Genomic DNA, 72,089 nt, shown 5'->3' on the forward strand with positions numbered 1-72,089 from the left:
ATGTATATTTTATATCAAAATGTATATTTACCGCTAGCTGCTAGCGCCTACAGGCTCGGGGGTAGTGTGAATTCCAGAACTCCTCTAATGGTTTGAAAATTCAGAAATGAAAATGAAAATAAGGAAGAAACCCATTCGAAGTACTGTATAAACGATTTCTTATGCTAAACAGTTGGAACACGTTGAAGTTGTGATGACGTCACGTCACACAAAAGCCATAACGATTACATAAGGAGTTATATAACATCTCCGCTGCCAGGGATCGAGGAATCGAAGCGAGAACCTCAAGCATGGTAGACAAAAACGCCAACCACTATACTACAAGGCGGACATATTATTTCCCCCAATTTCTGTTTTAGGATTTTGACCTGAGGGTAGCCATTGAGTCGAAAACACACATCCATGGTTCTTTTTCTGTTTCACATACAGAACTGTATTCTCCGTGGTTGATTCGGTAGAGCTAGTGACGTCATGCTAAGCAGTTCGTTTTTACTTAAATCATTTTTGTTATTTATTCATACATTTTCCAAAAAATTCACCGTTTAATTTTTACCGCGCTTAAGAATACATTTTTATATCCAGTTTCCCGCAGAGCTGAAATGTCTCTTTAGTTTGTTATTGTTCGGAGCAATCGAAATACATTAAAAAAAAAAAATTGTTACAGAAAATAATATTACCAGAACCACACAAAATATTCAGCCATTTTAAATATCCACGCAAAAAAAATAGGTTTATGAGCGATTGAAATGTAGATAGTAAATGTGAATCTGGCGTCAAATTCCGGATCAGTCTTTAAACAGCTAAAACTAGAAGAAATCGGCGGCCTCCGTGGTGTAGTGGTAAAGACACTTGACTCACGCATGAAAGGTTCTGGGTTCGATTTCCGGTGAGAACATAAAAATTAAATGTGCTTTTTCAAAAGCCCGAAAAAAAACCTTTCATTACTTGTCACAGTTGTGACAGCAAGACCTCCGTAATTATAATACACGTATTCAAAATTAAAGTAATAAATTTATTTAGCTTCACATCGTAATAACAAAATTTATTCATCCGCTCATTATTAAAGTTGATGTTTACAAAGCTCACGTCAATAAATAAATTATGTAACATTATTTAATTGATATTGTTGAAAGTGAACTGTTTATTGTTTCTTTTTGGCTGTTTTGTTCGCCTATTTTATTGTCATGTAAAATGTAATGTATGGCCATCAAAATTGACAGATTGTGACAGCGGCTGACATCTTATTTTTGGAAATGGGCACTGAACAACTCCATTATTCATAATGGCCAATAAAACAGGATAACAATACTCAACTATTCAGCCTTGTAAACTCTTTACCCACCCTAAATCCCTGCGAACTTTTGGAAACAGATCACGAATCAAAAAAACTCTGAACCTATCAATTTTACGACTTATTGAACAATAAGGAAATTCTGGAGAACAGCGCTACCCGGAATTGGACATAAAAAGTATTTTTTAGACATGATTATAATACTTGCGAACATGAATTTATTTGTATAACAAAAAAATTCAATAGTACTAAGAAAATCAACACCCTCGTTACATATTACAACAGAGGTGAAGAATACCTGATTAGGTAATATGGATGTCCAGATATTTACATTTACACAGAAAAGTAGCTAGAAACTAAAATGCACACAACGATCCATGGAAATACCGATACTCGGCAACTGTCTAAGAGACACCGTACAGCAAAATTTAAATGGCTGTAGGCAACACTTGGCGAGGCAAAATGATAGCAGGCGGAAACTCAGAATACTAAAGTGGAGATCGGGAGCAAACAAAAGAAGTGTTGGGAGGCCACGAAAAAATGGGTCGGTGACATTGCCTCGATAGCCGGTAAAACATCGGCGATAAAAACGGGTGATAGGAAGGAGCGGAAATATTTGGAAGATACCTTTGTCTAGCAGTAGAGAGAACGAGGCTGAAAAAGAATACAAAAAAGGCTTTTACAAAAAAAAATTACTTGTTATTGTCTGAATACAGTGATCACTTTACACACTATGGAAGTACCGTTTTACCTATCAATGGACATTTTGCAGTTTAAATTCAAAAGGGCAGTGGCCCTTCGTGAATCGAAATTCGCTTTTTTTCTGTAGAGCCAAACGAAGTTTTAAAGATGACTTTTTTGCAATTTTTTTTTTATTTTATTATTTTATTATTTATGTTGTCAATTTTCATTAAGTACATTTTTTAACACTGTATCTATTTAATTATGGAGTTTTGTGTTAACTATCACCCAGAGAGCTCTGAAGTTAGCCACTAAAACACAAAATGCCAAAAAGGTTGTTCTGCGAATTGGGTCATTTATACTGCAAAATCAATTTTTTTCTTATAGAAAAATATAATCGATTTAAACGTCGTTTTTTCAATAAAACAAAATGTTGAGGTTTTTGATTTGCGGCGCTTTTGAATTAAGGCAGTGATTTATATTTCTTCAATTTCATTTGATTTCGAACTTCAAATGATAATAAAAGATTTTACCTAATTTTGCAATCAACTGGTGACACCTTAAAATACTTACTTTCATTGTCAACAACACCATTACATGTCCGTTCCCTAGTTGGAGCATATGGTAACTACAAATCGGCTCTCTGTCGGCTGCGAGCTCTTGAACATCTTCCCATGTTAGCTTCACGTCGTAGTTCTGATATGAACTGCTGACGAACGGTTGGCATTGAAGATCCAGGACGTCGAGAGCTTGATGCATTGTAAAGTAGACAAGCGTGGTTGAGGCTCTCAAAATACCGTACTGCCTTCGCTTGATGACAGTTTACTAACTACAGATTTAAGAATACCTCACCAACATCATTTGATTGTCCTCATATTTTTGGTGATTTTGGCACTTGCAAAATATCATTAGTATTTTTTACTACCCTATGACAAATTATAAATGATCATGTTCCTATTTACAGCAACAAAACTGGCGAATACCCAAAATGGTTTAGTTTACCTCGAATTAAGGTTTTGAAAAAAAAAAAAAAATGAGAATAAAGGCGAATACATCCAATAACCCGTTAGATTATGAGACATTGTATTGAGAAAAAGATCAAAAGTTTTGCAAAGGGCGTGCTATAAATTGTATATTAAATTTGTTGAAGAAAACTTGGTAGACAATAAACAAGTCTTTTGTTCATACTCTAAAACATTAACTAAGCCACTAACAGTTTACCGAAGTAAATGAATTTTGATGATGAATGTGTGAGTAATGGAAAAGATATAGCTGAAATTATTTATAAATACTTTGCATCTGTTATTAATTCAAATACTACTCAATATGTTTCTAGTACATCTATTGAAGACAAAAGTAAATTTTATCAATTTAATATCTCTAACATCAAGATATCTGTTGAAACCATAAAATCATGTCAGTTTTTATTTATATTATTATTTTTATTATGGTTCACAATCAATAAACAAGACATATGACATTGGTATAATAATCACAATTTATTATATTTAGATATTGTTTGTGATTATAATACTCATGTCTTTTGTTTTGTTTATTGTTTGTGAATCTTTAATAAATAATTTTTTTTTAATACTTTTCATGCATTTTCAAGAGAATAAGCATTTTTTTATATTAAGTTCCAGCTTATTTGTCGAACACCACATATACAGTTTGTCAACATTTTTTTGTAGAGTGAAACAATCATTGACAGTGTTTATTACTTGACAACGTTTATGTGAATGTCCTTATATTAATGGTTGCGCAAATGGTGAGTGGGATTAAGTGGTTTGTGGCTGGGTGGACCGCCTATTGATAAAGGTCCACCTATCCTGCATTCCACTCTGTGATTTCCCAACGTCCAATCCCCAATTATTTATTTATTCTCCTCGTTGCTATGGCCACGGGTAGCTACGGTTGCTATGAGAACAATTTTCCATTTCCATAGCAACCAACATTAACAATCTAGTTGTTTCTCTCTGCATAATTGTCGGCCCACAATCGTATGTTTTCATAATTGTTCTGCCCGCATCCGCTCGCCTTTTTGATCATTTGCCTTCTTCCGCACACCTTTTCATCTTCTGACTACTACGATATATATTATATGTATAGATATATATTCATACCCGCCATCATTTAGTGAAAGTGTTAAGTTCTGTGATCGCCGACAACCCGAAGCATTATCTGGAAGAAAGGACTATGAAAATTTAGCATGTGAATTCCTGTCTCTGATCCCCTTTACTGACTACGATTTTTGTTTGCTGAAGTTTGTTTGGCTGCAGACTGTTTTCGTCTAAATCTACCATCTTCGCGCAAGGCCCCTCCAAAATCTTTCCCCGCAAAATCAACACGGATAAAAAATTCAATCAAATAATCCCACGCAAAATATAAATCACCACCCCAATAAACAATTTTTTCAATATATCCAAATGGTTGTCTACTGGCTGGCTCCCCTGGGGAGTTTTTTAGAGTTTAATTTATCTAGCTTCTAAAAAAAGCTTTCTCTCTCTGTTGCACCAAATTAAGTCGACATATTAACCTGAATCTAATTATGAATAAATTTTGTATTAACTGTTAATATTTCTAAATTATACGCACTTGAAACTTACATTTCACCACAAACTAAGTTGGTAACGAAAAAGATTGCAAAAAACAAAATATTTTAATTATTAGGAAAAAGCAGAAATTTGTTGATAAGAATTCATACGACATCACCGACGACACAACCTACTGTACCATACGCCAGCCACTGCAAAAGCACATTACTCTATCAAACCACGACAAATTCTATTCAAATTCATCATATTACAAAACAAAGCTCCAAGAACTATCCCGAGAAAAGAAAATACATGCAATAAGTAAAGTCGATACTAACTTAAATCACATTTGTTAAATCATTTTGCTTTTCAGTAATATTTTCTTCCTGCCCCGTGTTCGGGTGGATAAATAATGCAATTTTGTGTTATAATAGAACCAGAATCTCGGACTGGTATTCCGAATGCATTTATACCGCGTTATTACGTAATAAATACGAGCTGTATTGCGCTTTATATACGTTCGGAATACCAGCCCCGGAGGAGCGTTTTTGACTCGATGAGCACTTTCAGATAAATATTAAATAAATAATAAATACTATGGGGAACAGGATATCAAAATGACATAAACAGACTACAAAGACAGCAAAATAAAATATTAAAGTTAGTATATGACCTTCCCTATCTAACAGCAACTAAAGAACTTTTTGAACAAACTAAACAATTAAACGTAACTGAACTTTTTAAACTAGAATCTTTAAAATTTATTCATAAATTAGCCACTGATGTAATTGTAGACGAAGAATTAAAACTTGAAAAAAACTGTAGTAAACATGAACACAATACGAGAATTTCAGAGAAATATCATATACAATCTTTTAAAACGAGAAAAGGACAATCGAGACTTATAAACCATGGACTGAAATTATACAATAAACTACCAGACAAAACTAAACAAAAGACTCAGACAACCTTTACAAAAGATGTTAAAAATATTATCATTAACAGTAGAATGTAAATTTCAAAAGTGAAAACATTTTGTTAAATGTATGTAACCCGTAAGGGTTTATCAATAAAATTTAAATAAAAAAATTATGAAAAGGGAAATCGAGTGTAAATAAGTTCGCGTCTTAATACTTAAGGTCCCTGGTTCGATTTATGGGAAGGTGGACATGAAATATTGATATAAAGGTGGTTTTACCCTACAATATTTAATTTTTCCTGGACTGGCACATGAACCGTAAGAAGGATCGCCAAACATATATGTAACAGATGATCAATATGCTCCACATTTGGTGGACAAATGAAGTGCCCGGATAAAAGCATGATGATGATAAATATTTTTCCTTGTGTTGACCTTTTTATATAATAAAATCAACCATTAAATGTTTATTAGGTCGTTTTAATGAGTAGTTAGTAAACCGATGTTGTCGATCGTAAAAGCGTTGTTATTTACAAATCTTTGTCAACGAAAAAATAACTCGACGACACGTGACATTAAAAAAGTTTTTTATGACACAAAGTTTCGAACGTTTGGTAGTTTAAGTAAGCCAGTCTGTTTTATTTTCAGATTCTTCTGAAGGTTTCCGTTATTTTGTAAATAAATTATCCAATAATTTTAGTGTTCATTGCGTTGGTTTGCAGATTCATCGCGGTATTATTGGATTCTTATTTAAATTCCAATGGATTCCGAGGTTCAATATTTCTTTTGGATGTACAATTTGAATCCATTATTTTTCTAGGTTTTATCTGAAATTGAGACCTTCTTTTCTGGATAGAAATCAATATGACTTGTACAGACGTAAGACAAATCTCACGTAAAGATGAATCGATGATTGTAGGACATAATATCTGTACCTTAAATCTGAAATGCTGGAAATCACATTTGGTAAATTGTTCAGGAGAGCGGTTTGAAGTTGTAAAACTGTTTCAAATGTATCTCTCGAAGTAAAAACACAATCCATTGCTCTTTTTCTTAATGTTTTGATGAGAATATTTAAGAAAAAAACATTAAAAATATGGACTATTAAATAACTTTGAGACTTCAACGTTTTTTGTTATAACCGCCCGGCCCGCACTCTAATTCTTCCTCGGACTTATGTTTAAAAAGTCATGTAGAATATTGAATGAAAAACAATTGATTTATAAAACCTTCTTCAAGCAAGAACATTAAATTACGTGCCATTTGTGAAAACATTTTTTCCTTATGAAAATTTCAGGGAAATATAAATTTAATGACATGGTAAAGATAACAATAAAACAGTTATTTAAGTAAACAATATGTGGAAAAAAAAAAACAAAATAAAAAAAATGAAATTAACAGCAAAAGAATTGATATAATGGTTAAGTATGGATGATCATTACAATAAGACTCGCTTGTCAGAGGTAGTTTGTTATAAAAATTGTGGAATTTATTCGGTATACACTTCTTTAATACCAGCAAACCGTTGAATTTTGTTGAAAGCATGAGTATTATTACTGCACTTCTGGTGTTTAAGAACAAGCTTTTTCAGTAGTGATATACTGGAGGACTCCAATGTTTTTAGCATAAATAGAATCTGAATATAAGAACAGAATGACATTCATAACTCAATTTTGCGAAAAATGTGACTTCCAGCCTTTCAGCTTTAAGATACAGATGACGTCGTATTTGTGTATTTTCGTAGTTTATTTTTATTTTCTTTTTATTTTTACTATAGTTTTCTGAATCCAGGCCGATGAGGAGTAGTGTTTTATGAATAAATAGAACCAACTTCGGAAAAGGAAGTGGTCCGTCTCGTTGCTAAGTGGTTGGCAAGTTCGTCTACCATGTTTGAGGACCTTGGTTCTATTCCTGGACATGGGACGAAAAATATTGGTTTTTAAAATTGTTCTACGCTGCAATACGCAAAATTGCATATCTTTAAGCGGTAGCGCATTATTACTGTAAGATAAATACAGTACATACTCGTATATCAATATCACAATGATTGCAGAACCAGCCTGCCAATGAAAATGCTCGTAGGAAGAGCAATGTCTTTACTCAACATTAAAGTATAATATAACCAGAGTAAGCACGAGCGTTTGAAATATGGTCCCTCAACCTGCGGCCAATGGGCATATGTTTGATAAAACGGATTTTAGTCTATTGTGAGCTGTCCCCGGCTACTTTTGAACTTTTGTCTCCTTGCAAGTACAAAAAGCCTATATGTACGCTAAGATACTGCACAAATCGATCTGGAGGATGATATTACCTTTCACCGGTAAGTGATGTTCTTATCGTAATCAATAATTATTAAAAATAGCTATTTTAAAACGTCTTATTAATATATTACCAATCCGTGAGTTACCTCATGTCTCTGTCCTGCTCCGTTATTCGGGCGTATAGTGAAACGGCAAACAAAGGGGACGCGTATGCGGAAAGGAGCGATGTACCGAATAGAACTTACATAAGACCGATGTAAACAGTCCGTGATGTTTACTGTACTACGTGTTTTGCTTGCCAAAGTCGACATGATATGACGTGACGACACTTGCTCCCTCTGCTGGTCATTCCCTTTCCTTTGAGAACGACTTTTTAGCTCAGATTTGTATGGAGTGTCATCTCTTTATATTATATCTCAATGTCACTCTACCGTATCTTTTCGGATGTCGACATCTTTTGTGTTGCTGAAAGAAATTTTAGAGAGGATAGCTTCCTTTTACTCTAATTACTGACTTTTTTTATTATACCATTTCATCACATTTAAATTATATAGTTCTTTTTCTTCTTGCAATGCCTAAATAATATTTTTGTAACGTACATGTTTACGTTTGTATTAAACGAAAAAAAATAAAGATACCTTTACAAACGCATTTTTTACAAAATTTAATTTGGAATTTTATCAGATTAATTCAATTTTACAAGTATTACAATTCAAAATAAAAAAATGATTAAAACACTCTTCAAAATGTTTTTTTGATCACTTCACCTGCCAGATCTGATGATTAATGAGACCGTTTATATCTGATGAACACTTTAGTACAACAAACCTTCGGAAATGTCAAAATCTGATCCAGAATTATGGGAATAACTCGAAAAAGTCGATTATGAAATGTTCAGATGGATACTTCCATACAACGCGGATAAACTTAATCAAACTCCGAAAATATTTGATTAACGATTATGTCGGAGCTAACTTTCTGAATGTGTACGCAAAAACAAAATCGAAAATTTGTTAGGGTATTTTGTTTATTTAACACTTTTTATACATGTCGGTTACGTGGTAAAGTGGTCAACGCATTTGGCTACCATGCAAGAGGTCTTGGGTTTGATTCCCGACATGGTTGACATGAAATATTTATTGAAAAAAGTGTTTTTACACAAGGATATTTCATAAATTTTATACCATTAGTGGGGTGATTTTTTGTTTCGAGGTTATTGTGAAGCTTTTAATTTTAGGGGTGGCGACAAATCAACTTTTGTTGAGGCAATATCTAACTATAAACGAACTTTAAAATTTTGCTAATAATGATATTGGATTTAAGAACTAAATCAAATAAATATAGTCTCTCATAGTTTTAACTGTCTTCATAGTGGTATTGTCATATTATGTAACTGTGAAAAAATGGGTGTAGTTGATGAATTTGTGTATTTGGGCATTACTATTGATATATTTTTTTAATGGGATAAACATATTACCAAATTGCGTAAAAGATTAAAGACAGTTATAGACAGCATGTTTATGATAATATTTTTTGTGCGAATAAAAACATTTAGACTTATTTATCAATCATTAGCAGAATCAATTATTAGGTACGGTATTACCAGTTGGGGCCTTTATTGTAAAACCAACATTAAAAAAATTCAATCTTTACAAATCTCGGCTCTTAAATTAATTAACAGAACACTTAGAATTGATAAGGAAAAGGTACCTGACCTTTTTAAAAAGCAAGGACGCCTGTCCGTAAATGCTATTCTATGGCTCAAATTTGTTACTATATACCGATTTGATAGTAATTACCAGAAAAGGTATTTACATTCACATAATACAAGGCTAGCACAACGTGAAAGCTTGTCAGTACCGAGGTTTGTAAACGAGTATGGCCAAAGAACACTTCATTATACAATTACTAAATTTTTTAATAAGATTCCTAAGATGATTTAAAAGAAAATGTTGACAAAGCTTTTAAGAAAAAAATAATTAAATGGTTAATGTGTAACAAAGCTTTATATTGATTATCATTTAATGTCATCAATTTTAATTTATGAATAAATTTTGTGTGAAAATTAGGTATGCTTTTAGTTCTTAACATTTTTTTATATTTCATAAAATTATATATTTTACACCAGTTTTTATTGTATACATTCAAACAAAACTTATATTCTTATAATTGTTATTACCTTATACTTAAATGATTTTAATTTAAATTCTTTTATTTACAAAATTATATAAAATCATTATTAACAACCCCTGCTTGCACTTGTATATAACATAGAAATTTGTTTAGTCTCCCACCAGTCTGACGATGTCGGTCACGATGAAACCCGGTCACTGGTAAAAAAATTATAAAATAATTATAAATAAAAGTGGAATAAAACTATAAAGTATTTTTATTATTATAATTAAAATGCAGTTCCACCAAGAAATGTCAGTAGAAAAACTTAATTTTTTATATTACTTTTTAAATTTATATAATTTCTCTAACGTTTCTCTTTGTAAAGGAAAAATAAGAAACCTGTTGACAAGCCGGTTTCGCGGTTAAGTGGGTTTCATTATTTTTCCTTTTATATTTTTTGTTCATGTTTTTACCTTCTTTAATAAAAATATATAAAATAAATTGAAAAAAAAAGGATTTTTTTGAGCAACATACCAAACGCAGTAAATCCTCTATGGAGTATTTTAATATGTTTAAATTACATTTGATAATCAATAATAAAGGAGAAATTATGTCATTACAAGTGACTAACAGAAATTTGCTGATACATCTTACCATTATGTACGTTTTTTAAAAAATATTTTACCATCTGTTAATTTTTGTGAAGTATAAAAGCCAAAACCTTCATTGATATGGGTAAACTTCATCTGACTGAATTATTTATTCTAGGAATAGAGGATGAAATCCAGTCTTTATCCATCAACATTTAGCAGGCGTTGCCTTATAGGTAAAATAATCCAGTAAGATGAATCTCAAACAAATCAATAAAAATTTAGTTTCTTTAACTTTACAAATCAAAAAGTAGCACGTCGCACATAAGGCCGAATACATGAATAACGATGACAAAAATAGGTTAAGGTACGGGAGCGAATCGACTATATAATCGATTATCCGCAGCTTACTATTATATTAAACCATGAATAATAATGTTAATTAGTAGTTTTAATTATGGGAGAGTAAATAAAATAATCGTTATATTATAAATTAACGTCCCCGTTTATATCTTCCTTAAAAAATAAATATAAGCATCTAAAAGCGCACGAAACTGGCCGATTACTACATGCTTATTTCTCAATACAAAATGTATACTGTATTTTAACATCCAAAAACCCAGTAGGTATATTTTTCTTGCTGAGTTTACTCGCAGATTATAGATATTTTTTTAAGCTTCTCTATTTGGAGAGTAGAATTTCGAACATTATTTCCTAAATACCATTTTCGTTTAAAATATGACGCCTGTTTTTTCGTCCGCGCGTCTTAGCTAGTGGCGCTGCGTTCAGTGTTGTAAATTTTTGGCATTATTCATTTTTAGTTTAGAAGGAAACGAAGCCGACGGCGGTTACGACGCGCGACGGTCACGTGACATTTTTGTTGCAATATTATTGCGAATATGTCTGATGAATCATTATGTTATGTAATATTTTGTAATATGTAAAGTTAAAACGATGTATTTTTTCATAAATAAATAAGTCTAAATTTAATTTAATGTTTTTTTTTAAAGTTTATTACAAAAAAATATATAGTAACGTTTCCCATTACGTAAAAGAAAAAACAATTTTCGAGCACTTAATGGAGAGTGATGTCTTACAATAATATGCTTATTTATTTTTTAATTAGTAAAAACTTTTTTTTAGTATGTAATGTAAATAACAAAAAGTATATACGAATCAGTGCTAAACGAAAAGGAATTACGAATATAATTATTTTATTTTACTTATTTTTCAACATATTCTTTTTTTTTTTAATTTCATGTACTGTAAATTACATGTACTGTATTAAAATAATGGAGAATAAACCTACATATTTTGCGAAGTTATTAATTGTTGTTCGTTTGTTTGTTGGATTATTGGTAATAATTATTTGATTTAAAAACAACTAGGTATTTCGTCTTCTGTTGTCAGCAGGTGAAACTAGAGCTAGAGAGATGAAGTTGTTTTTACACAAAATCATAGAAAAAGAAGCGGTGTATATACTTTATTATTTATATGTATGTATACATGTACAATAATGTACATGCAGGTACAAATTATGAAAAAAAATGTACTTTACCTATAAAAAAGTCACCGTTTGCCACTGCTAAGGTGTTGTCTTCAGACTAATCACAAATACCATAAAAACGTTTATAATCAATTATCAAAAAGTGTCCAAAGATGAGCTACAAAGATGTCGCCGAGTCTTGGGTTCCATTCTCGACATGGTTGATATGAAATATTTATATAAAAGGGTGTTTTTACACTTAAAATATTACGTAGTCCCTGGATTGGTACCTGAGGCGTGAGACTAATCATCTTACCTTCATCTAACAAATATGATTAAGATACGCTGCGATTGGTGTGCCGATGCAGTGCCCTATGCACCATTAGGTGCGAAAAGGGAATGATGACGATGATGATACGTGTATAAATCTTGTCTTCTCTTTACAACTCCTTGGTGCGAAGTAGACTCGAGAGTGGCTCGATAATTTGGGGGCCACATGAACTGAAGTACTCTCTTATGATAGAGAAAATCCAAAAGAAGTTTCTGAGATATCTCTACATGAGAGAGTGCGGGTATTATCCTCGGCTCTACCCGACCGAGTTTCTCCAGGGTATGCTTGGCTACAACAGTTTAGAGACTAGAAGGAATGTGTATTTGACTACACATTTTTATCGATTGTTGCGCGGTATGATCGATAATTCTGAAATTATGATGAGCATTGGTTTGTATGTTCCTGATAATTACCTAAGACAGCGTCAGCATGGATTGTTTCATATTCCGATATTCAGGACCAACCTGTCTATGGTTATGCCTGTTGGAAGGGCTACCGCTACGCTGAACAACATCGCTCTGGATATTGATCTGTTCCATGTATCCGAAGGGGTTTTCCGGAGCAGGATTCTTCTACTACTTTGACATGCGTCTCTTTCTTGTATTTTTTTTTTCTTTTTTATGATATGTACGTATTGAATATATTTTTGTAATGTATATGTTATATTTAAAAATAAATTCATTGAATTGAATAATTAATTGAATAATGCTTTGCCATCAGTATTATCACTTTCAAAAATGTTCTACATTTCTATTGTAATACCTTTCAAACTTAAGTGGCCTTACAGTAGAGTTTCTTCCGAATACCTGCTTTTGAGATACTTCACAATAGATTTACTGTATTCTTGGAATAAAATACGGGATACGTTGTTCTTTGCATTATTTTTCCCGCTTCACAATGAAAACAGTTCACTGACGCTTTCTTCAACGTATTACATGATCGTTCGATATAATTCTTGCATCGACTGTGCAAACTTCAAGCGCTATGTAAAGCATTCTTCCCCCACGTCCATCCAACCCAGCCCCATAATCTCCACCCAGCGCCATCAACCACATATTGCATACATGTAGCATATTTCCAACCCGAGATGTTATTATAAATGACTAGTATTATATGAAATGTACCTTAGAAACATAGGTACAATCACTCTGTTTATATCAGAGCCGCGATTTCAACAAGATGTTAAGGACGTCATACCTTAATTAAGACGGTATAAATAAATTCTTCCGAGTGATTACGAAAATACACTACCGACCCCCATTTTTACAAAACGCCCGAAACATTATACGTTAAGTTTTTTATTTAATATAGTTCTTAATTTAAGTTCGTTTTGATTTTTGTGAGTGCCAAACCAGAGTATTGTTGCTTTGGTGGGTACTCCTTGCATGCTTTATAAAGATAGCACAAGGGGCTATAATCTTGCTCTATTTCGTTTTTTCTCGATGTCTTCGGTCGTCGCGGAGCGCACTGTAATTATTAAAATAAATATTTTATACAGTCCACTATTTATACAGATCTTTTATTTAGTAAAGATCGACAGCCAGAATTTTATTGAATTGACTGCAGCACCAGCACACATATTTCCATGGTCCTTCGAGCTGGATTTGAACCAGCGACCTATGGAGCGATATATAGTGTCCTTCCTATATTTCTTAAATATTTATTCATTTTCTTTCCAGGATCCTTTTCCTGTCAGTTTCCACACTCGTTACCTGATCTCACATTGTTTATTATATCATCATTATCATTCACCTTTCACACCTGATGGTGCATAGGGCACTGCATTGGTACATCAATCGCAACGTATCTTGATCATTTTTGTTACATGAAGGTAAGATGATCAGTCTTACGGTTCAGGTCCCAGTCCAGGGACTATGAAATATTCTAGAGCAAAAACACATTTTTCAATAAATATTTTAATGCAATAATAAATATTTAAATAATAAATCTTAGGCAAACCTACTGATCACTACACCACAAGGCTAACACTGAGCTCGTTTATTATATAATATGTTTATATTAATATTTTTTAAACAAATTTACATGCGCAAACTCTATCTTTCCAAAAAAACCGTTAATTTTGTAATTTGAAAATAAATATGTGAATTCATAGAAATGTTTTTTTTTTAGAACAAATTTTTACCATTTTTTTCTTAGATCAGTTTGATTTTTAGTTTGCTGGAAGATATTACTTTTATCAATAACCCCGCCAAAGTGATAATTTTTTTGATACTTGAGATTTAAAATAAATAAAGGAAATAATTTTGCGTACTCGCGTAAGAAAATTGTATTTTTTAATTACTGTTATAAAAAAAATATTTACTTTTAATTCAAATAGATCAAATCTGAAAAGGAATTGTGTGCTAGAAATACCACTTTGTAAAACAAGACTAGCACAGAGACACGCATATTTTATGGGCCCAAATTTTTTTTATTATTTTTTTTCTGATAATATTTCGTTAATCCCATACTTTCAAAAACTTATTTTTCCTTCTTTTAAAAAAATATGCACCATCCTGGATTCAAACTAAAGAGATAATATCATTTTTTTATGACATAATTTGTTGCCTTTTAAGGAATATTTTTATGTTTTTTTTATCCTTATTTTCTTTTTAAATAATTAAAAAGTACCTCTCAATATTTTACAAAATATTTTATTTTCTGTTTCATATTATCATCATCATTAACTTTCCGAACCTAATGGTGCATAAGACACTGAATTGGTACATCAATTGCAGTGTATCTGGATCGTTTTTGTTAAATGAATGTAAGAGGACTAGTTTTACGCTGGGTACCAGTCTAGGGGTCATGAAACATTCTAGTTTAAATACATCCTTTTAAACAAATATTTCATTATTTCTCTTTCTTAAATTTTACAAAAGTATCATACTTATCTGTTTATTATGGGAGCAAAAAATTCATAAACATTTTTTGTATACCCTGGAACAGGCCATGCATTTGGGATTTTTTTGTTTACTATTCTTACTATTAATATGTTTTTCATTGCTTTTTTATTATTCTTTTTTTGTAATACTCTATTTAACCTCTAATTTATATTGTAAAAAAAAAAACAAAAAAAATATGATAACGAATAAAAAAATTTAAAAATGAATTGTTAATTTTAAATATTATATTTGCATATTTTTTTGACAAAATAACAAAATAAGTCAAACTTATCATTTACAATGAGTTATTAAGAATGAGTTTTAAGAAATTCATTTATTAAAACATGCAAAACGAAACATAACTATATTATTCAGTTGAAATTATGGAACAATAGGTTGATCGCCCCAAATAAATATTTCCTTTACGTAAAAATTCAGTTCAGTTTGACACGAACAACGTGAAATACAAAAACACAAAAGAAAATTCACTTATGTAATATGTTTATTGCTTCGTATATAATCCTTCAGAAAACATATTTTATAGTATCATGGGTAAAACAATTTCATAAATAGCGGCATTATTACAAATATTCATGAATAAAAATGTAGGACCTACCTACTTAAGGGTCCGGAAGCTTTTGTAGCTTTTTTTTAATTTTTCATTAAAAAATATTTGAATATTGGCGTTTTTTTAATTCATTTAAATATTTCAAATTATTTTAAAATTATTTTGTCTAAAGGGGATAACCGAGAAAATGCGTTGTTATACACACATGTCCGTCAATATCATAAGTTTCATAGAATTCCATTGCATTTTTTTATCAACAAAATAAACGTGGACCATATTCTCGGTTGTTCTAAAAGTACAAAATATAATTGAAATATACTGAAACAGATCAGTTTGCTTTTTTCTAATAACTTTACCAGGGCCGGTGTTCTGAAAATCGTTTAGAATACCACCTCAGAGCGAGACCTCAGGCACAATTGTACGTACTCAGAAGCTCTGTGAATGCAAGTCAGAATTCACCCATTAAATATGCCCTATTGCGAATTGCCCATTCGCTTACTTGATACGGATTTTGCACATAATATGAACATATTTTTTTGAACATATCGAAAGCTAAGCAGTTATCTCCTTTCCATTCAATAATTTTTTACTAATTATATTATTTTACTTGCTTTTCACAGTCTACATTACGTAATGAGTTAAACCCGTAAGGTAATGATGACTACATATTTAAATAGATGCGTTTGACATACAAAAAGTAACAAATAAATTAGATAGATATTATTGTGAAGTCCTTGTTTTCGGTTCTTATTTTTATATTAGAAACTATAGTATTTTTTTGCAAACACGTTTTTTTAAAAATGTATTATGGAAGTATAGGCATTTAAAAGAGCTGGAGGGCTCATAATCTGCAAATGGCTGGTTAAATCTACCTATGCTTAAACGTCCATATTTTCACAACTCTTTTACAAAAATAAATACTTTTCAAAGTTTTATACTTTTTCTTAAACCACTTGGTTTAATATTTTAAGTTTTTCCAGATATTTATTGACGAAGGCTGGTTTCTACTGCATTAGAAGTTATGGATTGTATAAATAATTATTTAAAACGCTTCAGATGTAACAAACGAAAACTTCGATCGGATTTATCGTGGCTCACAAACTACACATCAATTGTTTTAATTGTTCCAACTTCAGTATCATATAAGACATAAGACCGTACCTTTTTGACTTGAATATCCTAAAATTTAACCTAAGTATTTCAGTTCTTATCACTAAAAGATTAAACCTGTCGGATAAGCGAATACAAGCAGTGCTGAAATGTTCTATTTAGATATTAAATAAATGTTTCCCTTAGGCTTTCTCCGAACAAATAGTATTCTTAAAGACTATTAGATATTCGTATAAACTTTGCAATGAACTCTAGTTAATTAGCCAACTTACAATCGACGAGCTGAAAAGAAAGGGTAGGCAAAATCTTTTTAGTTGAATAAAAAAAATAAGAAAAGGCGTAATGCAATCGAAATTCGATTTATCAGGCAAACGTGTGGTTAAAGTATTTATATAATGTAAGTACGATAAACGTACAAATGAACTAGATTCGCAAAAATATGTATATACCATTACCAATAAAATAATGATAATGAGATGCGATGTTTCAACCCTATTTAGACAACCTATGTCGAATCGATTTTCAAAAATCGATATAATTCGCTCGCATATGGCGCACCTGCGCTCGCTGTTCCTGCCAACTCAGTCGCCCTACAGGAGACACCCGATCCGTTGAGGTACGTGCACTACTTTCGGAACTGTATACATACCGTACATCGAGGTGAAATGTGGTTTTATTTAATGTACAATTAGATATGGGGTATCATGATAAATGTTAACATTTTGCTGTTTTTAAAATAAGAAACTTATTTTTTGTTATTTCATTTTTTTTTATAGAAAATTACAAATAAACTTATGTTTTTTAGTATCCATAACACAACGACGTTTATAGTGATACATTACCACTTACAGAAACATATATTATAAACTATCGAAAATATGAGCACTTAAACATATACACGTCGAATCGATGTGTGGTTATTTTTAATGTATTATAACACAATACGAGTATTTATAGTTATCTTTCTAAGAGTAAGCGAGCAGAGAAAATAGACGACGAAAGAGTAGCCAAATATAAAAACAATGAGAAAGGATGTAGACGAATACGAAAATTGAGAAAGATCGAGAAAGATTTTGGACGAAAAAATATTATGAAAGGACATGTTTGTCAAAAATCGGAATAATCAGGGTGTTAGCACGAGGAAATAAGCTTTGTTGTTTGTACATGAAGGGGAAAAACTCATAATAAGCTGAATTTTCCCCGAAAATGGAGCCTAATAAATAAATTGTGAAGTTATGTGAAAACGAAACAGTAAAAATTTCTCCGAAAAGCAATAAAATAAAAAAAAACTGAAATGGACTGACATTTAAATATAGACATAATTTTTCGAAAAAAATATAGGTATACGTAGATTCAATTAAAAAATGTTTACAATCTTGGGCATAGCATTTTTAAATGAGGGATAACTTTCAGTTTTTCAGTTACAAAAAACTCGGGTTCTGGTTCTGTGGGTAGTATCGTGGATTCACAGATCAAAGGTCCGAGGTTCGCAACCCTCTCTTTCAAGACTTGGTGCCCATTTTCTAATAGTGAGTTATTTTCAACTCGTCGAAAACGTCCCTCGTAATTGAAATATTTGTATAAATCATAAAAAAGCATAATATGTTTCTTTTAAAAAATATATAAAAAAACTCTGAACCCGGTGTGAGGCACTCGAACGCTCTTTGAACACACCTATTTCAGCTCACGCGCAAGGCAAACTATCGATACTTCAGTGTTTTTACTCCAGCTATTGAATGGGAGAAGATGTGACGTTGTCAATTCTATAAATAGTGGGCGTTTAAAAATGTGCCGGGTGTCACACCAAGGTTCATTGGCGTACAGTTAAACAGTTATGAGAGTAAGTGGACAGCATTTTCAAAATATTTAATGGTGCGATAACCCGGTGAGCGTGGCCTGGCCTCAACCACATTGGTGTCGATCGTTGGTCACAATATTGACTCAGGAAGATGGACTTGGATGAGATAGCCATTAACCTGTCCCCGGTTTCTCCATTCCATCGAGTCAGATACTGATATTTTACATTTGAGGCACGGCAATCGCAACGATTCAGATTATTATTATGGATAACTTATATAGAGCCATTTTCGTAACAAAATACCTCAAGGGCGCTTTGTGATTCTTTTAAATTTGTAATTTAATTAAAGTAATTTATTTTGTTCTCACATGCTACGGATTAATTCAAATGATTTAGAGAACAAGTGGGTTTTAAGTTTTTTCCGAAACATCACTTCACTTTCACAGCCTCGCACCTCTGCTGAGAGAGCATTCCATGCTGATCTAAGCGTTAGACGCCTGTCAGCTAGTTCATCTGGAATGCATAGTTCCCTTAGATATTCCGGAGCAGAGTTGTGCAGTGACTTATACATAAGCCAACAGAGTTTGTATTCGACCCTCTGTGGAAAACGTAGCCAGTGTAGTTCCCGAAGTAGTGGAGTGATATGACTGAACTTAGAGATTCCGAAAATAAGTCTCTTGATCTTTTGATGAATTATAGTCTATGATCGTGGAACCGGTAAACGGTGCGCAAAGGGCCTTCGGCCGCGAGCTTCAGAACACTGGCGCGAGCGGATGAGCAATACGGTACAGTGTCGGCTTTAGTTTCAACTCCAGCGGTGGTTGACAAATAAATGACTAAAAGTAAATGTGTTTAAAAGTGGATTTTCCCACGCTTCTTCTTTTCAAAATTGATGTCACAGAAATTTCATTCATGACTTCAGTCAAATACTTAGGTTTTATCATACATAAGCATTAAGGGTAGTACGATCAGGATAACGAAGTTAGTTGTAAACTTTATAGCAGTTTGCACTCACTTTACAGATTGCAGAATTTCTGGCCAATTAATGTTTAGCAAACGTAAGTCCAGAGCTTACTTCTTCTACTCCTTGAATATGCAGATCTATGTTATCCAGATGCTAATTCTCAATTGCTTGATAAGTTGGAACGGTTGCAGAATGTTTGTATATGTTATATTTTAAATCTTCGCAAATTCAACCACATAACCGAATATCGCACGCAACTACACTGGCGCAGTTTTAGGCGTAGAATAAACATTCACATTCTATCACTTCTTCAAAATATTTTTAATAATTCCACTTCGCCTGTTTATCTGAGAGAGCTCTTCCAACCTCTATCATAGCATGCGCTAACTATTCGTTATGGTAACGAGAGAACCCTTTCAATACCTATTCACCGCTCTAATTATTGTACCTTTTATTTCACAGTAGTAGCTGCTCGATTATGGAATAATCTACCAACTAATATCAGAGGCGCCCCTTATTCTCGACTAACATATAAATCACGTATAAAATGCCATTTCCTGAATATTCAAGTTTTTCGATTCTCCTTCCTATTTCCTTTCCTTTTTACCCCTCTCCCTCTCTTCATTGCACAGTTTATCAATTTTCATTTATTTAATAAATATGTCTGTTTATCCGTATTTTGTTCCAAAATGAAAATATTATTATTTTATTACTGTTAAAATAAAATCAAAAGTACATTGTTAGGTGTCCTTGGCACAGGTAACCGCGGTAAGTTCACATTATTTTAGTTATTAATCGTTGTTTAAAATGGAAAAAAATCAATAAATAAATGAATACCAACAATAGCTAGCTTGATAGCTTATCTTGTATGTTCTGGCTTTGATTTTCTTTATTTGTGTTTTATTTCAACTGTCCCTATATGTATTATAAAGATTTGTGTTTGCCATTTTGAATGGTAGAGTCCGTTAATAAATGAATAAATAATATCTAAATAAATATATAAATATTGATATAACGAAAGTTTAAAATCATATTTCGAAAATTGAAAATTGCCTTGCAAAACACGGAGTAGAGTAAAAAAAACTAACTGTCTATGCCAGTTTACTGTGAATTCAAATTTGTATGTCGCGCCTTTTTACGCTGCTTCACATTAACTGACTACAAGTTAGGTTCCGGAACTTGGATTGGATGGAACATAAGACAGATGCTTAGTGCTTCATCTAATGTATATATCAATGGCCGACACGGAAAATTTATTTCGGATACGCTTTTTTTAAAAATAAAAACCGGTTCAGTTTTGGGGTAGGGAAAACTGAAATACGAAACTTCGATTTCGTTGATTTTAGTTAGGCATTATCAGTCTGACGTGCAGTTGTCTTTTTCGCACAGTTTTCGGGGAGGCATCTGCGATAGTACGGTATTACTAGTTTTACAGCATAGGTCTTCAACCTGCGGCCCGCAGTGGCTTCCTTGGCGGCTCGGCAATAACCTGGCAAAATTAAGTTTATTGATCTATGTATAATATAAATAAATATCTTAAGAAATTAAAACAAAATAGTTAAGTACTTACACAAATGCGCGCAAATCGTATTAATGTAGCTATAAAACAGTGTGATACCTACATTTCTTAGGCACACTATACCATCAAGTAAGCTACATTATTTTAGAGAAAATAGGACGTAAGTCAAAACCATTTACTAAGGGCGAATTCATAAAATAATGAATGGAGGCTGTAGCAGAAGTATTATGCCCATCGCAAATGCAACTTTTTTCAAAATTATGTCAGGCGTTACAGTTGCAAGGAGGGTAGAATAACTGGCAGGCTATGTTGAAAAAACATTAAAGGTGTCGCGTATCGCAATGTGTTGGCTGGTTTGCTCAAGTTTTTTCGGAAATACATCCCCTTTTCAAATTTTCTTAAAATTAGAGATCATGCACTAAGAATGACGTCCCTTTTTTTAACCACATATCTATGCGAGCAATTGTTCTAAAAGTGATTTAGTGATATTATTCCCTAGTATTGCGGCCCGCTAAACAAAAACCAAAGTTTTTTCGGCTTTTGACTTCAAAAAGGTTAAAGACCCCTGATTTAGACTATATAGTGTTGTGGCCAGCGCTGCGGTTCAATTTACGAAATGATTTTCCCTGTCAAGAAAAGATAAATTAATTCGACTCATGAACATTAATTGCAGTCGTTAATTCATGTGTATTTGAATATCTCTTTGAGAGATGGCGGGATCGTTTTCATTCAGTTAGCAATGGTATGATTCGCGGCCGACGAAGATCCGGTGTGTTTTTCGAATCGCGGCTAGAGAGTTTTTGACTCGCGCTCAGACTTGTGCTTCAAAGCGACTTCTTCCTGAAGATTTATCATCGCGGCATTGCATTACACCAATACCACAGAAATCAATCCATAGAAGTGATCAAGAAAATACGTATCACAGTGGACGCCATAGGATAATAGTTGGTCGTGTTGAACTGCTGGCAACAATATTATTTTATGACATTTTATTTATTAAATGTGAACATTAAACGTATCACTTAAAAGAAAGTGTATAATAACTTAAAGTTGATACTATTTACACATATCGAAATTTATGATACATAAACGAGTAGTATACCTATTCATCAAACAGCTTTTTGTCGCGTGTCCTTTTACGGATGGGAGGACAAACAGGTGAGTTGTAAATTTCACATTTTGGCAGCCTGTACCTAATAATATTTAAAAAAAACATTTAAGTAATCATCATCATCATCATCATTATTTCCTTTCCACACCGTATGGTGCATAGATCACTGCATTGGTAAACTAAAACAGTACAGTGGTACAGTTTAAAGTAGGTTTGAGGTCTTGGATTAGCATGGAAGGAACACATAGACACATTCTTTAAAAAAAATGCACATTGCAAATAAATCATGTCTTCGTAATATCCGCATATGTTAATTTGGTTTTTCTTTTATTTTATTTTTTATTTTCTCTTCTTTTCATGTCATATTGATATGCTTTAAACTTTTTAATAATTAAAAAAGGAATGGCCCACGCAAGACGCTGAAGTCTTTGTGGGCTTTTTTTTCCAATTTATGTTATAGCTTAATTTTAAGATGTATTTTTCTAAAGTGTATTTTTGTAATTTTATTCCTATGTAAGTAATATATGTATGGAAAAATAAACCAAAAAAAAATCGCAGCGGATGATCAGTCTTACGCTTCAGGGGCCCGGCCCGTCCAGGGACTGCGAAATATTCTAGTTGTAAAAACACATCTTTAAAATAAATACTTCATGTCAACCATGCCGGGAGTCGAACCCAAAACCTCTTGCATGGTAGGCAAATGCGCTGACCGCTACACCACGAGGCCGACACGATTTAAGTAATGTAAAATCATTTTTATTATTTTCCCGCTATTTCATTCCACCATTTTGTGGTAGCATGAAAAAATTAATATGGAACGAAATTATCTGATATAATCATTATCCTAGATTGCGTTTTGTGAGGTAGACGTTTCTAGCTCTTACCTACGTTAAATTTTACCGCTAGCTCGCAGCACATGTTTCAAATGAGATACTTTAGCCGAGTATCGAATAAAATGTTCTCGAAAATTCAGAAAACGTACGTACGCGTACTAATTGGAGAAGTTTATTCCTAGGAAATAGTTAAGAATCTCTCTAATATTATCATGTATACAGCGATGTTAGCATGTTATCTACTACTAAAATATTTTCAGCTATCTCCATAATATTATGTACGAATCCACCAGTACATACATTCCGGCTATCATTTAACAGTGACGTAGACAAAAGAAAAACGAAAGAATTCAATAAAGGAAATGCGCACAAAACCTTATTCTCAGTCAAATTGTGGACTCGTTATTACGAGTCTTTGACTATTGTCAAAGACTACAGAGCTTAAACACGGCTATGGCAGAACTTGTTACGGTTTGGAATAGATTCTAATCATGAAAAATGTAATTATGTTCATGAAAATTGAGATCAGTGTGAACGGAGATATTCTGAATCAGGTAAAAGAATTTGTGTATCTGGGAAGTGTGTTTACATGGGATAGAAAAACCGAGAAAGATATTGAAAGGAGGGTGAGTGCCGGGAACAGGGTGAACGGTGCACTAAAATCTACTTTGGCAAACAAACGTTTGTCGCAGGAGGCTAAACTAGCAGTTCACAACGAAGTTCTAGTGCCAACTCTAATGTATGGGAGCGAAGTATGGAATTGGAAATATGATGATGAAAGTAGGTTGAATTCTGTCAAAATGCGATCCCTCAGGCGAATGTATGGTAAAACGATGTATGATAGGTGCACAAATGCCGAGATCCGTAAAGTGTGTAAGGCTGAGACATGCATTATCGACAGAATCAAGAAAGGGGTGCTGCGTTGGTTTGGACATGTGGAGCGAATGAACAGCAAAAGAACGGCTTAAAGGATCTACGATGCGAACGTTGATGGATGCAGAATACAAGAAAGACCGAGAAAGACATGGCACGATCAAGTCCATCAAATACTTGAAGATGGACATGTCAAAAGTAGGAATAATCGGCGTGCGTGCATGAAAAGATGTATGAATGTAGAGGAAGCGAGGTCTGTATGCCAAGATAGAGTGATATGGCGTTCTATCCTCTCTGCCTACCCCTACAGAAAATTAATGGCCATTTTTGAAAGCTTTCAAAATTACAATACTAAAATCAAACACTTATTTCATTTGACGGATGCCGTTTATTTTTAGATGGGACAATTAAACGTAGTTATGGAGAAAGCAGCCAGTCCACATTTGGAAGAAAAAATATGTATTGATGTTATCGGGTGCAGTAAGGTCAAGTCCATGTCTTGCTAAAAACAGCCTGACCGTTTTCATACAAAAACTGTTTTAATCACCATCTGAAAATGGTGTCGATCACAAAAACGGCATTTCTCAATTTGCAGAAAACACCCACAGCATGAGAAAAATCTTACGGTAATTTGAAAATCATCAAAACTGGTCAAATATATAATGAGATTATTATTGGCTCTCATCCCGTACGCGATCACTTTTTTTCATAGAACCGGGTACTTTGGCCAGACATATAATTTAAATAACTCAGATCATAGTAGTTGATCCACGGTACCTACACGCCCTTTCGCCAACTACTAAATATGGTGCGAGACATCAGGCGCTCGATATACAAAAACGCTCTGCTGACCGAAGTCCTGAGTGTTATTTTGCTTCGGCCACCCGGAACCTTAAATCAGCCCCTTTGTCGTGAAACAATAACTCCACCGCCTTTAAATCTGTAAAGTCAGCGCTTGTCAATCGGTGCAACCTACGATACTGTATTTATTTAATTTTCTAGTGCTTGTACTGTATGTTATGTATGACATGAATCAATAAATATATTTAAAATACAACCAGGCATGTTATGGCTTTCAAAAGTTTTTGAAAGTCACGAATCACTGTTTTCTATTTTCAATAAACCACCATGCCTTGTTTTAAAATTAAGGGGCATTATCTGTGTCGCTCTCCTCACGGCTAAGGGTCGTGACAATCCTCTTTTTTGTCTTTATAAATTGTGGGTCTCCACCTCTCTCGACACACTACCGTACCGTTCGCATCGCTCCAATCACTAATGTTCATGCGGCAGCCATAATTTGGTAAGTCCATCTAGTAAGGATTTTTTTTCCCTTTACTTCTTTTGACTCCTATCACGACCATTAATTTTCAAGATTGCCGTCGTTTTATCTGGCCGTGTTTTTAATAAACTGAAGGACACGCTTTAAACAGATGGAGAATAGTCTATCATAGTTACGTTAGAAAACTGTGACATGGACTTTAATTAAAACATATGGTTTACGAATATGGTCACCTGCAACACTTGAAACATCAAGTGACAGGCCTGCCAACGCAGCAACGCATTACGTCAACAGCAGCAACAAAACTTAATTCAGCCTTTCTTCGTTCAGCGCAGGTTTCGGTTGTCCCAACTAGGCATGGTTATTGACTTTCAACTTTAACTTAAATTAAATATACATATCACAGTTAAGTAAGCCAGTATTGTTGGCATTCATTTTATTGTATTTTCCAATTGTCAATGAAAGGAATAATAAACTCCAAATAAATAAGTGAAATCTTTCATTTATACACGCTCATATTATGCAACAAAACTTTCGGGTAAGTTGGAATTCCATATAATCCTTAACATGAAAACAGTTTCACAACAATGGTTAATCTTAAATTAACAGAAACGAAAAACATTTTAATTATCCGCCACATTTTACATTTGTTTTTATACATGCGGATATTATTCATGTTACGTAATGATGATTGGGTTAAGTGCCTCTCTATTTACCTCACAAATAATTCTCAAATACAACTTTATTATCAATCATTTCACGTAAAACAAAAAAATATATAATAAAAAAAAACGTATGTTTTTGAGTTTTGCAAAAGATTTTATTTCACTAAACGAATTAATTCGTACATACCGCAAATTGAAAATACATGTGGAAGCATGATCCTTTGAATACAAAAATGCTTACAGAAATAATCCAACGCTGTCAAAGAGAGTTGAAACTTGAAATAATTACATCTGAAATGTTCAAGCATCTTCGTTTCTCTACTAGTATTGAACTGCGGGCGTTAAAAGACCTCTTTTAAAAACGTAATCGCATCATTCGAGGTGCGGCAACGCCACTGTACTTTTGTGTCCCTCCAGAGCTTTCACGTTTAATGGCAGAATCGTTTAAGTCCTCGTTCTGGTTGTACATTTGTTCAGTGGCGGTAGGGGGGGGAATCACATCCTGCGTCATGAGAAATAATACCACCGAGCCGCCATATTGCGGTTTCTGAAATTAAAGCGTACATTTGTTCCAAATAATATTATTGTGTTTGGTTGACGGCTGTTTTTTTACCCAAACTGACATTTACAATATTATAAAGTGTAGTCATTTTTCATTCTGTTATCCTTTATTTTTGATGTTCGGTATCTTAAATTACTTAATTTTAATAATACGAAGGGTACATAATATGAAATTACATTATAAAAAAAAAAAAAGTTTTTTGTGAAATAAAAAAAATAAACAATAAAAAATACATAAATAATATATATATATATATATATTAAGGCGTTGCCTAGTATGTAGGTGAAAAAAATAGTCAGAAGAATCTAACCAGCATCAATAAAGGTTTCTGATTTATAACATCACGAAAATCAACGCATGGAAAATTACAATTGAAAAGAAATACGGATGTTCAAACATAGACCGAATGGTGAATGTTACACAATGTATAAAGTGACCACTTAAACCAGTCAATAACAGGTCTTAAGTCCTTTAAAGGGCTAGACATCCATCATAATATTTTATTTAAAATGTTTGTATTAACAAGTACGTAAGTAAAAATATGAACACACCTTACTTTTAACCGGCTAGTGGAAGCTAGTTTGGGATATAAAAAACTTAGCCATAAACTTAAAGGAATATACAAGATATACAAAAAGAGGAGGAAATGAGAGAAAATTGAGTTTTACCTGCAATATTGCAAAAGCAATTCGGAGGAAGAGAACATAATGAAGGTAGCATATGTAATTATGAGGATAAACACATAGGGTGTTCGTTAGGCGGCCTCCGTGGTGTAGTGGTCAAGACGCTTGACTCACGCACGGAAGCTTCCAAGTTCGATTCCCGGTGAGAACACAAAAATTAAAATGTCATTTTTCTCAAGCCTGGGTGTTCTGTGCTGTAATTCACCACTGTAATTGGGCTTCCTGGCCTGTTGTGGTACATTAAAAAAAAAAAAAATTAAATAACTGCGGACTTTTGCAAATAATTAAAATATGAAAATATGTTTCTTTGCTATTGTAGAGGATTTATTATTATACTCTACTTGATAGTAGCTATTTGTTAGTTCATGTAAAACATATTATGATTTAATGGATTTAACCTCAAGTTATAAATAAATAAAGTAATTTAAGTTACTTACAATTTTTGGTTTATTACACACGAAAATACAAAGATTACCCAAATAATATTTTAGAGTGAATTGAATACTGGTGAAGACAGAGAAAGGCAAATGACGTGTTACGCGCCCTTGTATAGGTCCGTTGGGCACTGTGGCCATAGACAACAACTCTCTGGTCCCCACACTATATTAGAATAATACTTTCTTCTAGTGGGACAATAAGGCCAGAGTATTTTTATTTGTAGACAATAACAAGTCACGAACCGTCTAAATGCCTAGACTTCCGTAATCCTTTCTCAAAAATTTTATCATTTTCAATTATATTACGAAACGCCAATGCGCTACATATTTATTTAACTTTTTATAAAGGAAACAAAAACAAAACCAAAGACAAGGTAAAAGATAACAGCAACAAAAAAAACAATGACATATTTCTAATTTATGTTTATTACTCGTATTGAAACAAATGGAACGGGAAAAAATTTATGAAAGGGGGTTTAAGGGGGCGAAGGAGTTTTTTTATATTATGAAAATCTCTACACTCCTCTCGTCTTCTCATTCCATGCACCTTTTTTTAAAAATATTTTCAACAAAATCTTTAGAATAATTAATTAAATGTAGGTAGTATCTACAGATCTTGTATAAATGTTAAGCTCAAGATATCGCGCCTCTAGCCAGATTGCAGGTAGGTGCTCAAATTGTGGTTTTGCTGGTTCGTGGATTAGGTAGCTGCAAATTGCGTTATCTTTACATACTGTTGCCACTGAACCCTAATACAACATAATGCAACTACCTACCTTGTAATGTGATTATTCCAACCTTAATGCTCGAACTTCTCTCGTGGCGGCAGGCTCTATGAGATGTCTTATGGCGAACTAGACACTTGTAAGTATATTTTTGATTCGCGATGCACGTGATAATACGAATTATGCGAACGGTGCACGGATCCAAAATGTATTATGGCGAAAACTAAAATATGTTAGATGTGGTCGCGCGGCGATATATGATCACATCTAAATTTTTGTTGAAAGTTCAGGTGTTATTGGTCCGGATAGAAAAATGATTATACCCACAGTAGCATACATTTCCACTAGGGCTCAGTAGGCAGTTAGTAAAATTAACGCAGCAACCTAGTAAATGTGCAATAAACAATTAACAAAGTAAATGTGGTGCAACCAACAAGATAAATTTTAAATGTATTTAATATACCTGATAAACCTGTTTGTTTTTATTTTATTTTTTTATAATTGTCTAATATTAATTTCATTGAAAAGCACCCACCGCTTTCTCTTAACTGTTTATAGACTGGCGTCTTTCTTCAGTTTCGCATATTCACTATTAATATGTTTAAAACTAATTAAGCGAAAATGGAATATTTCTATAGAATCAAACCGCGAAACAAAACATAGAAAGTGTAATTGTTTTCATTATACCCCTCATTGCAGCATTGTCAATTTGTGATCAGTCTAATACACAAAGTCATTACAATCACCGTATTCTTATTTCCCAGCATGACAATGAAGAAATACAGTGTTTATTAATTTCGAATTGAGACCGCAGCCATACGCTCCAGATCCCGCTTTGAAAAGCTTTTTTTATAATGTAACATGACGTCGATGTCACCAAAACTATCATTGCAGGTAATTTGTATTATTCGAAGAGTGCTGTAAACAGTTGGTAGGTACAATACACAAAACAAATCTGAATATTTTGTGTGGTGCTGGTAGCATTATTTTAAATTACATATTTTTCACTATTACGTAATTTCAATCGTTTACTAACCCAACTCTTTGCGTGTTAGCATTATTTAGAATTATAGTTCTTCTTTTTTTAATTTCGGTCACTTAATAACCTAACGCTAGAAAACTAATTATCTTCTCATTTGACAAAAAATGGATTGTATTTACAAATAAGACAATACAGCTGTTCAGTTTTTCATAGTTACAGTGTTATAAAAATATTTTCTCATTACACACGACGGGAGTTTTCTGAATATCGTCACATTTTATTACGGTGTTGGCCAAATGTAGGTAGGTAGGTTAGAAAATAAAAGCAAGGAAGTCAATTTCTAATTTTTCGAATGCCATCTAAAACGCGCGTGAATGTTTTTATTTAATTATACGTCATTGACTTCAAAACGTATATTAATTTTAATGTATTTCGTGAATTAAAAATAAAACAATAGCCATACATTTTTTAAAGCATTCAAAATAACGGTAACTCTGTCTTATGCACAGCCGAGCCGGCTACAGGTGAAGAAAGTATAAATAATTACTAAATAGGTAATTATGTAGGTAAATACATTTTGAGTACAATATTTTTTATTCACATTATTTCTTTACACTTTACACATCAAAAAATGCTTAAACTAAAATTTAGTAAATACTCAATACTTATTCAAGTTGAACAATTTAAATTATACGCAAAGATAATACCTATTTATTATAATATTAAATTACGTGATATTATTTTAAAATTAGAAATAGATACTACTGCCATCTGTATTTAATTGAAACAAAATAAAATGTATAGCAACGAATTCAAACAGATATCTGTTGTGCATGAAAAGAGGTGCGTTCGAATGATCGAAATTATTAAACTATTATATCGTTGTTGCACATCACATATGGGCTATGTGACTCGGAGCACATTCTGAGAAAATCGATAAAAACGATTTTAAAAAAACTTAACTGAAAATAACACTTCTGTGTATGGTTGAAGTAGGAAAAATACAGTGTTTTTCAATAAAATAATACATTTATTTAATGTATTAATAACTTTATGCCAAAAAGTCACATTTTGATGATTTTCTCAGAATGTGCTCCGAATTACATAGCCCGTATTCGATGTGCAACGACGATAAGTTATATTTTTAAGTTTGCGTGCGTTTGCAACTTAATTTGTTAATAAAAAACGTTTTATCGTTTATGAATCAAGTACAGAACTCTTTTTTTATCTCCTAAATGTTTCTAATTGTAAATTACTTTGACAAAAAACGCTCATGATCAATAATGAGGATAAAATATATAATCCATTTTAGAACGCACTTCGGACAAGCATGCAACCTAAAGAAATTAAAATCTAAACAACAACTGTCAAATAACTTTTGTGTCAAACTGTGCCGGTGGCGGTAATTCGTTCGTAGATTATTAAAATAATCATTTAATAAATCTAAGTACTTATTAGTATGTAGCGTGTATTTCACTGTGGTGGTCTAGTTGATAAATAATTTCTGCACATTGTGCTTTGTTTAATTTCAATACCTTGATGTGAATGTCACTCGCTTCATGGTTAAACTTTTGTAGGTTGTGTATCCATTTAATCAAGATTCTTTATAATACGTCTTTTAACAGTAAACAGATTCAAAATGACGTCTATAATCAAATTACATGCATTATCTGGGGCTATGGATGAATCTCCGCCTTGTTATATTCTTCAGGTAGACGAATTCAGATTTTTGCTAGATTGCGGTTGGGATGAAAAATTTAACATGGAAATCATAAAAGAACTGAAACGGTAAGTACTATAACTGAACTATTTTTCTTTCTCCTGTTTTCAATTTGCATAATGTACATAACGGAAACTGAATTATACCCTTTTATGAGATTTATCAGTTCCAATAAGGCTGCTCTTTATTTGAAGACAAAAAATAAACATTTATATGTCTGTTTAAAGATCTATTTTCCAAAATTTATAAAAATAATCATGTAATTTGGGCCTGTTATAGCTGTATATGACTTCTAAGTTGACTATCCAATTATTCTATATCGACTATCAATAAAATTAAGAAAAATATATTAATGTATTATAAATATACTTATGTGGCATCATAGCAACACAAGGGTTAAACCTCAGAGTAATAACGCATGCCTTACAGCTATAGAGATGCCATTTTGCTCTATTGCGTAGAATCAAATCGTCGCAAATTTTTAGTTCAACAACAGACATGTAACGGATGGTTTTGTCGCTGATTTATGGGTTACCCGTGCCGAGGACACTTAACGATTTACTTTTTTATATTTTTTTACACGTGAGAATACACAAAGAAGACTTAAAATACAGATAGAAATTTCAAAATGTTAAGACAGTTTTAAAAAAACACCTTAATAAATCAGTTCCTACAGCCTGTGTGACAAGTGATATGTGAGGTTATTTTATCAACTTTTTATTTAAACTATTGTGTTATTATATCCTATGTAATATCCCCTCACACCAGCACTTTTGCTGATTGGGAATATTTCGTACAAATAAAATATGAAATGTAATGTAATATGTAAAGTTTAAAAACCTTGTATTTTGTCATAAATAAATAAATCTAAATCTAATCTAATCTAATCACTACATATTTATGTTTATATGTTATTTCTGTATACAATTGATATATTAATTCATAAATGCACATGGTTACTGAGTTTGTTTATTTACACCAGGGCTGCATTCAACGATGATGCATATGTTACCAAAAACTGAAGGATTTTCATTTTAAGTACATAAAAAGGATTCTATTTTACTGTTAATAACCAACATTGGTTGATCCCAATCAGATTCTTTCCTTAAATTCCTTATAATTTCAACCCATTTATTTATTTTTGCTGGATTTTAGGGAATGCAGAAGTTATATTAACTCACGTTTATTATATTTTAAAAACGTATTTCTATCAGTGCACCCCTGTAACTAGAAGAGCTTCGCATTGGGCTGCTAGGTGTAGGCGTAGTTTGACATTTACAAAAATTAATATTTATATTTGAATATTACATAATTCTTTTAAGCTTTGTTAATCACTCACAAAAAATATTTTCCAATGAAAAGTTACACAATCCTTTTTACAATGTTTATCTGAAAAGATTTTACAAGCTCTCATGACATAAGCAGGTATTTTGGTTTCAATTCTAAACATCACACCTGGCTGGCGGTCGAAGAACGACTAAATACGCGTTGGATGTGACTGATTGATTTCTGAGAATAATTTTTGTTTGTATGGGTGGCTCTATAGCAGTAGCGCATTTTTACTCTGAGGGTTTCTTAATAGACTTCGAAAATTATTGTACTTATTGCAATGAAATACACAAGTTTTGCCAATTGACAATTTCTAAAATGATAATTTCTTTCAAACCTTTTTACCAGCCTTAAAATGGAAAAATCAAAAGTATGAGTTTCACACGCATTCATTCTCTTCGGAAATCGGAGGAAGACAAATCTGCCTCATAGTGTCATAGTTGGTGTGTTTGCCTACCATGCTCAAGGTCCCAGATTTGTTTCCTGGGAAGGTTGACAAATAATATTTTACTCAACCTGGACTGGCACTTAAAGCGTTAAACTGATCACCTCACCCTCATGTAACAGATGATCGATATACGCTGGATTGTATTATTATATATTTTCTTTTTAAACATTGTTTCACTTATGTTAAAGATGTCAATCTCTAAAGTGATCATATTCATCTGCCTGACTGCTCTTTCTATTGGCATGACCAGAGGAGGGTTGATTTTGTAAAACGATCTGTGCTGATACTGTTGGAGATATCTATCCGGAGCATAAAAATTTTTACTCTCTAAAATGGCAGAGTTCTATATATTTTTAACCTCTTATCAACATTAAAAAAATGGATCAGTGTGAACCCACCCCTTCTAAGTATGATATTCCCTTCATAAATCAATTATCTGTCGAGTGTCTCTAAGTTTCTTTGTCTTTTAGGTATGTGAATAGTATTGACGCCATTCTGTTATCATATCCGGACCCTCTGCACCTGGGAGCCCTTCCCTACATTGTCGGTAAACTGGGCCTGAGTTGTCCCATATATGCCACTCTTCCCGTGTACAAAATGGGACAGATGTTCATGTACGACCTGTACCAGTCCCGCCATAACATGGAGAATTTCGATCTCTTTTCTCTGGATGATGTCGACTCAGCGTTTGATAAAATTGAACAGTTGAAATACAATCAAAGCATCTCGTTAAAAGGTATGTGGCTAAATTTTTAAAAATATATATTTTTTATTTTAAATAAAAAAAAGAAATATTTGCGTTCTTAAAATTTACCCAAATATTTAATTTTGAAAGCCATTTTCAACGAGTTGTAAATAACTCACCATTAGAAAACCGGAATCAAGTTGGGGTAGAGTGGGATTCGAACCACGGACCTTTGATCCGTGAGTCCGAGACACTAGCCACGGGACCACAACCCAATTCAATTATTGTAAGAGCCTATTTTTTCCCCCTAGATTGGTACACATATTTATTACTAATCCATTGATTTACGGCCATTTTGGATGGGTGAATTTTCACAATTTTTGAGAGCAAAAATTACAGGTCAAAAATTTGTAGTATTTAGTTTTGTTTTCATAACAAAATGAATTGTATTTCCGTGGTAGGAATGTCAGAGACCGCTTATAGATGGTCTGCCATGACGAAACAGCCGTTTACAATTGGTTTAAACATTTTAAAGAGGGTTGTGAAGACTTTGAAGGTTACTAGAAGCGTGGGCGGGCACAAAAATTGACTACAGATGATGTCATCCACAAAATCAAACAAATTGTGCTTGCCAATCGCTGAATCACTATTAGAAAGGTAGCAGAGAAAATTGGTGTCTCATACCGATGTGCGTATCGGTTATCACTGATGTTTTCGGCATCTCTCGAGTGGCTAGTTTGGCTCCTGCAACTTTTTCCTATTCCTAAAGATAAACAGGACTATGAAAGGAGGACATTTCGCGACCATAGATGAGATAAAGATAATCATTAACTGAACTGAAGACTATAAAAAAAGTGCATATCAGAAAAGTTTCAAGGATTGCAAAAATGCTGGTATAAGGGTATCATATCTGACGGTGATTGCTTTGAAGAGGGCAGTACTAACATAGAAAGAAGTGTAACTTTATTTAAAGATTTTTTCAATAATCACAAATTCCGTGTATTTTGTATTGCATTGGCAATGGATTTTTTCTAATTTTTTTTATATTTGTTTAATTTTACATCACAACAAAATTATTATGATGTTGATAAAGGATAAATAATAATTATTATTTAAATTTGTTGCAACAGAGAGGGAAAACATTATTGTATAATAATATTTTCCCTCTGTTGCAACAAATTTAAATATAAATAACTTCCTAGGGATCCAGCCAGTCTGTAAGCATTTGGACATACTCAAAACATTGTTAAATAATTATTATTTTTAATATTAACCCTACTCTACAATGTTCATGTTCAATAATGTAACTTATACATAAACCATCACAATTTTTTGTTTGTTGACATGATTTGTGTTTATCTATGTAATTAAATTGGCATTCCGTGTTTTAAGTGCTTTTTTATTTTAGGAAAGGGATTAGGTTTAACAATCACACCATTACCTGCTGGTCACATGATAGGAGGAACCATTTGGAAAATAGTAAAGGAAGGAGAAGAAGACATTGTTTACGCGACTGATTTCAATCACAAGAAAGAACGACATCTTAATGGCTGTGACTTGGAAAAGCTACAACGGCCAACTGTTCTTATTACTGATGCTCTAAATGCTAATTACCAACAGGCCAGAAGGAGGATGAGGGATGAAAAATTGATGAGTAAGCTTTTTAGTATAGTTATGTTAACCTTATATTCCATAAAATAATATTAAGGCTGTATTAAGCATACTGTAATAATTTTTCTACCAATGTACCTAAGTTTAGTTTAAATATCAAGGGGCATAATCTGCCAATCGAAAAGTAATTATATTTTAGATAGTTATATAAAAGTATATTTTTTTATCAGAAATACCTCAGAAAGTAATTGTTTTTATGTAGAATTATTTATTTAATATTTTTAATGTTACAATTTTAAAAGAACTGGGTTTTAAAATGGCGAAATCATATGATTTATTTTTATCAGATTACTAGAATTTTTAATTGTTGAAAAATGCACTACATAAGTATTTCATTCAAATTAAACAAACACCTTGCTTCAACCTTACTGCCATCATTTCTTATATTAACATGTGATGGCATCGTATATCACCTGATTTTGTAGTTCGTCAGCAAAACTTATCACGAAAATGAGTTTATTTTACCACGAAAAATGGATTGTAAAATAATAAAATTGTGTAATTTGTAAAAGTTAATTTATACTCATTGGGCCAATCAATACCAACATGTTTTTATTTTTTTCATTTTGTTTTCTATATTATACATTTTCTTGTTTCCATGATGTTGCAAAAGACGAATAATATATTGATGGATTTAATGAAGTACATATTTTATATAACAAGTTTGTATGTGAAAATTTTAATGGAAGTTCATTGTAATTTATTATAGAAATAAAAGATGAGTGATACTTAAATCCACAAATTTAGAAAACCCAGTGACCGGTTTCATCCCTTTTATTTTATAATAAAGATACCAGTCTCGAAGATGTCAGGAAAGCAATGAAACCGGTCACTGGTTTTTCCAAATTTGTGGATTCAAGTATCACTCATCTTTTATTTCTATAATAAATAACATTTTCAATCAATGGCAGATCTATAGTTGCGTGGAATGGTCTGTCTCAATTATGGCCCCATCTGTTAATACATTCCAAAATAAATTGGATATATCGTGAGCATCCAAGGAAAACTGGCCAAGTACATTTTTTGCAATTTTGATATTTTTTCACCAAGTTTTAGTGCTGGATGTTATCTCTGAATAAATGACCAAGTCTACTTACATCTCAAAGTTTTTATACAAAATGTATAATCAATAATCTAGTTAGCCTATCAACATCTACTTTAGGAAATATTTACAAAATCAAAACACTTCCATACTAATACAATACATTGCTAATCCTTTGTTTATGTAAAGCAAAATAAACTTAAAATCAAAAGTGTAGTAAATAGCAAAACTATTAGTTTGTTACTGTAAAAACTTCAATCTCGATTTGCGAACAAGCAAAAATTCTGACTTGGCCTGTTTTCCTTGTATGCTTACAATATATACTGGAAGTAAAATAAGCTTATATATTTATATATGTTTGGATAATTTATATAGCGCCATTTTTGTGAAAATCACCTCAAGGTCCCAGATAGACAAGACAGGGGCTTATCAGCTGATAGTTGCCTGCCTCTAATCGAATTATTTTGTATTTTTAGCCACCGTCTTAACAACTATGAGAGAAGGTGGATCAGTTCTGGTAGCCGTGGACACAGCAGGAAGAGTTCTGGAGCTAGCTCATATGTTAGATCAGCTATGGAGAAACAAGGAGTCAGGGTTGATAGCATATTCCCTTGTACTCGTTAGTAATGTCGGATATAATGTTGTAGAGTTTGCTAAATCTCAGGTAAGAAAATATTTTTTACAATAATGCACTTAATTCCTTACACATTATACATATATTATACTTTTAATTTGTACAGAATACAACATAAATTGTCTTAACCCTCGTGTGGCTACATGAGTCTACGAAGAATACAATACTTGATATACGTCTGTAACAGACGCGGCGGATCACTGCTTCGTCCGTAGCAATCGCGCCCGTCACAAGAACTGTATTTCTATAGGTGCTGGTGTCAAACGCAGAGTGGCCGGGCGTAGGCGGGCCTCGGCCGACGAACGATAAGCTCCGGGGGAGGTATCGTCGCCTAGAGATCCCTTGCGGGGTCGCTAGCGAGTAGCGCTGGCGGCCGCAATCCTGAGTCAGGCAACCGGGTTGTAAGGCCGGTATCTCTCCGTCGGTGGGAACGGCGGGGTGTGTTCCGGGGAAGTATCCAAGGGTCCAAATTATCCGGGGTCCAAAATCCAATCCAAAGAGTATCCGAGTTCCAAGTCCAGGGGGGTAGCGGTGTTCGAATCCAGGTGGCGATGAGGTCCGGTTTGAAGCGAGGTAGGGAGGTGAAGTGGAGAGTAGAAAGCCTTAGTAGTGTGGTGAGATGACTGACTTTATTTTTCCCCGGCGGGGCTATATATACAACATTTTGCCGTGCGGCGGTGGGCTAGGCCAATAGCGGGCGGTGCTAGGTTGACCAATCACGCGGCGAGAGAGATAGCGAGCACATTTGCCGGCTCTATCGGTCTCTCTCGCGCCACGTATAAGGTCCCCACCCTCCCGCTACCGGCCGCAGTTCCCCGCCGACCGCGCGGCGATCAACACGTATACAGAACAACATAAAAACACATTATGGGCATACAAATATTTTCATGAATTCTAATCTATATGTGGGCTTCAGTATGGCGATCACCACCCCCGAAAGTGACAAATACTAGTCTTTATTGAGGAGGTGGTAGATCGCTTACACATACTGAAGCCTCCTATGCTACATTAAAGCCCCAGGAAGGGCCGCCAAGTTGGTGCGTGTATTTTTACGTCGGCAACACTCCCCCCTGCCGAGGAGGCATCTCTGCGCCGACGTCGTCCTTGATTTGCAATACGGCGAGCTTGACGGCGGGTCGTGTGTAGGTTCCGGTGGCTGTCTGGACCCGGGCGCTCCTGACTTGTCCATCCTTCCCTGGTGTGACTGCTATGACGCGTCCCCGCGGCCATTCATTCCGCGGGAGGGCGGCGTCCGTTATTATGACCAGGTCATCGACCATGATCGGTGTGGCGGCCTGTTGCCACTTCCGTCGCTGTGCCAACGTCGGGAGATATTCCCTCATCCATCTTTTCCAAAATGCGTCGGCTAGTTTCTGCGCCACCCGCCATTGTTTTCTGAGGCACAGTTCGGGCGGCGCGTCTCTGTAATCGGCCAGATGCGGCTGGGCCCCGCTCGACCCGATGAGAAAGTGCATCGGAGTCAGCGGAGCGTCGTCTCGGCTATCAAGCGAGACGTGGGTTAGGGGCCGAGTGTTTACTGTGTACTCGGCCTCCGCTATCGCTGTCATTAGCGTTTCCTCTCGGGGGGCTTGTTCCTTTAGAATCACCATAAGCGCCCCCTTTATCGACCGGACGAGCCGTTCCCAGGCTCCCCCCATGTGTGGCGCCGATGGCGGGTTGAACACCCATTTGATCCCTCTCCTTGTCGCCTCGTTCTGTAGTTCGGGATCGTGGGCTAGTTCCTTCATGGCGGCCGCCATCTCTTTGTCTGCGCCTCTGAAGTTCGTCCCGTTGTCCGAGTAGAGCGTTGTCGGATGTCCTCTGCGGGCCGCTATCCTTCTGAGGGCCTGCACCGTCGAGTCAGTACTCAACGACGGTGTAATTTCAATATGCACGGCCCTCGTAACCATGCACGTAAACAGGGCCCCGTATCGTTTCTCCCGGCGTCTTCCGATAGTTACGTATACGGGCCCGAACATGTCCACCCCACAGTGGGTAAAAGGCCTTACGTGATGATCGAGTCGGCCGGCAGGCAGCTGTCCCATGAGCGGAGGCTGCGGGCGGGCCTTCTGTATTCGACAGTAGCGGCACTCGTATATAATTTTCCTTATATTTGTCCGTAATCGTGTTATAAAGAACTGTTGTCTGAGTTCGCTGAGTGTCCGCTCTGTACTTGCGTGTTGCCGCGACTCGTGATAATGCCTTATCAATAGACGCGTATAGGCGTGCGCTCCGTCCAGTATGACGGGCGCCTTTAGTTGCTCGCTCACCGCGGGGGCTTCCATAATTCGCGTCCCCATTCTGAGGACGCTATCTTTATCGAGGTAGGGAGTGAGGCCCAGCAGGCGGCTGTTCCGCGGGAGGCACTCCCCCCGTCTAATTGCGGCTATCTCGGCGTGGTAACTGTCTGTCTGGCTTATGAGTATCCACGCCTTCTCTGATGCCTTGAGTTCCGGGGCGATGAGTGTCGCGCTTCCTGTATTCTTTTTCCTGCAGCGGTTTATGAAGCGCAACACCCACGCTGTAGTCCTGATCAGTCTCCGCCAGGAGGAAAATCTTCTTTCGTCCGGGAGGGCTGTCATCACGATGGCACTGTTCGCACACTTTATTTCACTGCTCGTATCCGGGGTCGCCGTTATTATCTTGAGCGGCGGCCATTCACTTTTATTTTTCTTTATGAAACTCGGCCCACTGAACCACATGCCGGCCGGGGAGATGTCTGGTATCTCGCCGTCCCGCGTCCCGAGATCAGCGGGGTTCTTCTTTCCTGGTACCCACCGCCACTCTTGAGCGTTCGTTAGCTCATCTATTTCCCCTAGGCGGTGGGCTACAAATGGCGTGAAGATACGCGAATCACTCTGGACCCAGCACAGCACCGTAGTAGAATCTGTCCAGTAGTAGGTTTCGCGTATATTACTTCCGCATTCTTTCTTAATTGTGGCCGCCAGTCGCGCGGCCATGAGCGCGGCTTGTAATTCCAGGCGTGGAATTGATAGCGCTCGTAGCGGGCTAACTCGGCACTTGCTAGCCATGAACGTCGCATTCCTTCCGGCGGCGTTCTCCTCCACGATGTAGGCTACGGCGCAGCTCGCTTGCTCCGAGGCATCGGAAAATACGTGCAGCTCTACTGGCTGGCCCTTGGCGCTCGATACGCGCCGCGGTATAGCGCACTCGGTATTGCGTAATATGTCCACCCAAGTGCGCCATTTCTCTGCGTGTTCTTCATTCACTTGTTCGTCCCACTCTATGTGGGAGCGCCACACATCTTGTAGCAGTATTCGCGGGCGTATTGTCAAACACCCTACGAAACCGAGTGGATCGAAAATGCTCATAACTTCACTTAGCATCTGCCGTTTTGTAGGCCTCTCTGTTGGAACCTCCCGTGACACTTTAAATTTAAATTGAAACTCGTCTGTCACCGGGTCCCATTTGATGCCGAGGACCCTCTCTGTTACGGAGGTTCCGCTAATTATTTCGCGTGCGCTTTTCCCTCTCAGATTTGAAGGAATCGCTTCCATTACGGAGGGATCATTACTCGCCCAATTCGCGAGGATGAATCCGCCCCGCCGTAGTAGTTTGCTGACATCGTGGCGCAGTTGTATCGCCTCTGCTGCACTGTCTACGGCATCCATATAGTCGTCCATGTAGAATTTATTTCGCACAGCATCCCTGGCGGCGGCCATCTCTTGCCCGTGATCTTCTGCGACTTGATTTCTCACGTACTGTGCGCTGCTCGGTGAACACGCCGCGCCGAACGTCATCGACGTCATAATCATTTCCCGAATTTCTTCTTCGGGACTATCGCGCCAGAGGAACAGCTGCGCCCTCTGGTCTTCTTTTCTTATTTTAATTTGGAGAAACATCTCCCTTATATCTGCTGCCAGCGCGATCTTTCCCTCGCGAAATCGCATTATATTTCCCATAAGCGATGAGAGAAGGTCCGGGCCGTTGGCCAACATGTCGTTCAATGACTTCCCGTTGCAGCGGCTGGCGGCGTCAAATACTATCCGTATTTTATCTGGTTTATTTACGTTCGTTACTGCGAAATGCGGCAAAAACCAAAGCCCACTCGCAGTGTCTTGTCTTTCAGCCAGCGTCAGTTCCCGGGCATACCCCTTGTCTAGATATTCTTTAATCTTTAACTTGTAAGCCGCGGCGAATTCACTGTTTTTACTGAACTTTTTCTCTATGCTTAAAAATCGATTCAGCGCTGTACGGCGATTATCCGGTAAACATATTCGATTGTCTTTCCACAGTAGCCCTGTCTCGTACCGTCCTTGCGGTAGGAAACGTGTCGTGGCTCTCATGGTTTCTGTGGCTCTCGCCTCCTGACGCGATATCTTGGCTGTCGAACTTATACCTAACGCGTCGACGGCGTAATTCTGTTTAACTAGATTTTCTAGTCTCTGTTCTGTACTAAGCGCCATTAGTATGCTGGCGTTAGTCTGGCGTGTCCGCCCACCGTGTATCACCTTTCCTAAGGCTGTCACTGAGGCGATGTATTCCCCGCATCTCCGTGCCTCTCTCGTCACTATGAGAGAGGCGTTATCTTGGCCGATGAGTAACTGCGGGCACACTTGTCGCATCCTGCCTTCCCCTTCAATCACGGGCTGTAGCGGCAGACTCAGCTTCTGTATTGTGTTTGCGCGGAGAGTGAATAAATCTTCCGTAACTCCGCGCACTTTAATTGTGACTTTTCTTGATGCACTATCTGTCACGCACATTCCGCCGGCACCGTGGATTTTTAATCCTCGAGTCTCTCCCGGCGCGCCGATGTCGTTTGCTATTTTCGCGTCAATCAATGTCACGGTTGATCCCTCATCTAGTAACGCGTATGCGTTCACTCGTCCTCGCGGACCACTTAACATGACGGGAATCACTTTTAGGAGGACCGGTTCCTCCCGAGCGTAGGTGCTCGTCACTATATTATTCGTCCGCGAACTGTGGCCGTAATCGTAGTTTCTTTCATTTGAACTCGCGGCGCGGGTTTCGTTCGCGGTCGGTCTGTTTCCCCCGGCGCCCGCCGCTGCAGGCGTGTCGCGGCGGGCATTATTATCTGGCGCTCGTATATCGGCGCTAGACCGAGCTTCACTGATATCGGCACTATTTCTGTCGTGTAATGTCTTGTGATGTGTTCGGCGACATCCATCGAGGCCGCACTTTTTTACATTTCTACACTTTATTGCCCGATGAGTGTTCGATAAACACGAAAAACACAAATTCTTTCGCTTCACTATGTCCCATCTTCCCGAAATACTACATTCTATGTATTCCTGGCACGTTTGTAGTAAATGTCCTCGTCCGCACAAAACACATGACGCTACACTTTTCCCGTTTCCCTCTGTTGAAATCACTGTATGCACTTGTTCTCGCTTCTGTGGCTTCTCGCGTTGTTTTCCGCTGTACACTTGCGGCTCTATTCCGCCGCCTATCATTGAAGATTCCGTTAAATCTTCCAAAAAGAGCGCGAAATCCTTCGCGGAGGGCCTCACCCGGTTTCCTCTTCTGCTGTACCACCAGAGAGACTTCATGCACAGCGGTAACTTGCTCACTAGTTCGCTTAGTAGTTGTGGCGTAGACATGTAATCGCCACCGAAGCCTTCTAAGGTCGCTATCGCGTTCCGAACTGCGCTAGACAGATCTACTAATGCTTGCGTAGATCCGTCGTTCTGTATGCAGCGGAGCCTTCTCACTTTTTCCAACAAGGAAGACGCTACAATGTCCGGCTGGCCGTAGTGTAGCTCCAACGTCTTCATTATCACCCTCACTTGGCTTGGATCCACTAGTAATGACGACACAGATTCTCTTGCCCGTCCTTTCAACGCACGCTGTAGACGCAGGAGGTTTTCTGGATCCGAAAGGCAGCACATCTCCGTCGACTGAGTGTACTGCGATTTGAAAGTAGCCCATTCCTGCGGCTCTCCGGCGAAGGCGGGTAGGTCCTTGGCAGTAGATTGGCGCGCTATCATGGCGCCGACTCTGCTAACGTCCTCTGGGGCTGAAGTCGGGCTTCTTCCTTGCGAAGCCTCTAGTAGAATCGCCATTTTTGACAGCACCGTCATGATGCCGTCCATCTCCGTAGCACGCGGCGCGGGCTCGGGATTCGTTTCCAAGGGCACGCGTCGGTCTTGATCGTGTAGTGAAGCACGGAGCGTTCGAACCTGCGTCCTCAGCCGCTGGACTGTATCTTCGGATGTGTCCGACTCGGCTGAGTCCTGATCTGTAGCAGGGTCTTCTCTTGGTTCCGTGCCTCCTCGACCCGAGCGGAGTGAAGGGGTTCTCGAAGTCATCTCTAGGCGCTCTGCGATGAATATCCGGTTCTTCTCGAAGGACCAACTTGTAACAGACGCGGCGGATCACTGCTTCGTCCGTAGCAATCGCGCCCGTCACAAGAACTGTATTTCTATAGGTGCTGGTGTCAAACGCAGAGTGGCCGGGCGTAGGCGGGCCTCGGCCGACGAACGATAAGCTCCGGGGGAGGTATCGTCGCCTAGAGATCCCTTGCGGGGTCGCTAGCGAGTAGCGCTGGCGGCCGCAATCCTGAGTCAGGCAACCGGGTTGTAAGGCCGGTATCTCTCCGTCGGTGGGAACGGCGGGGTGTGTTCCGGGGAAGTATCCAAGGGTCCAAATTATCCGGGGTCCAAAATCCAATCCAAAGAGTATCCGAGTTCCAAGTCCAGGGGGGTAGCGGTGTTCGAATCCAGGTGGCGATGAGGTCCGGTTTGAAGCGAGGTAGGGAGGTGAAGTGGAGAGTAGAAAGCCTTAGTAGTGTGGTGAGATGACTGACTTTATTTTTCCCCGGCGGGGCTATATATACAACATTTTGCCGTGCGGCGGTGGGCTAGGCCAATAGCGGGCGGTGCTAGGTTGACCAATCACGCGGCGAGAGAGATAGCGAGCACATTTGCCGGCTCTATCGGTCTCTCTCGCGCCACGTATAAGGTCCCCACCCTCCCGCTACCGGCCGCAGTTCCCCGCCGACCGCGCGGCGATCAACACGTATACAGAACAACATAAAAACACATTATGGGCATACAAATATTTTCATGAATTCTAATCTATATGTGGGCTTCAGTATGGCGATCACCACCCCCGAAAGTGACAAATACTAGTCTTTATTGAGGAGGTGGTAGATCGCTTACACATACTGAAGCCTCCTATGCTACATTAAAGCCCCAGGAAGGGCCGCCAAGTTGGTGCGTGTATTTTTACGTCGGCAACAACGTCTCTTATTTTTTTTAAATAATGAATTATTATTTTGCTATAACAGCCCTACATTATATGATTATTTATAAATTATAAAAAACGGATTATGAAATAGTATATTAAATTTGGTAATGTATTCGAAATAAAACAAGCTTATTGGATTATAATTCTACTTTATATTTTAAAATATACAAACTGTATATTGTGACGCGTTTCGTCTTGTTAGTACATTTTCAAACAAACTAACTTAAATATTTACAAAGTTTCCTTACATACTAAAAATAATTGCTGATTTATGTTTGTGGATTTCTATACAAGCCAAAATAAACAGAGTAATAAAAAATCAATTAGGGTATACTGAGCATATTTTAGAGGAATATTTTGATTATATTGGGGAAAACCTTCCATTATTTAAACATATTTGTAATGGGTATGACTTTAAAATTAATATAATAATTATGTAAATATTGATTTCATTTAAACAGGTTTATTTTGTAAAATATTGTTGTACTCTACATTGGTATTTAATACAGGTTTCATTACATAACTAAGATTTATGTTCAATGTCAACTATGGTAAAATTACATTCAGATTTTATAATATAAAATATGTAATATAAATTATAATCCAATAAACTTGTTTTATTTCGGATACATTACCAAATTTCACATGGAATTCTACCAATAGTGGAGTTTTACCTACCATTAAAACTCTTATTATGTTTCTATAGATGTCTGGATTCCATATTGAGAGAAACGATGACTTTTTTCCATGTTTTGTGGTTTTATTGTCTATTCCTGGTCGCTTTTTCCGTTTCCGTCGCGTTGTTATTTTTTTGGCATTTTCACTTAATGGGTAAGCCACATTGATTGGTATATTTGAATTTCTATATTGACTGATAGATTGCTTACAATCAATTAAATTCGGTACCGTGAATGAATCCTCCCTATCTATTTAGTAAAAGAAGCATAGCAATACCGCGTATTTTCCTAAATCACCCACAGCTAATGAAACGTACTCGATTTGGGTAAAGACAATACAGTGATTAAGCCATACTGCCGCAATTAACTTTGCACAGACGCATACAATAGTTAAAGTAGATTTTCTAATGTAAATCAACAGTACAAAATAAACTGCATATAGATTTATAGGTGCGAAGGTTTTCACGGTCACTGTTATAAATATTATGTATCTTTTTTGGGTGATACCGTGTATGTTGGATTTGATCCGACGTTTCGGCTACCATTGCAGGAGCCATCTTCAGGGAAAACTGTGTGTTTTATAAAGAAATGTATGTGTTTATGTACTAGTAATTTGTACCGTGTCACAGTCAGCAGTAGGCACATTTCTAGTTTTGTAGGAAAGAATAATTATGTTTATGTACTAGTAATTTGTACTGTGTCGCAGCCGGCACAGAAATACACAGACATCCAGATAATATAAACAATGACGACGGGCTTAAATTAAATTCAACATGGTTCCCAGCACTACATATGACAAAAACGAATAGATATGTGCCTACTGCCGGCTGCGACACAGTACAAATTACTAGTACATAAACATAATTATTCTTTCTTACAAAACTAGAAATGTGCCTACTGCTGACTGTGACACGGTACAAATTACTAGTACATAAACACATACATTTCTTTATAAAACACACAGTTTTCCCTGAAGATGGCTCCTGCAATGGTAGCCGAAACGTCGGATCAAATCCAACATACACGGTATCACCCAAAAAAGATACATAATATTGCATATAGATTTGTATTTTATTAAAAAATTTACTATTAAATTATATGAAATCGCAAGGTTTTTTGTCTCTCTTGAACATTTTAACAAATGGTTTATCCGCAGTATTGAACTTATATAGACAATATATCTGTACCTCAGAGGCAGACGGATTCAAATCCAAACATCAAATGTTCAAAACAAGCCTAAAGAATCTACTTTCTCTAAGTGATTTATAATAATTTATAGCAATTATTTGTATTTTCAGTATCTTAATACATTGGTTCTTTCATTATAAGACTTACATTTCTTTAAAATCAATGGACATGATCATTAACTGGGTATGAAAATCGGAATGTCGTTTCACCAAACTCGCATGCATATTATAAACCATTGTAGAAAATTGATCCTATAATGCAGCAAAACCAATAATTCCGTTATTTGTGTAATTTTAAAATTATTTTGTTTTTTTATGTGAAAAGACAGTTTGTTTTTTTCATGCAATGTGTTGAAAAACTTTTTTTTTACTTTAAAATAAATTAATTCCTTAAATTCCCTTTTATGTGACTTAATGTATAATTTATTCTGTATATTTTCGGGAGACGTCTTTTACCATAGTTAATATTTTTTTAATGAATGCTTTAATTCTGAAATATATATAATATTTTTTTAATTAAAAATTATTTATCATGATATTTAACAAACGTCACATTTTTATAACCTTGATACAACATTTTATGAAAGCTGTCCTTCAAAATGGACATTAGTACTATATTAGTACATCATGAAGTAAATTTCTATAATAAATTATTTTGTTTATATTTTTAGATTGAATGGATGAGCGATAAGCTCATGCGAAGTTTCGAAGGTGCGCGCAGCAATCCATTCCAGCTTCGTCACCTCCAGCTCTGCTACTCGGCCAGCGAAGTCCACAAAATATCTGGTCCCAAGGTAGTGTTGGCCAGCTGCCCTGACCTGGAGTCAGGATTCGCAAGAGACCTCTTTCTAGCCTGGGCATCACAGCCACAGAACAGCATTGTACTTACAATCAAGTAGGTTTTTTGCAAAATCATTCATAAGATACTGCATTAGCACACCAACCGCAGTGTATCTTGATCACATTTGTTACATGAAGGTATTAAATACTCTAGTGTAAAAATATCCTTCTAAATATTTTTTTTTTTTTAATGTCAACCATGTCGGGAATTGAACCCGAGACCTCTTACATGGTAGACAAATGCGCTAACCATTAAATCACGAGGCAGACAAAATTTTTGCTCATAAAGCCACATAAATATTTTTGAAAATTATGCCGTTAATTTTGCAAAAAAATTAATTCAGAAACACTTTAGAATACTTCAATCAAAAATTATAATTTCAGTCTTGTGCCATTATTATCGCTCAAATTATGGTATATCTTTAATAAATTGGTTGGAATGTAAGTGACTTAAATGTTTTCTTATAATCTCTTTAAAATAGAATCAGTAATTTACCTGCTTCGGGTATTGTAAATATCTATCTTAAAAAAAAAAAAGGAACCTTAAAGTGGTATATTTGTCCTTAATTCGAAGCATCTTATAATATTGTTTGTGAATAAGCCCCCATAATGCAATGTCTGTGTATATTAAAAAAGTAGAATCTAATCGAGCTTATTTTTAAAAACGCTTGACTACAGGTCTGGGGAGAACCATAATTTGCCTAGCTACAATGTATTTTTAACTGGTATTAATAGTTATTTTATTGCATTATGTAAATATAATGTTAAGATTTTGTAATTTATTATTCAACCATAGGTGTGTAGTTTTGTTAAATATTTTGTTTATTTACTTCATTCATTTAAATTTTTATATAACACCTTTAAAATAATTGTTAGCCAGTGCTGAGGACAAGTTATAATCTACTTTTGATATTTTTTTTACAAATGAAAATATACATTAAAAACTTTTACAAAATATCAAAACATTATTACCCTCTGTTTTAATTATCTATATATTATTTAAGCTACAAAGTTTTTTTAAAAAATTGAATGAATAAACTACATTCTGAATCCATTTAACTTTTTCTTGCTTTCACTATCAATTTTTATAGCCTTTAAAAAAAATCTCTTATTGTTTTAATGGACAGTGGAAGTGGATTATAGATTTTATTAGCTTAGTACTCAGAGTCCCTTTTAATGAAAACGGTATAAGTTTTTATTTGTTTAGGTTCATTTATTCCATATTATGATCCAATAGTAAAAAAATAATAAATAAAATCACGTACTCACTACTGTGACAGTTAATTCTGTATGTTTATTCCAGAACATCTCCCGGAACTTTGGCGAGAGATTTAATAGACAATGGAGGTGATCGAACATTAGATATTCTTGTTAAGAAAAGAGTGAAACTGGAAGGTCCTGAGTTGGATGAATTCAAAAGAACCCAACAAACGAATGAAGTGATTAAAAAGTAAGTATCTTCCTTTATACTAATATTTATGTCCATATTATTTCATACGAGAATATAGTGGGAATTTGTTTTGAGATCAACAATCACCGGGGACTTAGGTTTAATGTAAACAATTATTGTTTTATGTGTATCTTTATTGTTTAAATTGCTGAGCAGAGAGTAAGTGCAGAGAATTAAAAGAAATTCTTCTGTGAGAAACTGACAAAGTCTAGTGCTGAGGTGACAGAAGTCATTACAATTAATGAAAGTCAACTTGAATATAATCATAACATCAAAGAAAAAGTAATGATCGGACTCCCGTTTGGAAAGAAAGCGGAGTCACAAAATAAAATTTAATTTTGGGCGATAAAAAAATATATCAAATTTATGCTTAACCATTTATAACTCAACTTCTTTAAAATACAAAAATTCTGGGTATTTTGATGGCTTTTTGCAAACAACGATATACACATTTTTTAGTTTTTCATAATTTTCAAAATTAAATTAAAAAACGCTAGGAAATTGGAGTGTGACATTTAGTTGAATTGTGTTAAAATGCCTCAAAGTATTCTCAAGTGTTATAGAAGTATAAAATATTTTAAAACAATTGTTTTACTTCTTTTAACAATATGCAAAATATGTACTTATTAAAATTAATAAATATTTTTTTTGGTATTTTCAATATTTCAAATATGCATCCTAGTAGGTAGTTTTACAACGAGTGAATCTCAAATGAACTTTCTAGCAACCTGTAAGCATCATCATGTAATAATCTGTTTATGAGAAAATGTACATTGCATTGAGTGGTGTACCATTGATTTAAAATGGACTTGGGTGTTTATTTTAGATTTTGTAAGAACTGAAATGGTTTGTCACAATATGATGCTATTAAGGGTTAACGTTGAGACGTAATATGTATATGTTGAGACATAAAATATATTAAGTGTGAAACAATTTATAAATTAAATGTACCCTACATAACATTATTAGAGCACACATAAAAATATGTTTATGTGTATGCTATTTCAAGATTTTAAAATAAGTAAATTAGATAATTATTTTTAAATAAAATTTATATTTGAAGCACTAACTTTGTGGTTATAATAAAATATTTATAAAACAACTTTGTATTTTTACCACTTATGTACTTTTATTTTGTCTACCAACCGGTTCCAAAGGTACACAAGCTTTTTTTTATCAAGGTTTACTTGGTAGTATTAAGTAGTTAAGCTTGTGAAGCTTTGAAACCGCCGGTAGAAAAAATAAAAATATGCGGTTAAAAACAATTTTTTTTTGGTATTTATTTTATTAAAAGATGATTAATTTAAAAAAAAGATTGCACTATATTGATCTTTTATGTTCTTCATAAATTTATTAAAAATTAATTATAAATTTTATATTTACCTTAATATTGGGATATTTTTTTTTGTTTATAGAGAGGTCGAAATTGGTCTGAGTTCTGATTCCGAGTCTGATGATGATATTGAAATGTCTGTAATTACTGGAAAACATGACATCATTGTAAGAAACGATGTTCAAAAGCACACTGGATTCTTCAAGTCAAATAAAAAGCAGCATGCAATGTTTCCATTCTATGAGGAAAAAACAAAGAGCGACGAGTATGGAGAAATTATTAGGGTAAGCAAATGATACAGAACAGAGTTTAGTTAGATTAAAAATAATACTCTTTTCAAGAACTACTTATTTCATCATCATCCTTCTCTTTCCGCACCTAATGGTGCATAGGGCCCTGCATTGGTACATCGATTGCAGTGTATCTTGATCATTTTTGTTACATAAAGGTAAGATGATCAGTCCTATGCTGCAGGTACCAGTCCAGGGACTACGAAATATTCTAGTGTGAAAACACCTTTTTAAATAAATATTTCATGTCAACCATGTCGGGAATCAAACCCGAGACCTCTAGCATGGTAGGCAAATGCGTTGACCACTACACTACGAGGCCAACTAACTTATTTGCTACACACATATTTTTTCAACTTATATTTAAATAAAATGGTGTTAAAATATTATTATCTATGGTTTGTCTGACTAAAGCTAACTGGCGAAGCAGTGCGTTTTGAAATGTATGATCAAGAATTATTACTAAAGTGATCGATTGTCAATTTAGGCTAACTAAACTCCAGCATAGGTAGATTTCCAAATTTGTAATTTGGAAAATTGTATTATATTATTTCTTAGTTCTAAATCAATGTATCATTTTATAAAAACCTGTTTATCTTTGATATGTTTTAGTTAGAAGATTATAGACTGGCTGAAGTAATGGATGTTGACGAAGTAGAAAAACCTGCCCCTCCTCCTGTTAAAAAAGTTGAAGAAATTGGTAATGTATTTTGTAACAACATTTTACCAGTAATACTTTCATAGGCACATACAAAGCAAAACATTACTGGACCGGTAATCCTTTATAACTCTCTGCAGCATGTGAATCGCAAGAAACAATTAATCCATGTATTAATATAACTCCGCCTCTTGTTGTAATGGTCAGCGCGTTTGCCTATCATGCAAGAGGTCTAGGGTTCAATATCACAAATTTTCTTCAATGAGTTCTACTGACTGGAAAAGTTGGCTTCTCGGAAACCGGGAATTTATCACAGCACTCTGTCATTAATTTATTCGGGGTAACTTGTAACGTAGTTTGTTTTTATTAATTTTTTCATACATTTTTGAGATACTTTGCCGTAAAATTAAATGCTCTTATTTTTACCTCATGTAAGAAAACATTTTTTATATCCAATTTTTCAAATGAAAAATTTCAAATGAGTCAGAATAGGAAATAAATTTGTATTTTTATGGATTACGATTATCTTAATATTTCAATATAAAACATGATATTTATCACCTTATTATTGTAATTATTACAGGAGACAATGAAAAAGTTCTGTTTTTAAAAAAAATATATTTGTTGATAGTCTGTTCCAAAAAAAAAAAATATTTTACATGTCGTATTATCAGCGCTATGATTTTTTAATGTTTTGTATTTCTGAAATAACTCCGCGTGTGACTTCGGAGGTTCTTTGTCAGTTCTACCGATTGGTTCGTTTACAGTAAGCAAACCGAATATCCTTCATAGCTCTCATTTCATTGGTTGGTTCATACGAACCAGTGACCTCGTTCAAAGTAGTGTGTTTTTATTAAAATATTTTTTTTGTACATTTTCGAGAAACTTAGCTGTACAATTTTAAGCTCTAACTATACTGTGTGCAAGAAAACATTTTTTTGTGTCCTGTTTCCCGTAGGGCTGAAGTTCTTCATTATTTTTATCTTTTTGAAATGAAATGAAATAATAATTTTCTTTTACTACGAAAGTATGTACATATATGTAATTAATATTTTTTCTTGCTGATTAATTACAGTTTTTATATTCAGTTTTTCTTGTCATTTTAAACATATGTATCTAGTTTAGCATCAAACGCTTGTTTCATTTTTTTACCAAGTCCTCGTAATATTCCAAAAATATTTTTATAATTGCAGAAGAGAAGTTTGAAATTCCAACCAAGTGCGTGGAATCCCGGAAACAAATTGTGGTAAAAGCTTCCATTCAGTACATTGACTTCGAAGGAAGATCCGATGGCGAGTCTCTCCTGAAGATAGTGTCACAGCTCAAAGCCAGAAATGTCATTTGTTTACGAGGGGACGCCAAAGCAGTCAACACCCTGAGGTAACTGAAAAATGTATATTTATTTGAGTATTGGAACAGTTTGTTTAGGTACACCATATTCTTCAATTTTTAGCAATCAGTAATAAAATAGTTTGCAAATAATTAGGTGCTTTCATTCAAACATACTTTTTCCTGCTTTTATGAAAACCATCCAAAAGTGCTAAAGGAATTATGCTATTATAATTGAATAAATTAACTTTTCATTTAAATTATTATTATTTTTTAAATGTGTAATATAAAAAGTTTTATTACATTTTTATTGTACTAAAACATTTTTTTAATAATGTGTTTTCCCAAAATTGATTCCATTTTAAAAACGGCTAGAAAGCCAACCTTGTGTTATTTTTGAGCTGATTTTATTAGGTGTTAATATAAGTTCTGTCCTTTTTTTTTCAAATGAAGAAAACAAAAAGACAACCAAAAAAATGTTGACAAATTGGTCATCAATGTATTATCGTCATTAATTTTCATCTTTATTCCCTAATTGAACGCGACAGAATGTGTCGAAAATGCTCACTTTCGTCTACTTGACATTCTGTTTTGAAGGCTTGTAATAAAATATAATAACTACTACTACTAGTACCATCACGCCATTTCTCCATATGGGTAGGCAGAGAGAATGGACGGCCACACACGTTTATCCTGGCATATATTCCTAGCTTCTTCCACAATACATCTTGTCATACATGCCCTTCAGTTCTGTCTGCTTTTGACATGACCAGACTTAAGATTTTGGTTTATCTGATCATGCCACGTCTTCCTTGGTCGTCCTCGTCTCACGTTACCCTTCATTTTCATATACTTGCTTTACCATTCTTTCGTCTTCCATTCCTTCTACATGACCAAACCATCTCAGAGACCCTTTCTTAATCTTATCAATTATACTTGACTCAGATTTACACTCTCGCCTGATTCATTCGTAACTCTGTCATACATTGATTTCCCACACATCCGTCTAAGAGATCGCATTTCAACCGCGTTCACCCGGCTTTCATCCATCCTCTACCAGTTCCATGTTTCACTTCCATACATAAGTGTCGGGACTTAAACTCCGTTGTGCACCGCCAGTTTAGCTTCGACTGACATATTTTTATTAGCAATTACTGTGCTTAGTACGCTGTTCATTTTGTTGCCCGCATTGACTCTCCTTTCAACATATTTTTCTACTCTTCCATCTCTTGAAAACATGCTATGTCGGCCTCCGTGGTGTAGTGGTCAAGACGCTTGACTCACGCACGGAAGGTTCCGGGTTCGATTCCCGGTGATTTTTCTCATGCCTGGTTGTTCTGTAATGTAATTCACCACTGTAATTGGGCCCCCTGGCCTGTTGTGGTGCAAAAAAAAAATGAAATGAAAAATGAAAAAAAAATGCTACCCAGATACACAAATTCTTCTACTTGTTCATGACTAAATAAAGTTACTTAAGTTAAAGAACAATAAAGTATATAATAATTATATATGTAATGTTAAAGCAAACAAAATCTTGTAGATCAGAAATTTATCTTTTAAATTACATATAACCTTTAACATTTTAATGATGTAATAACTTATATTTACATATAAGTTATTAATTTAAAAAATACTTGGTACACTTCCACTTATTTATTTTGACCAATTAGCGCTTTCACCCTCTAATGGGCATCTTCAGACTGGTGAATATTATACAGTGTAAGGATAATTTATATAAAACTAAATATTATCTTAAGTGTAGGTACATTTAAAAATAAGTTGAAAAATATACAATATGCAATATTCCAATGGAACAGAGTGAGACAAATTATTGAAACATGTGTTGGCGGTATACTTTAAGAGAAGATTCTATTAACTATTCTACAATGTGCAGGGTCCAACTAAGGGGGCCTTTTTAGCCCCTTTCTTTTTCCCCCTATTATTTTTCATATAATAGAATCTTCTCTTTAAGTACACCGCCAACACATGTTTCAATAATTTGTCTCACTCATTTCCATTGAAATATTGCGTATGGTATCTTTTTCAACTTATTTTTAAATGTACCTACACTTAAGATAATATTTAGTTTTATATAAATTATCCTTACACTGTATAATATTCACCAGTCTGAAGATGCCCTTTAGAGGGTGGAAGTGTACCAAGTATTTTTTAAATTAATAACTTACATGTAAATATAAGTTTTTACATCATTACAATGGAATTCCATCAAGAATTGTCAATAAATAATTTAAACTTTAATATTTTGTTTTATTTTTGTTGCTTGTTTTTAAATTAGGGAAAAAAACGGACACAACGTATGTTAACAATTGAAAATGTTTAAATATGAAACTAGATAATGTTGCAGTTTCTGGTGGCTCAGATAATAAGCCTCACGATTCGCAAGTGATTTGAGGAGAGTAATGATTTATAGATTATTTTTAATTTCTTTAAAATCCATTGTAAATCAGTTATGAATTTCATATTTGTTCATGTAAATCTATTTCAGAGCACATTGTATCAATGAAGGCTGCAATAAAGTATTCACTCCAAATAAAGGGGACATTGTAGATGCAACCACTGAATCACATATTTATCAGGTACCACAGACTCTCTTTTTACTCCATACAAGATTACTATATTTGATTCCACTGTAAGAAACTTTATAAAAATAATACTGCTTACAAACTGTTGAAAAATTAAAAATAATATTTCGCATTTCAAAAAAATTTGATATTTAAACTTAATTAAGCTTTTCTTAGTCCATGAAAACACCACAATGCATTGAAGCTAAACTGGTTTAAATTTAATGTATTTTGGCACATTGCGCACATGTACTATGGACCGTATTCACAACATTTGCTATATTCTACAAGAGAACCAGGCACTTCCTTGGCAATGTGCATCAGCAATGATACATAATCAATTAATAATAATCATAATCAAAATCAATTTACAATAACTCATTTGATGGTCTGCAAAGACTGACAATCTCAAAATTATTAGAAGAGAAAAAGGGGCGCCCGTAAACTAGTAAAACTAATTAAAACCCTTTATGCCATGTGTGCTGTTACTTTTAAAAAGGCACGGGTTACAAAGTTGTTTTTGATAAGTTGAAAAGGTACCCCACGTGCACATGGGGTCAATAATCTACATAATTTGAATATACATACATATTTCAAATTGAACCTTGAATTTGTGAAGTATGTCATTTTTTAAAACGGAATTAATACAAAAAAGTATGACTTTAATATATTTTTATTGTTGTTATGTAAACTGAAATTCTGGTGATTACTGCAAACTAATTCTGAGGATCGAAACTAGAAGAGGATGAATGGTTGCTTTAAATTACTTTTTTTTCAGGTCCGATTAACTGATGCGCTTGTATCAGGGTTGGTGTGGCAGAGAGGTAGTGGTGGAACAGAGATAGCTTGGCTCAGTGGAGTTATTGGTATCCGAGAGTCAGAACCTGTTCCTAATGAATCAGAAGATGATCCTGATAAAGGTATTATGATTTATAATAAATATAAGCGATGCGTACATATTTAAAGAATAATGCAATATTTACAACGTTCCCCATTCCGCTTATTAGCGAATATCGGCACAGGTAACATTTTTTTTGATTTTTGTATATATGTTATTAAATGAGAAACCATTCACAAGCGTGTTGGGGCGCCATCTATGTAAATACGTAAAGTGGCCACTTAACCCAGCCAATGACAGGTCATAAGCCCTGTAAACGCTCGAATATCAATAATGCAATACGTAGGTAAAGAACTCTAACTTCATTGTTGACGATTTGGAGATATTTAATTTTTATGTTACTTTTCCAGCACAGCTGCCAGCAAACTTTTTTTATAATTTATAATTTTTATTTGTAATATAGGGGTACTGTTTTTTTACAAATAACACATGAAATTAGGTTATAAACCCTACTTTGTTTGCTGTGATCTTTTAATAAAAAAACATGTTTTTTTAACAAAACAGATAGATTCACAATTTAAATATTTTAAACATGATTTAACTGTTGAAAATATTCTTTCCGTATCCATGTTTGCTCCCTAGGTGGAGCATGTGGTATCCACAAGGTTTTTCCAGTTAGTAGCCAATTCCTATGTGCTTCTCGAGTCAGGTCCGCGTCCTGTAGTTTAAATAACTGCTGTCAGCCATGGATGTCTAGGACCATAAGAACCTGGTGCCATGTAAAGTAGGCAAGCGTGGTCAAGAATCGTGCCCCAGACAACAACATCGCTTGCATTTGATGACTGTTGTCACTAGTTTGCTACATCGTTCTCTTATTTCCACATCCCTTACAAAGTCAAATTTCTGTAAGACACCTTATTCTCAATACTCAAAAGCTTGCTGGTTTGGGCCCCAGTGAGTTGCTAGGATTTGTATCCATAGAGGAGGTTACGTTGCGCATTTTGGAGTACATGAATTTATATAATTATATACACCGAGCAACTACTTAAGAGCTAAGCAACACAGACAGTTTGTTCTTCCTGAATGTAGGACTAATTTACCAGCAATGATGCCTGTGGGGAGGATTATTGGTCTGTTGAACAGCCTACCAAGATTGTTGAAGCTAGACTTATCAGTTTTAGACTGTTCCTCTCTAACTTTATATCGTAATGTGTATTGGTGATTTTTTTGTCTTTGTTTTTTATTGTATTGTTTTTATGAACTACCTGTTAATATGTCTGTGCCTTTAAATTGTCTATTATGCACTTTTATGCATGTTTTTTAAAAATACTTAATGAATATTAAAGTTGACAGTTGTGCTGTAATGTCTATTTAAATTTGAAATAAATAATACTTTCAATAATTGATTGTAAAATTCTGCTTCCAATGTAACATACATATAATTTTGTTTATTTTAGTAAAACCTGCAGAAGAGCAAATATTAACACTGGAACCTCTTCCATTATCCGAACACCAGCCTCACCAAGCATCCTATATCAATGATCTGAAATTATCCAATTTCAAGCAAATCTTGGCCAAGAGTAATATTAGCTCCGAGTTCACGGGAGGAGTTCTTTGGTGCTGTAACGGAACTCTCGCCATCAGAAGAGTAAGGCATTCATACAAACTATTTTTAAATTCATGTGTTCAAAAAAATTTCATAATACTAACTCGTAAGCAAATTTAAACATAAATAGATATTATAAAATAAATTTGTAATTAAGTAACACCTCAATAAGTACATTTTTTTATAGTAAAAATACAAATGAAATAGTAATAGTAATATTACATTTATATTTATGTACATATTATTCTCTTATTTTTTTAATGTCTTTTGCACATTTTTTTTAGTAAACTATTTCTCCGTTTATGTTTGCTTTATACTTTTAAAAAAATTTTCGAACCATTAGAGAATACATAAATATCTAGTTACCTATAATATCTACTTTTTCAACAATTTTTCAGCATGACAATGGGAATGTTTCACTCGAAGGCTGCCTGACAGAAGAATATTTTAAGGTTCGAGAGCTACTGTATGATCAATATGCTATTGTGTAAAATATTCTGTTCAGTAATAAAAACATTTTTATACAATTTAATTAAGAATATATTAAATGACTTTAGTAAATATTGGTTTCTTTGTCTCTAATCCTGTGTTTATGTTCCCCATTGTATATTCCTTTCAAATTTTGGATATGTGGTAAGGACTCCCAATCCTATTTTTTAATAGGTTCTCGACGTCAACTGCGACCTATGTAGGTCTATTGTGACGGGTCCCCGTATGTTAAATTTTGTCCTCCAAACTTGTGTCTGCTGAGTGGAGAGCGAACGCTCTCACATCTATTGCTAAATGTTCTCATCCAAACCTAAGTCTCCAAGTAGTATCAGGCTATTGGACGAGTGCTTTCACATTCTTTAGTTTAACCAGTGGTCTCCAAATTGTTCCGTGAGATATAACGTTAGACACTCTGTGTCAACAAACCCCATACTTGGTGTGTCGACTAACCACAATATATAGACCATATTTAAGGCAACGCCATTATTTTTTTCAAGACAAACAGCTGAAATATTGCATAGAATCACAAATAAATGAATAATACTCCAATAATAATAATATTTGAGGGTTTAAGAAGCAAACTTCGAAATTTCCATCAAAGGAGTTACTGAGATATTTGCGAAAAACTTTGAAAAAATAATTGTGAGATTTCTAATAATGCTTCTCCAACTCGATGGAAAATGCTAAGTTTGCGGTGTCAAGTGGTATAATTGAAATCTGTTTTTGCAAAATTTAGAGACAGTTTTGAATTAAGCTATTATTTAGGTAGTTAGGTTTTTATGTACAGTTTATTTTGGCATCAATAACTAAGTTTGTTTCTATACCCTCATATATAAACTACTAACATTATTGATTTTTTTGGATCACAGATATTTATTTATTCATTTGTTTTACACTATAAACAATAAATATAAATTATATCAATATTTGAGTTTGTCCAAATGTTCGTAGATAAAATACTGGATTTCACCCCCTCGGTAGTTTTTTTTATTTTTTTTTTTTTATTTGATTTAATAGCATAATTATACATTTTTACAATTTAAAAAAATTTCACTTGTTATATTTTTACTAAAACTAAAATCCCACCAAGCCACTTTTTGTAGCTTGTTGGTGAAGATTATATTTATACTGACTTAATAATATTATTTACATTTATAAAAACAATGAATTACATATAAAAATTAACAATTAACAGCCGGAAAGATCAGAATAAACATGTTTATACAAATAATAATATATAAATTTATTTTTTAAATACAAGAAAATACATGAAAAAATAAAATATTTATACCTAAGCTACTATTCATATATAAACTCTTGATCGAGTAGCCACTCTCTTATTTTGCTCTTGTTACAATGTGAGTTAAATTTAAGTTCTTTTGGTAATAAATTAAAAATTCTAGGTACTAAATATTTGAGAGTTCTATTTCCATATTTATTGCATACTTTTGGTACTACCAAGCCATCATTAGACGTGAAGCGTGTATTATGGTTATGTTTGAGAGGAAACTTGAATGTATTACTATGAAATTGTTCCAAAATGATGCAAAGCCACAGTATTCCTCGAACAGGCAGAGTTTTGATTGTTTTGTACAGGAGATCATTATTACTTCTTTGTTCGTAAATCTCTGCAGGTACAATTCGCTTAACTATAGAATACTGTAGACCCTGGATCATTTTAATATTAGTTTTAGTCGAATGTCCCCACGACTTTATACCATATCTTATTATTGATTCTACTAAAGAAAAATAAATAATTTTAAGAGTGATTTTAGGCAAAATAAAAGATAACTTATAGAAAGTACTCACAAGAGTCCGCAATCGATCACAAAGTTTAAATATATGACGATCCCATTTAAAATTATGATCAATAAAAATACCCAAATACTTATACTCCTCCACAAATTCTATGAGTTCACAATTACATGTGTTAGAAATACCATCATGCAAGCAATCTGTGCAATGAGCAATAATATTAGGCAAAACATATTTTTTGGCATGAGGAGATTTTATGTATAAGCATTTAGTCTTTTTTGCATTTATAATGAGACCATAGTCATGAGCCCATTTTAACAATTTATTGAAATCACTTTGCAATATCTCTTGTGATTCTAATGGGTTTTTATTGGAAATAACTAGTGCGGTGTCATCTGCAAAAATAAATCTCCTTACTTCTTTAAAAACGTTGCAAATCACTGACACATAAATTATATACAATTTAGGACCCAAGATAGACCCTTGTGGCACCCCTGATAGACATTCCCTCGCTAGACTTAATGAATTCTTTATTTTTATACTCATTTTCCTCCCCACTAAATAATTTTCAAAAAAAGTTAATAAATTACCCCTTATGCCAATTGACTCCAAAATACATATTAATTTAGAATGACACAAAGTGTCAAAAGCTTTTGAGAAATCGATGAAAAGTACAGTGACATGATGCAAAATATTTAATTTGTTATTGATGAAATCTGCGAAATCCTGCAGCAAGTCATCGCAACTCTTTTTTTTTTGAAAACCATATTGGAAAGGATCAATGATGTTGAACTTTTTTAAATAAATATCTAAATAAATGCAGACATATTTTTCTAAAATTTTTTCAATTGCAGGTAAAAGTGAAATTGGTCTATAATTATTAACAATTGAATGATCCCCCCCTTTGTAAATTGGTCTAACTATGCTATGTTTAAACATCTCCGGAATCACACCAGTCAGCAAAATAATATTTATAAGGTGTGTAATTATAGGACCTAACACCGAGACATGTTTTTTGATATCGCACATTCTTATATTGTCAATACCGGTTGTTTTAGAATTTTTCATCGAGCTTATAATTTTTGTTATTTGAGAAGTTTTAGCTCTAGGCAAATACATTGAATGCTGTTTTGGTGTAAACGTGATTTCACTGGTTTCAATAGTGCATTTGTGCAGCAAGTCTTTCACTCCAACCTCAAAAAAAGATCCAAATTTTTCTGTCGTGTCTTCTATTGAATTTTTCAGTAAGAAATATTTTTCAATAACTGTGTCACAATCAGTTTTATTATTTCTTCCTAATACTTTATTAATTTCATTCCAAGTAGACTTAATGTCATAGCCGCAACCATAGAACCTGTTATTATAATAGTTTTTCTTTGTTTTGAGCACATATTTGTTTAATTTATTTCTATATGCTTTGAATTCCCTTTCAAAAGTTATGTTTTTAGGTGATCTTTTCCATCTGTTCCAAAGTGCATCTTTTATTTTTATTTTTACTAGTAAATTAGAATTTGCCCATATTTTTCTTCCACAGTTTTTGACCGTATTTTCTATATTTCTAACTACTATACTTTTGGAATAAACTCTTTCAAAATTTTCATATATTTTATTATACAAACAAACAGATCCAGTCTCCTCTAGAAGCGGCTCCCAATTTATTAGTTTGATGTTCATGTTAATTAATTTATCAGATAGAAAAGTAAAATGTTGGGACTGCTTACTCTTGTCTTCCATCAATGGAGTTTCAGGAATGATAAGAGCTATCAGGTAGTGGTCAGCTATATTACTCTCATAAACACATGTCCTTAAATCCACGCACTCCCTGTCACGAACATAGATGTGATCCAGGCACGAGCATACTGTCCTCTGTTGAACGATCACCTCTCTTGTTACGTCTTTTATACATCTTGTCATGCCGAAGGAGGCCATCATATTTTCATATTGTAAAGTTGTCCCATCATTGCAATCTAGAAGATTTAAATTGATGTCTCCGAGAAATATAATGGAGTCCTTTTCCGCAATTTTTTTAAAAACGTTTTCAATTTCTTTTATAAAAACCATTTTATTTGTATTTGGTGGACGGTATATTGAATACAGGTGGTATTTTTTGCCATTTTTTAAAGTTAATAATCCACACACAAATTCAAAAACGTTTTCAGTGCATTCAATTTTTGTTTCCGTAAATTTAAGATTATTTTTAACATAGAGTAATATTCCACCTCCCGTTTTTTTTGGTCGGCAGTAATAATACATATTATAACCCTGTAACGTATATAAGTCGATATGGTGTGGGTCCGTTATTGCAGTTTCACAAATACTTATTACGTCGATATTTTCTAACGAGTTATTCAAATGTATATTTAAAACGTCCCAATATTTAGATATCGATCTTATGTTTAATTGAATACACACGAGATTGCTAGTATTTGTTTCCCTTTTTATCCATTCTTCCAAATTAGTTGTGCGCTCGTATGCTAGATTAGTTTCTTCAATGTAATCCAAATCCCAGTTTTCAATTTTAGCAAGTATATTGAATTCTCGCTCTCGCTTTCTGCTCCATCCTTTTTCTTACTGGGCAATCCGGACTGAACGCCGTATGTACGTTTAATCCGTCACCGTCGGCGCAGTTTACACATTTTGGCGAGGTGTCCTTTTGTACTTTAACATTGCATTCCTTCATTGTATGTTCACTACCGCAGTATGCACACGTCAGTTTTCTATCACAGTAACGCTTTGTATGTCCGTAAAATAAACAATTTCCGCACTGTATTAATGGCGACTCATCTAGTACACTTATGCGTTGATAACCGATATTCACTTTCTCTGCAGATATTAGCTCCCTCCAAATAGCTGCAGTTGTTTCCGCAACAATATGGCAAAGATGCTGATTTCTAACGCGCTTTCGATATTTAATCTTTAAATCCATCGGTTCAATGTTTTGAAGCAATTTGTTTTGTTTTTTAAGGCATTTAAAAAATTCATCTTCTGATATTTCGTTCATGACATACTTAAAGATAACTAATGGTTTTTTAGTGACTACCTCCTCAGCTTTTAATCCTCCACTCGTTTGATTGTTAATGGCGTTTTTTAAAGTGTTTTTATCTTCTTTATTTGTGCAAGATATAATAACTTTACGTTTCGCGACTTTGCGAAACTCTTGAACGCCTATTCCTAGGTCGCAGACACTGATCTTCGATTTGATTGATTTGGCAACCTCCTCACTGTCGACTTTCGGATCATCTGAAGTCACAATAATAGTATGTCTCGGGGTGTTTACTTTATTTGTGGCATCTACATACGAAAGCGAGTTTTGTCCAGAAATATGATTAGGTAGTAACAAATGAATAATTTTATTTTGTTCCATGATTAAGTCTTTCATTTGTAATATCTCTTCACTTAGGGCTGTAATACGTTCGCTTAAATTGATTATCATTTCTGTATTTGCGCGCGTCATCTTTCTTCGTAGTAAATACGCTACGTACGGCGGCGGTCAGCTGTTCCTTATCAGTTGTAGGTAGCGATTTATTTACACTCGTAAATAGCGTTCCTTTTAGAATTGTGATCACAAATAGATTTAATATAACTAAAAACACTAATAGTAAAGCAGAAAATTATAGAGTTCTCAATGTTTGTTAATTTATTTACTAATTTGGATAATCTAATAACACATATATTTTAAAAAAAACACCGACTTCACTTAAGCGAATTTGCGAACTGTACCGTCTCTACCGGCTGTGACTGAAGACTGAACTGAGTTATTAAGATTAACAAATTACAACAGGGATGGAGAATACCTTAAATAAGGGAATATGGAAGTCTAGGCATTTACAGGGCTTATGACCTATTCTCAAATCTATATCAAATATTGTAATGAAACCAACTAGTCCAAGAAGTTAAAAAATTGAAAAATGGTTTTCAGGCGATGCCAAGTATGTGTAATTATTCAGTCAGATGAATCTCTTCACAACAATAAAGGTTTCAGCTCTTTATCTTCACTAAAATCAACAAATGCAAAAATTGAAGAAATATGGATGTTCAAACATAGGCAAAATGGTGAATGTTACAACGTGTAAAGTGGCCACTTAAACCAGCCAATGACAGGTAATAAGCCTTGTACATGCCTAGACTTCCATATTCCCTTATTTAAGGTATTCTAGAGAATATTTACAAATTACAACAGGGATAGATCCCTGTTGTAATTTGTTAAAAATTATATAATTTAAAATATTTACTTAGTCAAAATATGAAAAATTATGTATAAATTCGAAAAAGAATCGTTCTCCTCAAAACAATGGACGGGTGGGTACGGTTGCGAGATATATACGTGGGCGCTTGTATTCTGACTGAGTGGGACAATGGAGTGAATTATTTACTTTATGTCTACAACCTCCGCGAGTCAACTAGCCCCCATCTCCCCTAATATCAAATTGGATCATTCTGCAATGTTTTGAGTATGTCCAAATGCTTGCAGACTGGCTGGATTTCCTCCCTAGGGACCGTGAAAAACATAAAAAAGCTTAAAACCAGTTCGATTTATTTATGTACCTAAATAATAATATGTATTTTCAAACCTTTTTAGTAAAGCTTCATAATTTGTACTCATTGGCTGGTTTAAATGGCACTTTACACACTGTAACACTTACTATTGTTCCTATGTTTAAACTTTCACACTTCCTCAACTCTTCCATCTGTTGACTTTGTGAAGTAAAAGAGCTGAAACCTTTATAATGTGGGTGAGATTCATCCGGCTGAACCAATTCACCTACTAGGCAATGCCTGAAAACAATACCTACTGTCGATTTAAAAAAAATTGTTGCTATTTATTAGTAGCATAAAAAATATTTACAATTTTGAATTCCATCACGCCATGATTCGGGTAAGTTTGTGACTGTTTAAATTTAAATAGAATATCGTCACGAATCTTGATGTCACAATTATCATGGCCAAACATGTCGCGTTTTTGTAGGGACATATTTTTTAAAGTTATGTACGAAAACATTTCTCGACAATATACCTACATATTGATTTTGAAAATACAATTATTTTTTTCTAATTCCGTTTCATGTACTTCTTATCGATATTCGTAGTATGTGATGTTTCCATTATAGGGTATTTTCACAAATCAGGAATAAAAAATAATTAATAAAATATTTACAATGGATTTTCATGATTCTAATGATATAATTATCAAGGTAGAAAAAACAAGTTTTCATTCATAATTTTCGGGCTTAAAAACGAGTACATACAAAACGACGTCATGTCACTTTCGTCGCACGTCATGTCCGCCAAGTGCGCTTTAATATTGCGCACAAGTCTGGCGCGGTAACGTAATACGTGACGTTTGTGCCATAAGGCACGAAACGGCCTGTTTTCAGGTATGCAATTCAAATATGCGTATTTTAAACCATTGTTGAAAATTTATCGGACGTCCCGTCGTCCGAAAAAAATAATGATACCGTATCCGTCGTAATTTTTTTGCTTGTTTTAAAATTATAATAAAAAAAAAACGTGAAAAGACCCATTCTATCGAATGGAGTCTTTTCAGGTTTTTTTTATTCCATTCAAAGAAAAGTAAAATATCCCATTCAAAGAAAATAAATATGATTTAATTACGAATTTGTATTTTTTAGCTGCGCCATTTTTATATTCATTTAGTACCTATATTTAATAATTCGCAAAGTACTACATAATTATGTTTTGATTATTGATACGTGGCAATTTAGTAAACAAGTTATCTTTAGAATATTTAACTGTATTAGCAAAGTCGAGTCGACGAACGTTAGAAAATCATAGCCAAAAATAACAAAATTACACTTAGAATACTTTTTTAGGGACCGTCGAATTGGTGAACTAATTTGCAAATGATGACAGCGTTGTAGTGACTGACCGAAGTTTCGGTTTCGGACAATAAAACGAGTTTAGGCCTCTGTTTCGGTTTCGGACAAAAATATTATCAGCGCTATGATTTTTTAAAGTTTTGTATTTTTGATAAAACTCCGCGTGTGACGTCAGAGGTTCATTTCCGCTTATTCTCATTCAGTTCTTCCCATTGGTCCATTTACGACAAGCAAACCGGAAATCTTCCATAACTCCTTTATCATTGGTTGATTCATATGACCTAATGACGTCGTTCAAAGTAGTTCCTTTTTTATTGAAAAAAATTTTTTTCGTACATTTTCGTACATATGAATATTGTGGAGAAATGTTTTCATACATAAATGTGAGAAAAAAATTCAATAAAAATACGTTCGTAGAAAAACGCGACGTGTTTGTTGTGACGTCAAGGTTTGTGATAACGTTCTAATAATAATACTGATAATATTCTGCAGATAAATCATATTTTCGTAATATCAGCATATGTTTAGTTTTTCTTTTCTTTTTTTTTTCTTTTTTTTCACGTTGATGTCATACCATATTAACTTTATAATAATTAAAAGAGAAATGGCCCACGCTCAGACGCTAAAGTCTTCGTGGGCATTTTTTCCAATTCATGTTATAGCTTAATTTTAAGATGTATTTTTCTAAAGTGTATTTCTGTAATTATATTTCTTTGTAAGTATGGAAAAATAAACATAAAAAACAAAATTAAAGGGCCAGAAACAAATAAACATGAATCGTGACGTATTATGGGCGTGGCCGAAGAAATGACCGTTTTCGCTGGAATTCAAAATTACAAATTTCAAAATATTTTTTATGCTACTAATAATTACCAATTTTTAATATTTTTTATTTAGTATTTCATAGACCTTTATTACTTTAAAAATGTAAAAAAAACTTGATACTCGTATTTCTCTGTTTCACGAATATTTGTATTTTGACAAGGTCAAAGAATATATAACAGAAAATATCGCACACTGAGTAAAAGACTGTTGTAATTCAAAATTATGATAAAAATACATTCTCGGGTAAATGCCTAGCACTAATCTTCATAATTGGTATATTATTAGGTCCTATGGCCGTCGGTTTCAGTGACAAGATTTTTTTTCATGCATTGAATTTTCCGCCCACGCGCATACCTAATGTTATTACGCGGGTACCAAACTACCTCAAAACTTTTCCGAACCACCTCAAACATCTTAACTCATTTTAGCGCCCACTTGCCATTAGCGAACACGTTATTCAACCGTTTTTTTCCCGTTTAGTAACGTAAAACGAACCAAGACCCATCAGACATTATTTAATCAGGATACGGTTGTATGAACACCTTCCAAATTAACACATTTGTATCGTAAAGTAAGTAGTATTTCTGTAGAAATAGCGCGCTGTTTCGGATTTCTCTAGGGATCAGTTTATCTCTACCCGCTCCATTAATGGATAGGTAATTTAGCGAAACAACTTCATAATATTTTGCTGAGTAATCCTGAACACTGGGAAATGTAAAACAAATCCCTTAAGCGAACTGTCAAAACGAATAAACATAACGGGGTGGTGTTCTCTTTGAAGCGGAATGATTTGATACTGCTCACTCCTGACTGAAAGGAATTCTGCGAACCAGATCCAACCCACAAAGTTCTAGAACATTCAAGCTAGGTATGTCAGTTCATCGTCTGTTCACGTCTGAACTAAAGGACGTGGATTGAGGGGACGCATATAAGTTAACCGCCGACGGATAATGACGCCGATGTTCCCAATACAACAAAAACAAACCATCACGCCGCTTCCCCGTAGGAGTAGGCAGAGAAGATGTAACGCCATATCACTCTATCTTGGCACACATACCTCGCTTCATCTACATTCATACATCTTCTCATGCACGCACGCCGATTATTCCTACTTTTGACATGTCCATCTTAAAGTATTTGATGGACTTGATTGTGCCATGTCTTATGTCTTTCTCGGTCTTTCTCGTTTTCTGAATACATCAAAATTCGCATCTTAGATCCTTTTAGCCTTTCTTTTGCTCTACATGTCCAAACCAACGCAGCACCCCTTTCTTGATTCTGTCGATAATGCATGTCTCAGCCTTACACACTTCACGGATCTCAACATTTGTGCACCTATCATACATCGTTTTACCACACATTCACCCGAGGGATCGCATTTCGACAGCATTCAACCTAAGTACTACGCTCCCAAACATTAGAGTTGACACTAGAACTTCGTTGTGAACTGCTAGTTTAGCCTCCTGTGATAAACATTTGTTTGCCAAAGTAGATTTTGCCAGAGTAGAAAAGACAATAAGGAAGTTCAGTGTTTTTTTTTGAATTTTTTATTTGTTAATAGACTATTAAACTAAGTCAAAAAAAAAATATTTTTATTTTTATATATCGTATTATCGGCGCTACGATTTTTCAAAGTTTTGTATTTCTGAAATAACTCCGCGTGTAACGTCAGAGGTTCATTTCCGCTTATTCTCATTCAGTTCTTCCTATTGGTCCAGAAGCGACAAGCAGACCGAAAATCTTCCATAGCTCTCAGATCATAGGTTGATTCACATGAACCAGTGACGTCATTTAAAGTAGTGCGTTTTTATCAAAGTATTTTTTATTATTTTTTCTGTACATTTTCAAGAAACTTTGTTTTACAATTTAATGCTCTAATTTTTACCCCGCGTAAGAAAACATTTTTTGTATCCAATTTCCCGTAGGGCTGAAGTTCCTCATTACACTATAACAGGGAGCCAAGATCGTTTATATAAATATCTTTGATTATTTACATTGATACTTAATAAATATGTAATGACCGTCACATTTTGTATTATTTCAGTCTTGACGAATTAAAAAAGCTTATACTTTTGGCACTCTGGACGAAATATATGGTGATAATCTCCCTACTAATCTCCCTACTATAAAATTCATTCACACGCTATCGAAAGGGTACAAAATAAATTCTTGCGTTTTATAAATTACAAATTGAAAATACCTGTAGAACCCTTAAATTATGATTTCCTTAGAAATGAAATGAGATTAATTTAATTATCTGATCGTAGAGTTATAGCTGATTTATTATTCTTATTTAAAATAATGAAATCGATAATTGACAGACCTGCTCTGCCTGAACTAATTCAAATTTGAATACCTGGTAGGTGCACGAGAAGTAAGGAATTATTTTTTTTCAACAATTCACGGACCAACTTTGAAATGTACTCTCCTATGCCCAGGATACATAGGTATGGAAATGAATTAGAACAAATATTCGATATCTTCAATACAAATTCTGTTCATGAATTAAAACGAATTCTCACTCGTTATTTTTTAGAAAAATAATGGATTTATTTTAAAATATATTATTGAATTTAACTTTGTTTCCTGGAAAACGTATTTTTTTATTTAACATGTTAGACATAATTTTAAATTGTACATTGGTGGATTTATTGCTAAATGGCAACTTCTTCCAACCAACTGATGATGATGATTTCACTAAATAGAGGTATTATTATTTAGTAATTTAACTTTTTAAATTTTTGTTTTATTGCTCAAAAAACTTTTATTTTTTAAGTACTAATGTTGTATTAATTTTTTTATTATTATTATCTAGTTACTCTCAACTTTACTGTGTTATATTTATATTTAGTACGTAAGATTTTCTCATGATTATTGCAATCTTTATTTAGAAATGTTATGTTTCTTTTTAACTTTTTGTATTATATGTTTACTAAATTGTTTAGTTTTAATTATTCTATTATTTCATACCATGTACTATATGATTATTGTGCACTGCTGTGATTATTTCTGTAATTTTTATTTTTTTTGTAAAAGGTTCTTTGAACCGTTTATGTATAAATAAATAAATAAATAATCTATATAATTATTCTTTCAATCAGAGGCCCATCTGATTTTGTCGCATTGCACTAATAAATCAAGAGGTCCATTTTTTCTATATTTTTCCAATACAAATTTTATCTGCTTATACGGGGCGAATTGCTATCTTAGTAATTTAACCCCCGTAAGCTAAAGCTGTAAGAACGGATGGTTAAATAAAGTTCCAATCGCAAGGTTTCATACTTGAATGAAATACTTCGAAAGATGTGTTGACCTTTTTTACTTATTGCCCTGTGTTGCTCGTGCAATGAGGCGAGAGATAAATAATATGTATTACTATTACCATAATAAAATTTTGTCAGTATTTTTCAATTCCTTTTCATGTTACCTGTGAATGATGTTTTATGATAATATTTTAAAATTCCATTAAATATATTATTTTATTTTCGATTATAATTTGTAATACATGATATTTATAATTTGCTGAGAAAATTTCAATTAATTGGATATACAGGATATCAGGAATCGAACCCGAGACATCTTGCATGGTAGGCATACGTGCTAATCATTACACTACGAGGCGGACAAACATTTTTGCATTGCTCAAATGATAAGTTGTACACTTAATAACATAATAAGTATTTTATTATTATGGATAACTCATAAAGCGCATTCGAGATTATAATTAACCAACCCTAAGAGACGGTCGACTGAGGCCTAGAGGGCCGATTAATAATGCCATTAGGACAGATTTATTAGGGCCCAGGGCTGATTAAATGAGGCCCGAAGAGCTGAATTTACTAGCATATAGCAGTCGGCGATAGCTGACCGTTATCATTTTAAATTACAGATTCTTCGCTATTCAATCGATTACTAACCAAACTTTTTGCGTAGATATTTAATTTAATATGTCTGTAAAATTTGTGTGATTTTGATAGCATTATTCTGGGTGACAGTATTTTTTTTACATTTAGATTATTTTTGTTTAAAAGAAAAATAAGTATTTGCGTTCTTGTGATTTACACAATCATTTAAATTTTAATGGGTATTTTCACCAAATTGTAAATGACTCACTATAAGAAAATAGGAATTAAGTTGTGGTAGAGTAAGTGTTGTGGCCAGGAGTTTAATTTTACGCCATGATTACCCTGCCAAGAAGAGATGAATTTAACCTATTCGTGACTGCACATTTAATTGAATTCTTCAATTTTTATTTTTACTATCAATTAATTACCGAATTGAATTATAAAATTACTGTAAATTATTAATAACATTTTGCCATTTATTATTATGTTACTTTTCTGCATTCCATTTTTAGACATGTACAAATTTTGATTATTTATATTTTTCCCTTATCATTTTGTATATTGTTTTGATTATTTTGTTTATTGTTTAATATGTTAATAAATGTTTTTGATTTATATATAGAAAAGTCCCGACTTAACACGGAATTTTCTAACAAGTCGGGACGTAAAAAAATATAATTGTGCTCTATGATAAAATTGTGTATTTTGTGCATCAAATATATATATTTTTTAAATGTTTAGTTTAATTCTTCGCCCAGAGATGGCGGGCATCGTTTTCGCTCGGTCGCGGTCGGTATCACCGCGCCCTAGGAAAATCCGCGTTGTTGTGAAAAGTAAGACGCTGACTTGACAATTTTGGTTTTTGCTCTGACTTGTTCTTCAAGATTATAAACGCTGCATTGTGCAACCAACCAACAAAAAAACGAATCAAAGTCTATGCCATCGGCTATTCAAACGTCAGTTTTCTTTATCCCCTTTTGACGGGAGATGATTTTTTGTCTTGTATTGAGCTGCTGGCAATAGATTAATATTATATTACAATTTATACTGAATATGAAAAACAAAACGCATCGCTTAAAAAGGGTACATAAAGTTGAAGTACTATTTACACTTACCGGAATTTATTATACAGTGGGGTTCAAACCTCAGCCTTCTGGTCCGTGAGTCCGCGACACCAGCTAGCCACGGGACCACAACCCGATTGCTCCAAATAGCAAAAAAATGATTTCGAGGCCTGAATGGTCAATGTTTCAAGATGTTCGAGATTTTGATCAACCAAAGGCCGAATCGACTAAGGCCCGAGGGGTCGAGCGACTGACGCCCGTTGGGCCGATAAAACGAGGCTCGGAGGGCCGAATTTCCTATCATATAACATACTGTTGCCTGCTGGTATTATATTATTAATCATATAATAATATATTAATCATGTAATATAATAATAGAATAAGTTCCTACCTAGTAACTTTGCCTTAAGCCAGATTTCAATTACACTGTTTTTTTAGTCTCAAAATATATTTTAAACTTTGGGGTTGGATAGAGTTTACATAACATGAATTCTAAAATAACAAAAGTAAAACAACACAATTAACTAGTTTACTGTTGTAGCGCAGAACGTACATTATGTTATGCTGGGTTGTTTTTTCTTTCCTTTTGGATCTCCGTCGAGAGTATTGTTAATTTTATTGGTCAAGCTTTAGTGTTTTGACGAGGATCAGGGGTATATTCACGTGTGAATACTTTGTACGTACGAGTATATAGAGCGCGTGTAATGTATGGGTAGTGTATTCTTTCTAGGTACAGACTGGGCCAATATAATAAGAAACGCGGAGCTTAATTTCATTTTGGAATTAAAATGTCTCAAAAATATAACAGAAAATCTATGATATGTGGTATTTATTTATTTGTACACTGCATAGTACAGTCCATATTAAATTTATACACATATATATAAGGGCGGGCGTATTGCCTCACTACTTACATATTTTTAAGCGACAGTGCCACTAAACATCAGTCTAACAAACTAAACAAAACGAAATTTTAATGTTTATTTGTTTAAAAGTATCGTAAATTAGACAACGTTCTATTGAATTTATCTGCAATTTTACTTTTCAATTCTAAAGTTATTATTTGCACTAATTGTAAACAGAATAGCTTTTCTGAAGGAGTGACATGAGTAGATATTAATAATGGTAATTTTGTGCTCTTGGCATGGACGCAAGTGTTTGACTGTGCTCGAGACGTAACACTTTCAACTTCTCTTCAAAATTACCGTTTAAAAATATTGTTTATTTAGAATCTTTGCGGTCTGTCTTTAAACCGTATCTTTTTTATGTTTTTATATTCACGCAGCCATGGATGGCTAAGGAGGGAATCTGCTGATTTTTGCAAAAAAACATTATGTTTCAAGGGCTTTTGTCGTTGCCTCACCACGTTAGATACATAGATTACCCCTATTATGATTTGTAATATTTGTTTCATTAAAACACCTATTTTCAAATTAATTCTTTATTTTTTACAATAAATTTATCTCACATTTCGAGGTCTATGTTAAATATTTTGACTTCATTATTACGCCCTGGGGTTTATT

General features: G+C 34.2%; 1 protein-coding gene across 1 annotated transcript; it reads left to right on the plus strand.

Annotated features, from left to right (window-relative positions):
- Positions 1–30,568: 30,568 nt before the first annotated feature.
- On the plus strand, positions 30,569–57,312 carry Cpsf100 (cleavage and polyadenylation specificity factor subunit 2). Its single transcript, XM_088237029.1, has 13 exons — positions 30,569–30,990; positions 33,170–33,435; positions 34,793–35,038; positions 36,574–36,761; positions 46,497–46,720; positions 47,969–48,115; positions 49,531–49,732; positions 50,351–50,438; positions 51,590–51,776; positions 54,232–54,322; positions 55,086–55,227; positions 56,603–56,793; positions 57,150–57,312. Exons 1-13 carry the CDS (start codon positions 30,842–30,844, stop codon positions 57,240–57,242), a joined length of 2,214 nt encoding a protein of 737 aa, XP_088093155.1. The 5' UTR covers positions 30,569–30,841; the 3' UTR covers positions 57,243–57,312.
- The last annotated feature ends 14,777 nt before the right edge of the window (positions 57,313–72,089 follow it).

Source organism: Micrasema longulum, unplaced genomic scaffold (assembly GCF_059751315.1).
Source record: "Micrasema longulum isolate JH-2025_06_02 unplaced genomic scaffold, ASM5975131v1 h1tg001638l, whole genome shotgun sequence".
Taxonomy (NCBI): Eukaryota; Metazoa; Arthropoda; class Insecta; order Trichoptera; family Brachycentridae; genus Micrasema; species Micrasema longulum.

What these genes read in the sequence shown, in the direction of transcription:
- Cpsf100 (XM_088237029.1), top strand. Translation starts at nt 30,842, where the DNA reads ATGACGTCTATAATCAAATTACATGCATTATCTGGGGCTATGGATGAA. An exon ending in TAGAGTTTGCTAAATCTCAG is followed by an intron (nt 36,762 to 46,496) that starts GTAAGAAAATAT and finishes TTATATTTTTAG; the next exon opens with ATTGAATGGATGAGCGATAA. An exon ending in GAACTCTCGCCATCAGAAGA is followed by an intron (nt 56,794 to 57,149) that starts GTAAGGCATTCA and finishes ACAATTTTTCAG; the next exon opens with CATGACAATGGGAATGTTTC.